The 72,089-nt window shown below is 28.6% G+C and overlaps 6 protein-coding genes across 12 annotated transcripts; 2 read left to right on the forward strand and 4 right to left on the reverse strand.

Moving 5' to 3' along the window:
• Positions 1-5,348: 5,348 nt before the first annotated feature.
• LOC113855444 (eugenol synthase 1-like) lies at positions 5,349-9,305 on the reverse strand. Its single transcript, XM_027487087.1, has 5 exons — positions 9,036-9,305; positions 8,819-8,950; positions 6,812-7,040; positions 5,837-6,040; positions 5,349-5,548 (listed from the first exon to the last, which is right to left on the reverse strand). Exons 1-5 carry the CDS (start codon positions 9,222-9,224, stop codon positions 5,349-5,351), a joined length of 954 nt encoding a protein of 317 aa, XP_027342888.1. The 5' UTR covers positions 9,225-9,305.
• A 6,375-nt stretch (positions 9,306-15,680) lies between these two features.
• LOC113855685 lies at positions 15,681-18,408 on the reverse strand. The gene is made up of 5 exons (XM_027487315.1): positions 18,374-18,408; positions 18,017-18,276; positions 17,490-17,785; positions 17,267-17,387; positions 15,681-16,390 (listed from the first exon to the last, which is right to left on the reverse strand). Exons 1-5 carry the CDS (start codon positions 18,406-18,408, stop codon positions 15,681-15,683), a joined length of 1,422 nt encoding a protein of 473 aa, XP_027343116.1.
• A 1,106-nt stretch (positions 18,409-19,514) lies between these two features.
• On the forward strand, positions 19,515-22,117 carry LOC113855313 (hexose carrier protein HEX6). The gene is made up of 3 exons (XM_027486902.1): positions 19,515-19,670; positions 20,196-20,518; positions 20,926-22,117. The coding sequence occupies exons 1-3, from the start codon at positions 19,541-19,543 to the stop codon at positions 21,973-21,975; spliced, it is 1,503 nt and encodes a 500-aa protein (XP_027342703.1). The 5' UTR covers positions 19,515-19,540; the 3' UTR covers positions 21,976-22,117.
• A 3,493-nt stretch (positions 22,118-25,610) lies between these two features.
• Positions 25,611-28,809, forward strand: LOC113855686 (hexose carrier protein HEX6-like). Its single transcript, XM_027487316.1, has 2 exons — positions 25,611-26,063; positions 27,736-28,809. The coding sequence occupies exons 1-2, from the start codon at positions 25,611-25,613 to the stop codon at positions 28,807-28,809; spliced, it is 1,527 nt and encodes a 508-aa protein (XP_027343117.1).
• A 940-nt stretch (positions 28,810-29,749) lies between these two features.
• LOC113854582 (probable isoaspartyl peptidase/L-asparaginase 3) lies at positions 29,750-33,642 on the reverse strand. Of its 5 annotated transcripts, none has more exons than XM_027485667.1 (7): positions 33,511-33,642; positions 33,179-33,350; positions 32,245-32,309; positions 31,740-32,132; positions 31,603-31,661; positions 31,132-31,236; positions 29,750-30,273 (listed from the first exon to the last, which is right to left on the reverse strand). In XM_027485667.1, the coding sequence occupies exons 1-7, from the start codon at positions 33,601-33,603 to the stop codon at positions 30,054-30,056; spliced, it is 1,107 nt and encodes a 368-aa protein (XP_027341468.1). In that variant the 5' UTR covers positions 33,604-33,642; the 3' UTR covers positions 29,750-30,053. The 5 variants fall into 5 exon arrangements, with proteins under 5 accessions (XP_027341468.1, XP_027341469.1, XP_027341470.1 ...); XM_027485668.1 differs by having other exon boundaries at positions 29,866-30,273; positions 33,193-33,350; positions 33,511-33,631; XM_027485669.1 differs by lacking the exon at positions 33,511-33,642 and having other exon boundaries at positions 29,866-30,273; positions 31,740-32,143; positions 33,179-33,237.
• A 23,149-nt stretch (positions 33,643-56,791) lies between these two features.
• On the reverse strand, positions 56,792-59,120 carry LOC113855112 (prohibitin-3, mitochondrial). Of its 3 annotated transcripts, none has more exons than XM_027486594.1 (2): positions 58,215-59,120; positions 56,792-57,338 (listed from the first exon to the last, which is right to left on the reverse strand). In XM_027486594.1, the coding sequence occupies exon 1, from the start codon at positions 59,057-59,059 to the stop codon at positions 58,220-58,222; it is 840 nt and encodes a 279-aa protein (XP_027342395.1). In that variant the 5' UTR covers positions 59,060-59,120; the 3' UTR covers positions 56,792-57,338; positions 58,215-58,219. The 3 variants fall into 3 exon arrangements, with proteins under 3 accessions (XP_027342395.1, XP_027342394.1, XP_027342397.1); XM_027486593.1 differs by having other exon boundaries at positions 57,027-57,338; positions 58,225-59,120; XM_027486596.1 differs by lacking the exon at positions 56,792-57,338 and adding an exon at positions 57,806-58,006.
• Positions 59,121-72,089: the final 12,969 nt, after the last annotated feature.

Here is a 72,089-nt window from a genome sequence, read left to right on the forward strand (position 1 = left end):
ATCATAAGAACATATCAGAAAAGTTTGAGGAGTCTTACCAATCAGCCCTTTTAGACCCATGAGCAATAGAATTGGTTGCACAAGGTTTTGGGGTATGATTTCACCATAGAAAACAAACTAGGGAAAGACAATGCTAATATTGATTCTCTTTCTAGATCCTTCTATATGGCTTTGTCCCAACCTCAAATAAACTTCATTCCTTTATTGAAAGAAGCACTGCTTGTAGATTCCAAGTTAAAAGTGATTTTGGATGCTTGTTTGCAAAACTAGCCTCCCAATCCTCAGTACTTAGGAAGGTCTTTTACCATGGAAGGGTAGATCAGTTCTTCCAGCTAATCATCCCTTAGTCCAACATGTGTTACAAGAGTTTCATAGTTTTGCCACTAGTGGTCACACTGGTTATTCCAGGATCTTGGCTAGAATTTTTTCTGAAATTTATTGGCAAGGAATGAATGTTGTTATTAAAGAATTTGTACAAAATTGCTTAAATTTGCCAGCAAGCAAAGACCTCTTATACTTTTTCTTCAGGGGTTATTACAACCACTTCCTATTCCTTATCTAATTTGGGAGGACATAGTTATGGATTTCATCACTGGACTCCCCTTATCTCATGGCTTTATAGTGATCATGGTAGTAGTTGATAAACTATCTAAGTATTGTCATTTCTCTCCTCTGAAAATAGACTACACCATCAAGCAGATGATAGAAAGCTTTGTGAATACTATGGTTAACTTATATGGATTTCCCAAAATCATAGTTTCAGATAGGGACAAGGTTTTTACCAGCTAGTTTTGGCAGCACTTGTTCAAGTTGAGTGGCACCACTCTTTGCATGTTAACTGCTTATCACCCTCAATCTGATAGGCAATTTGAGGCTCTAAACAAGTGTTTGGAAATATACTTATGGTGTTTCACCTTTCAAAATCCTAAGGAGTGGATTGAATTTTTACCTTGGACAGAATTCTGGTTTAACACTTCTTATCACTATAACACCAGCATAAGTCTATTTAAGGTTGAATATGGAAGCGATCCACCTCAGCTAGTCAAATATGTGCCTGATCTAGCAGAGAGACCTCATTCTCTCTAAACTTAAGCATAATCTTCATCAAGCTCAGCAGATAATGAAGAAATATGTTGATTAGAAACGAGTGAATGTAGAGTTTAAAGTTGGAGACAAAGTGTTGGTCAAGTTACAACCATATAGACAACATCCAGTTGCCTTGAGAAAGAACAAGAAATTGAGTTTGAGGTACTTTGGCCCATTTCCAATTATTGAAAAGATTGACAAAATTGCTTATAAATTGTTGTTACTTGATGAAACACCTTAATTTAAATTCTAAATATAAATAAATTTCACAAAATAGAAATAATAAACATTTTTCATTCAAATAATTTCCAATGCATAGTTCAACAAAGTATTTCAAAATAAAGATAGATTACAATTTGAATCAAATAATCGCTAAAGGACTTAATTAACATAATTCAGTTTCAAAATAAATATTCTAAGTCCTATAATAGTGTCATCCATCCCTTCACTGAGCCTGGTATTGATCGCCTTGGTCACCTGAAAAATAAATGTAAGGGTGAATACTCTACACTATTAAACACACTCAAGCATAGAGACTCATCTTGCATGCTTTCACACATTTCCAACATCATTCAAATCACTTATCAATAAACACAAGCAATAATTTCAATATTCCATTCTCGTTCATACCCAGGTGCGCTCACTACACTATCAAATAATTCATACACATACGTGTACTCACTACATCTTAGTCACGCTCACTGTGGCACTGTGATCATAGTTTCCTGACGCTCTCAACCTCAGAGACTTACTTAGTTTCACACCATGAATGGTCGCTAGATAGCCCCTGCCTCACGGACCCCTTAGCAAAGGTGTTAGTTAGAGGCCGAGTCAAGGGGAGAGTGTGTGGCCTGTGGTACACCCACGCTCACTATTGGTGTCACCACCACCCTCTTCCTCAAGGTATTTCTACCTCTCCCATTTTCCACACCCCTAGTGTATTACTGAACCATTCATAATTTCTAACATTCTACAATCACAATCACGTTCACGATTCATCATGCCTTCCACACACACATTTCATTTATCTCATATCACTCAATCTCAATCAAAGGCACGTACACCCATATTCCACCATACAATATTCAATCACACACAACGTTCACTATTTATCACATATATCTCTCAATGTCAATAACACTGAGTTCCACACAAAATTTCTACTATACCCTATCACAATTAAGTCATTTTCATCCAAATGCACACCTCTCTACATTCTATTTCAATTGCAACTCTACAAATAACAATGTAAACGGATTTCAAGTAAAATGAGATAGAGTAGAGTCCTCCTTACCTCAAAATAAAGACCCAACACTAGACAATAGTAGAAAATATTTCCCACACGGTGCTTCATCCCTAAAACATGGGAAATCTCCATGAGAACTCAAGAAAATAAAGAAAGGGGCAAAGGAATGAAACCCTAACACAACTCACCTCTAAACGCTCTGACCTTAACCTCAACCTTCAATCCAACTCACAAACAGCTTTGGAGATAGTTTAATCAGTAAGAATCGGTTGGGAATCGAGAGAACAGAGAGAGATCTTGAAGGGAACAGTGGGAAATAATTTTTTCAAACCCTAAACCCTTCAAATACCCCTTTGGTTGCAATAATCTCACTACAATGAGCCATCTCTATCTCGTTACAGCGACACACCCTCTCACTACAGCAAAAATCTTAGAGAAAACTGTACTCTGGTGTCTGCAAAATCTCATTACAACGAGGTCCTCTCCCTACAGCTAGACTGCACTCAGAAATGCACCCCTCTCTTTTGCCTTCTCGCTACAGTAAGGATTCACTCGCTACAATGAGAACGTCTCTACAACACACGCTTAGAGTATATATATATATATATATATATATATATATATATATATATATATATATATATATTCAATCAATCCAACCAAAAGTTCATATTCATCATTTAATCATATTATACAAACGTACACATATCTATACGTACTTACACACATATTCACACCACCATTCAATGCTCATAATCATCATATTCACATCTAACTCATCACACAATTAATTGCACAATCAAACATCAATTAACACATATATATTAATAATCAATCAATATTACAAAATTTAGGGCGTTACACTTGAGACTACTAGGATCTATCCAATTTTTCATGCTTCATAGCTTAAGTTATGTAAAGGTGATTATTTTCAACCTTATATCCCTTTACTTATCACTTCTAATGATGCACAACCAGTACTTCAACCAGCTGCTATTCATTCTCAGGTGATTACCATTGACACCAAGCATGTTCAACTGCAATTAGTCCAATGGGAGGGACTCTCTAAATAGTTTTGTTTCAAAGATAGTTTTAAGAGTTTTAATAATCTTTGATAGTGACTTCTCTAAATTTTAGAAAATATGTTTTTCTTTAAGCGTTTCGTTGTCTCATTGCGACAATAGTGACAATAAGCACACCTTTATAATTAGATATTTCATAGAAAAAAGTTCATATAAGTAACAAATGCTAGCTCAAACCATCTTAATATGGTGTATTAGAGAAGTATTTATGCCATTTAATGTGAGATTAATCTTTAAATTTTTAATGATTTCATATATCTTACAGTAGGTATATAAATTACAATATATGCTTGATAAAATTATATGTATAAGCTTAGATCGAAGTTGCCTCAAAATTGTGGCAAAACTTCTATACAACTCATAAACAACCAATCATGTGCATAGTTTATTCACATGAAACAATAATAATGTGAAAATTTTAGGTTGTATGTAACTAGTGAGAATTTTACTTTCACTAAGTGTTATTTATTCATTGAAGTTTACTTCAACAATGTATTATATGTCTTATTGGCCTATGTATAGTTCATAGTAAAAAAACACTATATACAAAACATTGTACTCATATTATTCAGCTAGGCATTTTTTTAAAAAAAATTTAAATGATTTGGAAGATTGTTGGAAGTATTTTAAAATAATAAGTTAAGAAAGTTAATTCTTATGTAACCTAGAAATAAAGCCATTAAGTGTGTATATATCACTTTAGAATGGTCTATTTTAGGTGAGTTTTTTTTTTTTTTTTGTATAAGTATTTTTAGAAGGCATAAATAAGGAGATAAAATAAATAAAGTTATTTTCATAAGTTAAAATAATTTATGCTCTTTTATTTTTTAAATGTTTTTTTAATTAACTTTTTAAAAAACATGTGTATAAGTTAATTTTAATTTATGGGAAGGATTTTTTTTATTTTCTTTTTATTCTTTTCTCTTACATATGCTTAGGTGCTTCTAGAGAAATTCATTCAAACTGTGCCAATGTAATCTTGTAAAAGATCATGAAAGAATAATGGATTTATGCACAGAATATATAGAGGCTTGAGATATTTTTAAAAAAAATTTAAAAACAAAATATTTTAAATAAAATTTTAATTTTAATACTTATCTGAAAGTATTTGTTTTTAGATGAACGACATCTGTCTTGGTCACTCAAATATATTTTAAACACATTTGCATGCCTAACTATCATTTTCCATGTCTCAAATGTTGGTATAACTAGTAATTTCGGATGGTCTTATGAAAATTTAATTTAATTTATTACCAAACATATTAGATCAACTGAGGTAAAGTTGTTTCAATTTAATTTATATTTTTCAACTTTAAATTTCGAGAAGTATAACTGTGAAATTAATATTCAAAAGAAAGAAAAAAATTATCGCACGTAATAATCATGTTCATCTCGAATGCTTCTATCTCGTACTCACTTTCTCTTCTTAAATCCTTAAATATCATTGTGTCATGAATATATCATTAACAATAACATCAACTTTGCCTTGAATCAATTGCTTTCCTATTTTCTTGTAATTGTGTGTAATCTTATTCAACATAGATTAATATATTACTTTATTTTTGTTATTTTAAAATATTATAAAATTAGATAATGCTTGTTAAAAAATTATCCTCTTCTCTTTTATTTCTAAATCCAAGTCTCAACTATACCCTAACGAAACAAAATATGAAATAATGTAATTGTGTTGGTTACCAAATTAATCATCAATGAAACAAATAGTGTAATTGCATTTTTAGTTCACAGAATATAAAACTACTGTTCTTACTCAGTGGCTAGTTCTTTATGCTTGATACATGGATATACTACACCAAACTTATTTAGATGTCATTACCGTAGCTATAGCTAGATTTGACTAAAATATTACCCCAAAATAAATACAATCCTATTTTGTTATAACAAAATGGTAGAGGCAAGAGCAGTGGAGAATGTCTTCATTCAAAAGCAGCAGATGCAGGGGGTGGAGGATCAACAAGAAATATATCAAGAAGTTGATCAATGGTTGTGTACTTATGATCAGGATACAGCTGTGAAGCTTCAAGGTAATTTTCCCCTAACTCATAGTTCATCAGGTCCCCTCTAACAAATACACTGTGAATAATTGAAACTGGAATATTCTGTGGTGGGGGCAAGCCTGCACCACCATTCAAAAAGTTTACCATTCCTCATTGCTCATTCTTCAACTTTAACATGAAAATTATGATATAATTTTTTTACATATACAAATAATTTATGGAATTTGTAACGAAAATGTGTACACTTTAAACATATATGTATTATTTATACAATATTTGTAAAAATTTTCATAAATAAGATAATAATAAAGTTTGTCATACTATCCCAATTTTTGGTATATGTAGTAGAAAGAAGAAGCAGATTACAAAATAATTATAATAATATAGATAGATAATATAGCTCTTACTCTCTGAAAGCTCGACAATTTGTTCCTCTGAAATAAAAGACTTAGAACAAGTCTGACAACACTTTTGCTCCCACAATGATATCAACTTATTTTGTGATATGATATTTTTCGAAGGGCGATAGACAACGACGCGATTGCATGTTCTTGGATCATTTGCTGCTTTGATAGTGTACATAGCCACATCTTCTTCATAATTTAGTACGGCTAATCACATCAATACCAACTTCACATTAATCGTTAATAGATCACTTAAGTTTCCAACGCAATATGTTATGCGTGCATAAACATCCTATCTAGTTTTTTATACGATTTTTTAATAAATTATATAGATTAAAAATTATTAATGTATCAATTTTTAAAAACTAATTGCATCTTTCTAAATTTATTTTTATTTTAAATTAATTTTTATCATTATATTAATTATTAAGTAGTCAAAATAATAATAAAACATAAATATATGAAATTAATAAATGCTCCTAAATTTTTATAAAGAGGCTTATATTAAAACCAAAAAAAAATTAAATTTAAAACTTTCATATACAAAGAACCAGAAGAAAAAGTTAAAAGATGACTTAAACTTCCAATGCAATATGTTTATCTACTTTTCCTTTCTAAATAATGGTAAGAGAATATTGTTTAAATAATGAAAAATAATTTTTTATTAAAAATTAAGTTTAGAAGCATTAAAATTATGCAGAAGAGATATATTAATAATATTTTCCATAAAATATTTTATTTTTAATTTCTAAACTAATATCAGTAAGACACTGGTTAGTATTTACATTTGAATAATTCTCTTTCAATTTATATTTTTCAAAATTCTATTTGAATTGAATAAAAATTATAAATGATGTACATTATCACTTGTTAATTTAAATCACATAATTGACTATAGAATAATGTTTTCAAATTTAAAAATTTGAGGGTAATCAACAGAGAGTAAAAGTAGATATAGTCATAGCTGGGATTGTGTACCATGGGCTTCACCGTCGCCATAGACAGCAATAACTTTGAGTTTCTGATATGGGCGAAGTAAATAATTGACAAAGTACGCAGCACAGCAATTTGCAGCCACAGAAGTGTAAGGGATCCCAGCTGCTTCTATTGCTCTTCTAATTTCATTTTTCTTATCGAGTAAAGCTTGGAATGGAGGGAGAGGATTTATTCTATCCTCTTCTGCTCCAAAACCTGATGGGATGAATCTCTGCACTAATGCCAATATATAAAATTAGTAATATATCTATATTTAAAAATTATAAAACTAAAATAATATATAAAAATGTAAAACTGTTTAAGTTCATATTTACATTTTTACCCTCTCCCCTTTATATTAATTTGACTAATTTTTAACCAAATTATGTTTAAGTTATCCAAACTAATGACCCAATAAAAAGTGTGTTTCATTTTACATTTGCATTATTTCATATCTACATATTTGAATTTGTTTAAAATCTACTCAAATGTATATATATTCTAAGGTTATAAATTATAATATTTTTATAGTTACGGTGAGTTAGTGTATCTCATGATTTATAAATAAGTTATAAAAATAACTTGTTATAATAGGTTTTAAAAATTATAATATTTACAATTTAATTCTTCATAAATTTTGCAGAATAAAAATTTTTAAGTATTAAATATTTAAACAAATTTTTTAAAAGTAATTTCTTTTAAAGCAAATATATATCTTTTTTAAAAACATAACTGGATCAGTTATGAAATGAAGTTTTTTTTTATATATATAAAAATTAACCCTAACTTTTTAAAATCATTCCCTTTCATTCTTATTTTAAAAAAAATTAGTTTAAACATTTTCTTTAAGTTTGTAACAAGTATTTTGATGATTTCAATGAAGTAATTCTTACTTAGAATTAGTGTTGTAGAAATTTTGTTCAATTTTTTTTTTCTCTTCTCAAATAACAGGCAAACATGTTTTTCAAATTTAATAACTTTAATAATCATATTCTATTTGCATTGCCATACTTTGAATTGTAATATTTGTAAATGAAACCAATTAAATTATAATTATCATACACTCATGTTAATTCTTTTAACAACAAACAACTTGACTAGATTGGTATAGAGATAATAATTAAAGAGATATGGTTCAAAGCTAAAAAATACAGGAAAATCATTTTTTGTAATTTTTTTTAAGTTATGCTATATTTGTTTAAGCTAATTTTATGTAGTAATGAACATTCAAATTTCTTCAATATTCACTTAAGCCATTATTTTTAACTTAAGCTAAGTCGCTTAAGTTATAATAATTTGACTTAAGCAAAAATATGATACTCAATTTTGACGTAAACTAGATTTTGTTTGCTTAAACGAATATTAAAAAATTTTGTATGGCTTGAGTGAAATAATGTCTATTTAAGCAATGTTTATCTAATGAATCATTTTTCTCCTTCAACTTTCGCTTGAGCAAGGAAAACATGACTCAAGTGAAGTTTATAGAAATTATGCAAAGCAATTATGATCAATGTACAAAAATGACATGAAATTTTTTTAAAAATACATTAAACAATCTATCAATATGAAAGTTCATTTTCATGATGAATTGTGATAAAGTTATTTCTAAAAATTATTAACTTTATACATAAAATTTGTGGAGAATTTTAAAGATTTAAAATGAAATTCATAATTCTATTTATTTAAAAATTATTTTTATTATAAATTGAAAATATATTAATATACGTGAATACATACCTTTTTAAAATCACTATATGGATACAAGATATACACAAATGCAACTTGAAAAAAGATAACCAATTTTGAAAGTTTAAAGAGAAATTTTATAAATAATTAAATAATAAATTTAAATGTTAAGCCAACCCTACTAGGAATAATCACACTTAAGAGATATTATATTCCTACGACAAAAATATATAACGATTCATACAATTAAGAGAGATAAAGAAAAGTACGAATTGAAAAACAGAAAACTGCAAAGATAAATGGATGATATGAAAAATGCAGCACCTTTATATTGCCGGCAACTTTGATAGCTTCTATAATTTTGAGTTGCTCGAGCACTTGAGGATATGGCAGTGCACATATCACAATGTCAGCTTGTTTAATCACTGCAACAATTTGGTGATGCTCGAGTTCTCCCTGCATCATCATCTCATTATTATGAAAATGAATACACAGTTCAAATACTAATAATGCATCATATATTTAGAGAGCGAAGAGGAACCTCAACAATGGTGACTCCCATGGAGTTGAAGTCCTTGCAAAGTTGTGTCTTAGAGAGAGGAGTTTGAGAGTTGAGAGGGCGAGTGTAGACCAATGTTGGATGCCCTAAAGAGACGCTTGCCTTCACTATGTACTTCCCAATGTAACCACTTCCACCAAATACAACAATCCTATTCTTCTTCCCCTCCATTTCTTCCCTTCTCTGTGCCTTTAATCTGCACACTTCTTCCAATCTTTCCACTATCACTCAGCCCCTCTTTATAGTACCAAATCCAACACGCACACAACAGCAAGTCCAATCAAACATTGTATTTTAGATAAGCTTTTCGATTATAAGTCTTTATAAAAGAAAATATGTGTGTAAGAAGTGATAAAACGTTTTTTATAAATTTAAAATAATTTATATTTTTTGAAAACTTCTAAAATGCTCTTTTATTTAACTTCTCTAAAGTTTAAAGAAATAAATTATCTTTCACTTGTTAAAAGGTTATTTATTTTTATATTAATATTATTTTATAAAAAGTTTCTTACAAATTCAATTAACTATGTCCTAATTTTGTCCATAAAGTTACAGTACAACTTGATTAAAAAATTATAAATATAAATTTATCATAAAAGTTTCAAATAGTAGTATTATTAAGAATGACAACCAAGAGGATAGGGATAGAATTTATAATACTCATTTTTATACTTGTATTTTAAAAAAAATATTTATATACCTATGTGAGACTAACTTTAATTCCTATATCCGTACTTTCTAGGTATTTATACTTAAAAATATATATATTTATATAATAAGTAGAAAAATTTATATATATATATATAGAAAATATCTTTTTACACTTGTGTAAATTTAAAATCTTTTATACTTAATTTTAATCCTTCATTTAACTTATATCTAACGGTCAGCAAAATAATAAATTATAACTTATTAGATGTAAGTTAAATGAAAGATCTAAATCAGGTGTATGAGTTTTTAGACTTACACTGATGTAAGAAAATCTTACCTCGTATATATATATATATATATATGAGTATGAGGCAGGATAAGTATTTAGGTACTCTTATCACATCTATCCATGTTAAAATTTGTAAGTATTTTCTCATACCTATATTTGTATCTATTTAGCAAATAAAAGGTAAATTTTGTGGATAAAATACTTTATTCATCCCTAATATTGATGACAATATAAGTCTTTAATTATTTAAATGTAAATCAAAATACACTTCTATAATAATTAAATTAAAACATATAACATGAGAAAAAAAACTGAAATAGATAATATTTATTATTTTTAGAAACTTAAAATTAATTTTAAAAACTAAAATGAACAGACATGAAACCTTAACATATATAATTATTGTACAGTTTTATGATAGTTAATGAATGGCTACCAAAAAGGTAGAGGATTGATCTTCCACATCACATCCTTACTTGAACGGGCGGAGGAAGTTAAACGGAGCCAGGAAATCCAATCAAAGAAAGTATTAAGTTCAATGCCGCATGTAAAGTTCCGTACAACTTGACCAATCAAAGATAATCAAACATTTAACACGCGCTTCCATCGTTCACGAAAAGAACATGTTATCTAGAAGGTTTATTTATTTTTTTAATATTTTTAAAAACATAAATTTTTATAATAATATTTTTAAAAATATATTTTTTATTTGAATCTTTTTATTATGTCATTACTTATTTTTTTATAAAACTTCTTATTTTATTTTTTTAATTAAATTTCATTTATAATAGAAATAAAAATATATAATTATATCACATGTCATTATTTTGTAAGCTTCGTGAATCTTGTGTTATTATTTGGTGGGTTTGATCTATTATGTGAAAGAAACTCGTAATTACATTGTGTGTTATCCGTTTGATAAGTTTCGTTTGTTATATGAATGAAATTTATAGAATTTTCATCGTTAAGTAAGTTTTACTATAATAAATATTTATTATCAAATTTTTTATTTTATAATAAATATTTATTAATTTAACAATACTTGTATAATATAAAAAATAACAAAACTCAAATACAATTTTTATATATTTATTATTGGTTGATTAAATATTATTTTTTTTAAATATAAAATTTTAATTAATAAATAATATCAATGAAGCATTGAAACATTGAAAGTTTGATATTACACTTTATGGTATTAAAGAGAAGACATATGCTAGCAAAATTATAGATATGATCGTTATCGTTTTAAATTGTAAGTCAAATTTTACTTTTTTAAACTACTTTTGTAAGTTGAGTTGGTTATGATAAAATCTTATAAATTTTTATAATAAATATGAATTTTTTATTTATAAATATTTAAACTTAGGTTAATAAAATCTTAACATTATATTTTTTTAATATATTTTTAATTATTAATTAAGTTAATTAAAATTTATGTAAATTTTGGTTTTTTATTCTTAAATTAAATATCATAATTTTTTATTTTTAATAAATTTTAATTAAATATTAGAATATTAATTTTTTCTTTTTTCAAATTAGTTTAATAAATTGAGTCTTATGTAATAGCACAATTTTATGAATTTCATCTATGAAGCAGACAAAGTTCACCAAATGACACATAACGTAATTTTACAAATTGTCTATCCAGTAGACAAAATTTGATGACACATTATACAATTTTACAAGTTTTGTCTATGCATCAAACACTCACACATGACGCAATTTCATACTTTCGTCTTTTGCAAACTTGATTAAAAAATTAATTAATTTTTCTTTTTGTTTAGATAACAGATGAAATAGGTCTTCACGTGAAAAAAAAAATCATTTTCTTCTTGCCCCTCCTTTTCTTCCTTTCTCCATGCCTTTAATCTATACACTTCTTCCTATGTTTTCACTATCACTCATCACCTCTTTATATCACCAAACCCATCACACAACAGCAAGTCCAATCAAACATTGTATTTTAGATAAGCTTTTCGATGATAAGTCTTTATAAAAAAAAATTATATGTATAAGAAATACTAAAACATTTTTTATAAATTTAAAATAATTTATATATTTTTTAAAAAATTTAAAATACTATTTTATTTAACTTTTTTAAAATTAAAAAAATAAATTAATTTTCACTTATAAAAAAAATTATTTGTTTTTAATTAATATTTTTTATAAAAATTTCCTTACAAATTCGGTTAACTATATCCTAATTCTATCAATGAAGTTACAATACAATTTGATTAAAAATTTATAATTATAATTTATTGTTCAAATAATAATATTGATTAAGAATGACAATAAGTAAAGTATGAACAGAATATTATAAGTACTCACTTCTATACTTGCATTTGAAAAAAAATATATGTACTAAACTTCATGTTCGTGTAGGAGTAATTTAATTTTCTATATCTATACTTAAAAGAAAAAAATTATTTTAAAAAAAATATATTTATATAACTTCATGTAATATGAGATAGTGTAAGTATTTAAGTAATCATACTTATACTTATTTTTATTAAAATTTATAAATAATTTTCTATATTTATATATGTGCTCTTTTAATAGATAAATATTTTATTTGTTATGAGTAAATTTTGTGAGTACTTATCGAATAATTTACTCATTATAATTTTTAATATTGATGACAACATAAGTTTAAAATTATTTAAATAGACAAAAAATCTAAAACATATAATATTTATTATTTTTAAATACTTAAAATTAATTTTAAAAACTAAAATGAACAGACATCAAACCTTAACATATATAATTATTATACAGTTTTGTGATACTTAATCAATGGCAACCAAAATGGTAGAGGATTGATCTTCCACATCCTTATTTGGAAAGGGCAGAGGACATTAAAATGAGCCCGCAGGAAATCCAATCAAAGAATTTATCAAGTTCAGTGCCGTGTGTAAATTAATTTTAAAGGTAATTTTTTAATAATATATTTTTTAAGCAACTTTTAACTTTTATTTTATATGTTATTAAAAAAATTAGCTTATTTTTCTAATTCTACACATAATATAAATATGATATATTAAAAATAAAATAAAATTTTTATAGATGTTTTTTTTTCTTGCAATTAAATTGAAACATTATAAAAACATAAAAATTCTACAACTTAATTTAGAAAAAAATGAAAAATACACAAGATAAAAATTAAGATAATATTTAATTTTGCTTATTTGAACAGCTAAAATGTTCATAAATAAGTTAGACTAAGTCTGTTTGATGTGAAGATGAATTTGCTTATGATGAATAAGTGTTCTCCGTTGTAAATATGTTGCAAGATTATATGATCCATATTGTATTTAAGGGATTGTAAGATATATGATAAAAAAGATGAGAATATTATTAATTATAAAACTATTATAATTCGAGGGATTGTCAAATTTTTTTAAAGGGGTGAAACAAATGATAAGGTGGGTCGTGAAAGATATTTAGGTGGTGAACGAGGTTGGCTTCAAGACTTGTACTATTAAGGTCCCACAGAGATATTCTTAAGAGTGGCAAAATGCCAAAGTTTGGGTTGTTACAGTTGCATATGTGATCACAATTAATTTCAAGAGAACGTGTAGGCCATAGTGAATTTCATTAGTTCTTGCCTAGCTTTAGCACTTTGGTTGATTTTAACTTACCACATAAAATAATAGCCAGAGTAACTGGAATATTATTTTTTATGTCACTATTTAGAAACTGTGGGATAATAGAAATTTTGCAGTATTTCGACAGGTTTAAATTACTCTTGCTATGTTGGTTTCACAAATTTTTTTCTTATGTTAATTACTATTCCAATTTTTCTAGGTCTTCGAGTCACATTCTGTCCAAGACTGCCAAGGATGATGTGCTTATTAAATGAATTATATTCCTCCTACAAAAGGTTAGCTAAAACTCAATATGTGGACTGAATTATGCATTTGAATAATGCTTAAGAATAACTCTAACGCAAGTTGCTTTACTATGCGTTGGATTTCGTGGCCTCAATTTAAACGTGCATATTTTGAACAGTATCCAGAATAACTTTCGCCCATGAATGTACGTTCCAAGAAATTAACCCCACACCTACAAATGCTTATCAAGAATATGAGGATTTTCGTTGCTTCAGTAACCATTGAATCACGTTTTAAGGTCAGCAGTGCTGATATGGAAATCAATTAGTGACAGAGTTACTAGCTTAAGTAAGCAAGTAATAAATCAGAACCTGTAATACTCTAATTTATTTTTTTAGTTAGAGAGAAGGGTAAATTTTACGTACTCATGTAATACTTATTCTCTTGTAATTTTTCTTTATTTGTTTTTCATTTTTAATTTAAAAAATAAACCATAAAAAGAATACAAAAATAGTGTAAGGAATTAGTTCTTCTTTTGAGAGACATGAGAGAAAGAGAAAGAAAAGCTTTTCAGAGATATTATTTAATATTAAAATCAGGATAAAAAAAAAAAAGGAGTTAAGTTATATAAATAAGTAGATATTCATACGTAACGAACTTTAAGCCATATGAAACAAACTTTGATATGACAACTCAGTTAGCTTTTCTAAAAATTATATTAGTCTTATTTTTAACACCCCTTTGTAAACTAAGTGTGTCAAGAGAGTGGACATTTAGTTTAGTCCTTAGAGTAAGAAACTGAGTACTAGAAGGAGCTTTAGTTAAGAGATCTACAATCTGAAACTGAGTTGGCACTTGACATTTATTTCTCCTCTGACAGCCTTTTCGCGAACAAACTACAAATCTAACTTGAAATGCTTTGTTTTAGAATGCATAACTGGGTTAGCAATAAGCATGACAACTCCCAAATTGTCACACCAAATGAGAGGAGGAACCATTACTTTTATTCTGAGCTCTGTCAGAAGAGATTCTAGCCACTGAGTTTCTAATACCAAAGTTGCTAGACTTCTGTATTCTGTCTTTGTGCTACTCCTTGACACTACTTGTTGTTTCTTGGCCATCCAGGATATCATGTTGTTTCCAAGAAATAAACAGTACCCAGAAGTGGATCTCATATCATCTAGATCAGAGCCCAATCACTGTCACAGTAGCCAACTATATGCAAATTGTTTGACTTTTGAAAAAGCAAACCATGATCACGTGTCCTACTTATATATCATAAGACCCTTCTAGTGGTTTTGTAATGGCTTGTGCATATATTGACAGAGTTTGTTAATTGTGAAGGCAAGATCAGGTCTTGTAATTGTGAGGTACTGAAGTACCAACAATAGAACGATAGAGACTTGGATCTTCAGCTACTTTTGTTCCCTCAAATTGAAATTTGCACCAACAAGCAACCAGAGTCTTCACAAATTTTGCATCTGACATTTTAAGTTTACACAACAAGTTTGAAGCATATTTGGATTGATATAAAAGAAACTTACCATCACCGAGATTTTGTGCTTCTATTCCAAGAAAATAGTGCAATTCTCCAAGATCCTTTAATGAAAATAGTTTATTTAGCTTGGAGATAATATGTTGTACAAAGTCTGCATTGTTTCCTATTATAAGGATCTCATCAACATACACAAGCATATATGTGATAGTAGTAGGAGTAAAATGTATACAAAGTAAATGATCACATTTAGTTGAAATAAATCCAAAAGATACAAGTGTAGAGGCTAGTTTGCCAAACCAAGCTCTTGTTGGAGCTTGTTTCAATCATAGATTGCCTTATTTAATCTACACACCAAATTAGGATTGTTGGTGTGATAACCTTCTGATGTAGACCACTTCCTTTAGAGGGCCATTCAAAAAAGTATTATTAACATCTACTTGTCTAACAGACCAGCCTCTAGATAGAGCAATAGACAAGATGACTCTGATTGTCACATGTTTACCTACAGAGCTAAAAGTTTTTTGATAATCCAGACCATGTTTTTGGGTAAATCCTCTTGCCACTAGCCGGGCCTTATACTTAGAGATGCTTCCATCAGGATTGTACTTGAGTTTGAAAATCCATTTGGATCCCACGGGTTTCCTATGCAGAGGTAAAGGAACAAGATCCCATGTTTGATTTTGTTTTAAAGCTTTGAGTTTTTCATGCATAGCTTGAATCCATTTAGGAGATTGTAGAGCTTCTCTAACTGTAATAGGTTCCATTTCAGCTACCATGGCTTTTAGTTTAAAAATACCAGCCTTGCCTCTTATGACCATAGGATGATTGTTGATGACAAGAGGTATAGCTCTAGAACTAGGACCTGTATTAGAATCAATTGCAACGGTGGAAGTATTTGTATTCTTAGTTAAAACAAGTCTGACATTGTCAAAAAGCATAGCCTTAGGAGAAATGATCACAAGACTTGTAGGTTGAGGAGTATCCTCAGTCCGAGGTATGTTACAATTAGGAACAACAGATATAATAGGAGGATGTATATTACAGGGAGTAGGATGACATCTCAAATCTTATCTACTTTTACAAAGCATAGGAAAATCAAATTCATCAAATATAACATGCTTGACAATATAAATTCTGCCTGTGGAATCTAGATATTTATAACCCTTATAATGACAATATAACCTAGAAATATGCATGATTTAGACCTGTAATCCATTTTATGTTGGTTATAAGGTCTAAGATATGGATAACACCTACATCCAAAACTTATGAATAGATTATAGTCTAGTTTCGTATGAAATAGAGTTTCAAACGGAGATTTTAGTTTCAAAACAGTTGTAGGAATGCAATTTATAACAAATGTAGCACAAGCAAATGCATGGCACCAAAAATCAAATGACAAACCAGATTCAGCTAACATAGGGAGGCCTGTTTCTGTAATATGGCAATGCTTCCTCTCATAAGCACCATTTTGCTCTTGCGTATGAGAACAGCTAAATCTATGAATTATGTCATTCTCTTTGAGTATAGAACTAAAGTTGTGGTATTCTTTTGCAGCATCTATTTGAAGAATTTTCAATTTCTTTTGAAATTGTAACTGTGCCACTTCTTAAATTCAAGAAAGGAGATTAATGCTTAAGATCTATTTTTTAAGAAATAAACCCAAGAGAATTTCGAATATGCATCAAGAAACAAAATGTAATATCTATATCCTTGTTTTGAAGGTAGGGGTAATGGTCCCCAAATATCATAATATACTAATTGCAAAAGTTCAGTGTAAACAGTTTCAGAAATTGGAAAAGGATATTTATGCAATTTTCCTAAGCAACAAGAACCACAATGTCATTTATTGGTATAAGTATATTACACTGATTTAAGACATGCTTAACAATTTTGTTTGCATAATAGCCTAGCCTAAAGTGCCAAATCCATAAATTATTACATTTGGTAAAGGAATATAAAGCTGAAATAGGAAAATCACTATTAGGATGAACAAGTTGCATATTCTCAAAAGCATAGAGGCCATCTTTAAACTTCCCTTGCAGCAGAAGCTTCCGAGAGTCCTGAGATTTAACAAAGCAGTCAATGGAATGAAATTCAAAGAAACATGAGTTTTCTTTGGCAAATTGAGCAATACTTAACAAATTTTTAGTGATATCATGTACATGTAACAATTTATTAAGAGTAAAAGCAATTTTATTGGAAGGATTTCTAAGTTTAGAAGTCCCAATATTATGAATACTTAGGCAATTACCATTACCAACTACCACCTTCTCTAATCCTATATAAGGAGTTTTGATCATTAGATTGGATAAATCATTAGTGAAATGATTTGTTGCACCTATATCAGGATACCAGGTGTCACCTAGAGAAGATTGAGTTGCGGAGGCTGTTATCATAGCTTGATTGATAGGTTCTTGCATAGTAGCATCACATGTGTTGTTATGAGTGGACTTAGGATCTGGTAAATTTTCATCAAAATGAAACTAGCAATTGTAGGCAGAATGCCCCAACTTTCCACACAATTGACATTAAGTTCTTTGTCCACAACCTCCACCAAAGTTACTTTGATTCAGACGGCTAAATCTGCCTCTTCCACGATTTTGACCGCGTCCACATCTGTGATTGGTCACAAGATTGTCTTTCTTGTTTTAAGTTTGAGCAACATTTGCTTGAAGAGTGGACAACTCACGTTGCTTATGCCTCTCAAGACGTTCCTCTTTATGCATCAACAGTGCTTCAATCTCAGCAACAATGTATGGTTCAGTTTGTGTGATACACGAAGTAATGAATCCATCATAATCTTCGCCAAGACCATCACAGATCGCGTCGATGTGATCTTCAACTGACAATGGTGATCCAATTGCAGCAAGAGTCTTAACGATCTGTTTCACTTGTACAAGATACTCGGCGATCGATCCACTTTTCTTAATGTTGTTTTTTATACAAGTACTTCAAAGATGGAACAATAAAAAAATTTAAAGTGTTAAAAATTCTCATTGGTGACTTTTCAAAAAATTATTAAAATAAATTTTACATTCAAACTAACTAGTATGCAAAATTTAAAATACCAAAATTCGTCATTGACAATATTTGAAAATTTTTCATGTTTTTGTAATTTTTTCAAAATCTTATATTTTGATAAAAAATTTTAAATGTTTTTAATAGAAAGAAAGAGCTTAAATATCAGTTTTAAGAGAAGAAACATCCATTTTAAGAGTGTGTTTAGTGTTTAGCACACTATTTCAGCTACCAGAAAAGTTATTTTAATAGTTAAAAAACTTTTTTAATAAAAATAATACTATTTGGTAATGTAGCAAAACGCTATTTATATTAGTGGTTTTTATTTTCAGCAAATAACTAAAAGTAATTTTATCATTTTTATCCATGCTATTGTTAAATAATTCCTTTCTTACCCATTCAAATTTTAAATCTTGCATTCTTTACTTTTTTACATTCAAAGAAAAGAAATATGTCAGAAATAATAAAATAAATAAATTTCACAACATTCATTATTTTACAAAAAAAAAACAAAATTGATAATGCCCTGAGAAGAATTGAACAAATTCATTAAATCTTATTTTTTATAATAAAATATTTATACATAGAGTGAAATCAAAATTTTATTATCCTAATTTAAAGACGATGAATAATTTTAAATAAATTAAAATATAAAAATAATAAATTTTTGAAAATATATGATTACTCAATTTTAAATTTTGGTCTACTTAACTATGATGCACTTATTTATTATTTTACATTTATTAGCTAATCTAACAACTATTTATAATTCAATCAGTTAACTGAGTTAAATTTTTAGCTTTTAACTTGCTTATCTGCTAGTTTTGTCGAATACATCCTAAGAGTACACAAAAGAAAAAATTCCTAGAGAGCGACTCATACATGTTTATACGAATGAGAAGTATGAGAAAATTACACGATCCTTCTTGCGTGGAGCAATAAAAATGCTCAAAGTCCAAAGTTTCATGTGAGCGTTCCACCCACGTTTGTTTGTAGAGACGAAAGAAAGCGACATTCAAAATTAGCAGATAATAGGAAGAACAAAGCTGATTCTATTGAAGTGTAACAGTCAATAAAGGCTGCACTTTGTGTTTTAAGTCAACCACAAATTTTGAAAATTTGAGTTCACTCACTATATATCCAATGCTTTATGTATGGGCACTACAGGAGAAACAAGTTGAAATTAGGAGCAGCTATGGCAGTGGAGCTGCCAATTGCGAGTGATGGAAGAGGATACAGTGGGAAAATCACTTCTATTGTGATTCTATCTTGTATGGTAGCTGCTACTGGAGGCATTATCTTCGGTTATGATATAGGAATTTCAGGCATGTATAACTCAATTTCACATCATTAATGATATTCATTACTACTAACTATGGAAATACCAAATATATATTACTCCTTTCATTCTTTTTTAGCTATTGCTTTAAGGTTTTGACACATGAATTAAAGAATAAATTTAATGTCTTCGTTTACGTAAAATTATTATATGATTTCCTGTTCTACTTTTTTTTATCTTTTTTGGTAATTAAGTAATCTTTTTATTCTAAGTTAAAAAATATAATTGATATAAAATCATTGTCTTAACTTTTAAAGGTGATAGATTAAGAATTAAAATTTCTTAAAACTGTGACAGATAAAAATAACAGAAATAGTAAGATTTTAAGAGCATGATGTTGTTCCTTTTTGTTATTACTTTTATTACTCATATATTGGTAAGATACAATGTTGTAGTTCTATTTCATTAACTTCTACTTTACTCTGTTTAATCCCTTCTATTTGTGAGTTTCTCCTTCATATCAATGATTAATACACTTCGATCAACTTCACTAATTTCGCTAAAAATGCAGGTGGAGTAACATCTATGGTGCCATTCTTGGAGAAGTTTTTCCCAGATGTATACACCAAGATGAAACAAGATACCAAGATTAGCAATTACTGCAAGTTTGATAGCCAGCTCCTAACAACATTCACTTCATCACTTTATATAGCAGGCCTTATATCATCCTTCTTTGCCTCATCAGTCACAAGAGCCTTTGGACGCAAACCATCAATCCTTGTAGGTGGTGCTGCATTCCTCATTGGAGCAGCTCTTGGTGGTGCAGCTCTCAATATATACATGCTTATACTAGGTCGAGTTATGCTTGGAGTTGGTATTGGCTTTGCTAATCAGGTAGCTTTATCCTTAAATATTTATTTCATAGGTCCTGCTAAGGACCAAGGAATGTGTCAAGATACTGATTAAGGACTATTTAATTAATATCTGATAATATACTTCTAATTATTTCAAATATGATTATATATTTTTTATATTATGAATATAATAATTACTTAATTTTTCATTAAATAGTTTTAGCTTAATCAATGATGTCAAGCTTGAGTACAATTGCGTATTTATATTAAAATTCAACAAGAAAAGTAATGTGGGTCACAGTGGTCCTGAGTAGAATAGTTACACCCATGTTTCCAAGTCTAAAAATACTCCTTAGTGATTGCCTTGTTTGATTATTAAGTGGATATAGTTAACATAATAACAATGACATAGTACTTATAAGGAAGCAAAATTTCATTGTTTTGCAGTCAGTGCCATTATATCTGTCTGAAATGGCACCTCCAAGATACAGAGGAGCACTCAACATTGGCTTTCAGCTCTGTGTTGGCATTGGTGTTCTATCAGCTAATCTGATCAACTTTGGCACAGAAAAGCTCAAAAGTGGTTGGGGATGGCGTATTTCATTAGCCATGGCAGCAGTTCCAGCCTCAATGCTCACTTTGGGATCACTGTTCCTCCCAGAAACACCCAACAGCATAATCCAACATAGCAAAGATCATCACAAGGCTAAGCTAATGCTGCAACGAATCCGAGGCACCAATGATGTCCAACCAGAACTTGAAGACCTTATTGAAGCAAGTCACATATCAAATTCCATCAAACACCCTTTTAAGAATATCTTACAGAGAAAATATAGGCCTCAACTTGTTATGGCAATAGCTATACCCTTCTTCCAACAATTCACTGGAATCAATGTCATTTCCTTCTATGCTCCAATCCTCTTCCTAACCATTGGATTAGGCGAAAGCGCTTCGCTTTTGTCAGCAGTTGTGACTGGTGTTGTAGGCACTACTTCAACATTCATATCAATGCTCATAGTTGATAAAGTAGGCAGAAGAGTTTTGTTCATATCTGGGGGCATTCAGATGCTTGTCTCACAAGTTATCATAGGAAGCATTATGGCAGTTCAACTTGGTGACCATGGTGATATAAGCAAGAAATATGCATATTTGATTCTGATTTTGATATGCATATATGTTGCTGGATTTGCCTGGTCATGGGGGCCACTAGGATGGTTGGTTCCTAGTGAGATTTTCCCACTGGAGATTAGATCAGCAGCACAAAGTATCACTGTTGCTGTCAACTTTCTCTTTACCTTCATTGTGGCACAAACTTTTCTTAGCATGCTTTGCCATTTCAAGTCTGGCACTTTCTTCTTTTTTGGGGGATGGGTGGTGATGATGACAGTGTTTGTGTACTTGCTGTTACCAGAGACCAAGAATTTGCCAATTGAGCAAATGGATAGGGTGTGGAAAGAGCATTTCTTTTGGAAAAAAATTGTAGGAGACAAGAGTTAAGGCACAAAGATAGTGGTGCCTTGATATATATATATATAACCCACAAGTTACAATTACCCATACTTTGAAGTTTAATGTGACTAAATGCATGATTGGCTTAACTTATGTTGAAGAAATAATCACTTATTTTTTTGTAGTTTTTGAGACAGTTTTTAAAAATAAGTGATTATTCAAGTTTTTCCAAACATGTACTAACTACTATAATTTTCTTACCAACTTGCCTTATTCAAATTTGGAAGGATGGGAGAAGAACAAAGAAAATAAAGAACTGTTTTCTGCATAATTACACACGTATAAATTCACCTGTATTATTTGGACCTTTTAATAAAGTGGACACCCACTTTAGAGAAGAAAACATGGAATTAAAATTGTGGATTAAAAGAATTAAACAAATAAATTATAATAATTTTATAATTTGTGAGACAACCATATTTTGTAATCAATGATTATAATTTCATATTTTTTTTGTTCAGAGCATATTGTTATTGAAACCAAGCCGAACTACTTGAACTGATACTATAACAGGTACAGGAAAAGTCATAATTAAAGCATGGTTTGCCAAAAAAAAAATGAAAAAAATTTAATAAACTTTCTGCCAAAAATAAATATCTCAGAAAAAAGAAAAAAAAGCTAAAAAAGTATACTGATAAATTGAAAAGGGTGTGCAGATGCTGTCATCCATCTATATTATACAGAATGAATATATGGAAATGACAAATCTAGAGGAATCCAGTTGAAGGACGTGTTCTTGATCCTGGCGGCTGAGAAAAATATTCTTTTGGGGCATAATTACATCTCTATATAGTAGAATAGTTCTACTATAACATATTTAACATTGTTTACAACTATTTTAATCATCTTTAAACGTACATATCTCAAAACTATATTTAAAATATAAAGAAAAAAATTAAAACACTTTTAAAATTATTCAAAGAAAATAATATTATTAAAGCAGTGTAAAATAAAACTAGAAAATAAGTATAAAGAAGTCAATGATGTTATATTTTCTATATATAAAAAAGTTTAATTATATTTTTATCCTCTTAAAAAAAGTTAACTCAACTTGTCATATCATTTAATTTTTATTTTTTATTATTTAAAATTAATATTTATAAATAAATTTCTCAACATATTTTACATAATTGCAAATAAGTTGTTTTTCTTTTTTTTTCCCTTTCCCTTTTGCCATCTTCTCTTCTTCCGTGTTACTCACTTCTAACTCCAATTCCCACACCCCTCCCCACTACACACTCCACTCTATCCCTTTCTCGACCCCAACTCTAACCCCCACCCTCACATCCTTTTATACCACTTAGTCTAACTCTCACATCCCTCTCTTCTCTCTCTCCATTATCCACTTTATCCTTTCCTTAATCCTAACTCCAATTTCACATCCTTTCTCTCTCTCTCTCCCGCTATTCATTGCACTACTTTTTCAACTGGATCTACCTGCATCTCATCCTATTACTCAAGTGGTGAAGAAGGAGATTTATTTACATAAAATAGTTTAGAAACTTGTTTGTAAATATTAATTTTAAAAATTAAAAGATTACATTCCATGTCATATCATGTAAAAGTGTTGAGTTAATTCTTTATCAGTCAATTCAGTACCTGACATATAAGAGTTGACACAGAAATTAAATCTTAACTTTTTAAGAATTAAATCCTAACAAAATTATTTTATAAAGACTTATCACAAAATGCTCAATATTTATAGAGACTAAAATATAATTAAGCATATAAAAAATATTAAGACTATATTTAGTAAAGATATAATTTACTTAAAAATTTGTAACTTATTAATTTGTAGAGCATTTTAGTAAAAAAAAAAAATTGTATTTTAAACTTTATTTTTAAAAAAACTATTTAAAGAAATGTTAAACTTTTAAAAGTTATCTACTAATATTTTTATTATATTTTTATTTTCTTTTGAAGACAACTTACTCATCACATAATTAAAACTATGTACATAAACTAATCTCATCATTTGTTATATTTTATGTTTAAATATATATAGATGAAGATACATTTTATTTTTATATAATTATTTAATTAATTAATAATAAATAAATAAAATAAGTAATATCTAATTTTAATATTATATTAATAAAATATTATATATCTTTTCAAATCAGTTAGTTGTTTTGGGTTTTTTAACCCTTCTTATAGCAAAAAAAAAAATAAAAAATATATCAGTTAGTTACCTGATTAATTTGTCAAACAATTTTAAATTTATAAACTACTTATAAATTTTTGACTTTTTTAAGTTAACTTTATAACTAGAAGTTATAAACTCGTAACTTTTAAATCATTTTACTAAACAAACTTTAAAAAAATATACATTTTAAAAATTTAATTTAAATGCTTTGATTGTATAAAACAATTGTATTGTAATTTAATTTTAAATTAATATATAAAAATATATCTATGATGTATTTTAGTTAATTGACAATATAAAAGGTTTTATATTAAAAATATATTAACATTAAAATTATTTTTTTTATTAGATGATAGGTATGTTGAGTAGGATTAATGTGAGTTGTAAAACTCTTATTATAAATATTTATTTAACACAATTTCTTTAACATAACTTAAACCCTAAACCTATAACAAACAAGATATATTTATTAATATAAAATGGATAGGGATCAACTTTCATTAATTTATTAATTTTTAAATAATTTTATCTTAGATTAAAAGTTTTTATAAGATAAATTATAGTTATAAATTTTAGATTAATTTAAATTATTTTATACCTTATTTATATACATTAAAATTAATGTAAAATATAATTTTAAATATATATATATATACCAATATAAATTATTTAATTATATTTTATAATTATTTAATTTTAATAAAATTTGACTTATATAATTAAAATAATATAAATTATAATTCAACTATTGAACTAATAAAAATTAATATTTTATATAAAATTATCGATGAAGTAAGAGTTAATATAACTTAAGGAGAATTGATCCAATACACAGTTTACATCTTCAAGTCCATAAAGAGGTGAAGGCAGATTTATTTGAATCAATATTATTGGTGAGATTTTGAGTTGAAGATTCAACCCTTCCTTTACACTCTTGTCTTGTTCACTAGAAAATCAACTACACGTGCATTGCTCCTGAGCATAAATGAAGCAGCATCTGCATATGTTAACATGTACAATTGGTCCACACACTCCCAAGCCTCTCGCTTGCACACTTGCACTATAGTTACGTCCAATTACTGTAATATTATTTTACTGAAATAAACCACCAATTAAGCTGTCCATCTTATCCATTTTGTCCTTAAGCATATGGTTAGAGGCACATCTCTGTCACAGTGCATACAAAATGATTCTTCTCCAATTATAGAGGCATTGCAGTGATGCAACTTTGACTTTTCTAAGTAGAAAATTGTCTAAATTTGATTTAAAAGAAACACATCTCAACGCTCAAGTAAGAAAGTCTTTTACGCCATTACATCAAAGGTGACCAAATTTCACTAGTGCCACTCTATCATGTTGAAAATTCAAACTAACATACTATTCTGAAGTTTACTCTACTCCATTTGCACTTCATGTTTAGTGCTGCCACTTGACCACCTAAAACACTCTTTTCAAGCATAAAGAAAAAGCTAAGCTAATGGCAGTTGGGTTGGCTATACAAAGTGAAGGTGGTCAAAACAATGGCAAGATAACATTGTATGTAGTCCTATCTTGTATGATGGCTGCTATGGGGGGTGTCATCTTTGGTTATGACATTGGAATATCAGGTGGGGTGACCTCAATGGAACCATTTTTGAAGAAGTTTTTCCACAAAGTGTACCTTAAGATGAAAGCAGATGTCAAAGTTAGCAACTATTGTGTATTTGACAGCCAACTATTGACCTCCTTTACATCATCCCTTTATGTTGCTGGTCTTGTTACTTCCTTCTTTGCTTCTTATATCACCAAAGCCTTTGGACGAAAGCCGTCCATCGTTGCCGGAGGCGCTGCATTCCTTGCTGGTACAGCATTTGGAGGTGCAGCCTTTAATGTGTACATGCTCATAGTTGGTAGACTTTTGCTTGGAGTTGGTGTTGGTTTTGCAAACCAGGTTCATTCCTTTCACTTCATGTTTTTGTAGCATAACAAGCATTTGGCGTATTCTATAGAGCTTAAGATTCAATCTGAAACTAGAAAATGCATGTCTTGCCAGCTAAAATGAGAAGAATTTGACTTTTAGAATATAGATTCTTTCTTGCAAAGTGCATTAATACAGTTGAAGCCAAAAAGTAAAACAGAGTAGCCATTGATTATTATTTTTCGTTAACCTATTCTCATGTTGGTATAGCTTGTAGGATCATTGCATGTTCTAAAGCTAGACTTGCCTATGTCTACCAAACCATCTCACGAATATATGTAACTTCATGACAAATATTAACCAGCACCTAATAGCATTAGTTAAGAAAACAAACGTACTAAGTGTTTATTTAATGTAAAACACAACTATTACATTGAATACACAAAAAACACTTGTTGCTTACTTTTTGAGTTATTAGATGCATTTATTGTTGCAGATTTTAACTCTTAAAAAAATTTTCAATGTGTACACTATCATTGTGTACCTGTCGAAGGATAATAAAAAAGAGTATTTAAAACTATTTCAATATCTTCTTCTCTCGTATATTGTATTACAAGCACTTATTATTATTATTTCTTAAAAGTTAGAATAAATTCAAAAGTTAAGAATATTTGAATTAAAAATAATCAAAATAAATTAAAAAAATAAATGCAAGAAAATTGAAAAGTTAATTTGATACGAATAAAAATATACAATTTTAATTTCTTCTTATAATTACATGTATATTTCTTAATTTAATTATATTTAATTTTTTTTATGCATATGCTATCTAATGATCATAGAAAACAATAAGATAAATAAGAGAATTAAAAAATATTATATTTGTTAAAATTAATTAACTAATTACAAGTTTACAGGTTAAATTGATCATTTTAACTTAAACTTGAATTATCTTTTAATTTCCATTAATCTATTAATGATGCGATTGTCTATCAATTAGTTAACTAGGATGAGTACTTGAGTGATCAATTCAATAATATAAATAACAATAAAGAGACAATTTTTTAATTAACAATTAGCAATAGTTGTATAAGATCAAATTGAGGTTTGAAAGAATTACATAATGAGAATTTATCTCATCCTCACAGCAAAAGGTATTTAATTACGTATAATCATAAAGATGAAAGGAAAATAATTAAATATGAAACAACTGTAATAATAAATAATAAGAGAAGAGAAAATCTTTGTGGTTAGTATGCTTAAATATAAAACATTGATAATAACAAATAATAAAAGAATATAAAACTTTTGTGATTTGTCTGCTTTAACGTAGAAGCACAACTCTACAATGAAAAAGATATTGAAAGAAGAATTTAGTATGAAAGATTTAGGATTTTAGTGTGTAAAGAGAGGAATAGGTTAAATAATGTTTCTCATAAATTCCACCTATTATTTTGCTCTTTTCAACAAATTTTTGTCATGTTTTCACTATCATCCCTCTATACCGTAAAACCAAGAGAAACTTACGTAGATCAAAGGGTAAAAAACCAATCCTAATTATAAAATTAAGCTAAATTTCATAGTAAAAGTGGCAAAATTACAATTTATTATTTACCAAAGTGTATATAATGCTTCTTAACCAATTCTCTTTCGGCCCTCATTAGCAAGAGCCTAATTTCTTTCAAACTGTTTCATTGTTTTGTAGGCAGTTCCTTTATATCTCTCTGAAATGGCACTACCACGACTTAGAGGAGCAATTAACAATGGCTTCCAATTAAGCATTGGCATTGGTGCTTTGTCTGCTAATCTAATAAACTATGGAACAGAGAAGATTGGAGGTGGTTGGGGTTGGCGCATGTCCCTAGCCATGGCAGCAGTTCCAGCCTCAGTCCTAACACTAGGTGCACTTTTTCTGCCAGAAACTCCCAACAGCTTAATCCAACGAAGCCATGATCATCAAAAGGCTAAGCTTATGCTTCAACGTATTCGAGGCACAGAAGATGTGCAAGCAGAACTTGATGACCTTGTCAAAGCAAGTTCTCCTTCAAAAACCAACAAACAACCATTTAAGATCATTTTGAAAGCAAGATATAGGCCTCAGCTTGTGATGGCAATAGCAATACCATTTTTCCAACAAGTGACAGGGATCAATGTGATTGCTTTCTATGCCCCTTTACTTTTTAGAACAATTGGGTTAGGAGAAAGTGCATCATTGTTGTCAGCTGTGATGACAGGTGTTGTAGGTACTGGTTCAACCTTCATATCAATGCTCATAGTGGATAAGCTTGGAAGGAGAACCTTGTTTATGATTGGGGGCATTCAAATGTTTGCATCACAGTGTATAGTAGGAGGCGTAATGGCAGCCCATCTAGGAGATCATGGTGGATTAAGCAAAGGGTATGCTTATATGGTTTTGGTGCTAATATGCATATATGTTGCTGGGTTTGGATGGTCATGGGGGCCTCTAGGTTGGTTAGTACCAAGTGAGATTTTTCCCTTAGAAATTAGATCAGCAGGGCAGAGCATCACAGTAGCAGTGAGCTTTATCTTCACTTTCATTATTGCTCAGACTTTTCTATCCATGCTTTGCCACTTCAAGTCTGGGATTTTCTTCTTCTTTGGAGGATGGGTGGTGGTGATGACTATGTTCGTGTTCTACTTTCTGCCAGAGACTAAAAACGTGCCACTTGAACAGATGGAGAAAGTGTGGCAAGAACATTGGTTTTGGAAGAGAATAGTGGGTGAAATGAGTGATAGACATCATAAAGGTCAAGCATGATACTTCATGGCGAATATAAATCAAATGTTCTACTGATGTTAGCACAAACGTTTGTCTATATATCAGTTATCTTGAGCATAAAGGCAATGAAGTTGTTTTCTATTTGAAACACTAGGTTTTAAATATATAAACTGATAAACAGTGTTTGGGGAGAGAGAGAGAAACTTGACCCTTGGAAAATTAGGGTTGATGCACAAGCTGCCCGATTATTGATTATTCTAGAACTCGGATGCATCTTGACTTAAAGGCAAAATATGCAAGATAACAACATAGCCATATCCACCTACCTAACTATTTATCTACTAAATTTAGTCATTTTACTTGAGTTGATTAATTTCTTTTTTTTACTTTTTTTTAATTCCCTGGGTGAAAAATTCAAGTAAAATAAAAAAGAAAAATATGGCATAGAGACATGGTCAAAATGGTGAATGTAGTTAGCAATTCCAGATAAAAGTACATTGCTCTTATGGGTTGTTTTCAAGTATATATGAAGTTGATGTTAAAATTTTCTTGGTCCCCCAGATCTAGCTGGTTTTCTTTCTATTTCATGAAAACCAAACAAAAATGCTCAACTATCTTGAACCGATATTTGCCACAGATAAGGTGGCAGACACAATTCAACTCCTTAACCGTTTTCTCCTCCACTCTCTCTCTTCTAGAGAGAAGGGGTGTTGGCAACTGACATGAAATCGTCGTGGGTTGATAGTGTATTGCTGGGTTACCAAATACGGTGAATGATAAATCACTCATGATTTTGTTTTTCCTTGGATTAGTTTATGGCCATAAATAGTGATATTGGCTAAAATAAGATATTTATTCTGCTAGTATTTGCTGTGATCCACCTCAATTAGCATGTTTCTGCGTCAAACAAGCTTTAGCTTTATATATAGCCATACAATCTCACGAGAGAAAAGATGGTGAAAAACTAGCAATAAATTCTGATGTGATAAGAGACATGTCGATCCACGTTCAAGTCAAGCACTCTGTTTATCCTTTATGCACTATCACAATCACAACAATAACACTAACTTCGTGTAAGACACTAAATAAAAGGCAGACATCATTGAAATCCTGTTGTCTGAAATATTCATGCAATCATCAATCTTGCACAATCAATGTTAATAGCGCAGTTGATATAAGAAACAAGGATAATATCACAATATAAGCAAACTTTTGTGCCATCAGTTTTCCTCCACCAACAAAATTAGCATGGAAGAAATTCATTTTTTTTAACAGTATTTCTTTTAGGGTAGCACAGTAAAAACTTTCACATCTTTCATGGCAGGACTCCTAACTGAGTATTTAAATGTCCAACCATGGCAGGCACCAGCATGTTCCCCCTTTTTATTAAGGGCAACAACAGCTCCCACAAAATCTGGAAATTTTGTTGCTATTCGTGCTATTGCATCCCTAGCAGCAAGTTTGGGTTCCATTCCCAACCTCATACTTTCCACAACTTGATAACTGAAATTGAATAGAAAAGTGTTAATTCTGATATTCGTAAGAGAAAACACATGAGAAGTAATTTAAACTGAAACTACCAACAGGGTAAAGAATGCATTTTTTCAGGTCAATGCTGATAAGAAAAAAAAAAAACAAGTTTCAATACCCTCTGGTTACAAAAGGATTACCATTTAGCTATAACCAAGCAAACATTACATGATGGATCAGCTATGCTCACCCCAAACAGTAAGTCTCTCCTCAAGATTAATAAGCTTTAGTGAGCATCAGATACTGTCATACCAGTAATGAAAGATCAGACATTTAAATTTTAATACAAAAATTTATATGCCATTATGCATCATAACTTCCTTCTTTTTCTTGTCCTTTCATGTCATTTTGGACACCGAAGACTGACTTCGTAATTTTATTTTTCATTATACAGTTTTTATGCTTCTGCTGGGGTTAAAATTTTAAGATCAGGTAAAACAACTCCAGAGCAGAGTCCAGGCTTCATAAAATTACATCTACCCTAAATTCTGTGTTCTTTTTTTCTTTTCTCTCTTTAATTTAGTATAACAAGCAAGACTTATTTGAATCACAAGGTTGGTGCAAATGTCATTAACTTGTAGCAGCATTTGGAATCAAGCCAATTTTTAAACATCAAAACATTAGCTCCTTGGTGAATATTGATGTATCCTCTGATACTCCTCCCATATTTAAATTGAAAAAGATTAGATGTTACTTGCTTTGGTAGTTGGTGACCTTTCTGTTTGGACTAATACCGCTAAACAATTTTGATGCTAAAAAGTAAAAGATCAAGACATGCAAACCTAAAGCTACTCAGAATCTAAACTAGAGAAACTAGAGTTTCCATGCTACCATGGAAGGAAGCGCATCATGATGTCACCATCACCAGTTGCACAACATGCACCAACTTCATCAACACCATACGCTGAGGATCCAGCTATGGGACCATCACCTACCCTGTAATCAGAGGAAAAAATTTAAAGAAAACTTACTTACAAAAAGCATCTAGAGAACAGATTAAAGATGATTGATATCTGCTGCATTAACAGTGTATGTAGTACATATCTATGATGTGTATTTGGGAATTGACAAAAGCAAATAGCAATGGCCCAAATGGAACCACTCCCCACACCGAGTTATAAAAGACAGGACACTAATTGCTAAAGCCTTCCCATCTCAAGCTAAGCACAGCAGACATGAGAGTTAATATGTATGTCACAACAGAAAATATAGATAAAATATAGCTTGGAAGAAAAGAAAATTTTGGTCATTCAAGAAATGAGAAGATCTATCCACTACTAATACTGGCACTCACAATATTACCTTCCAGGAATCTTGAATGTTGCCCCATTAGTTGATGTACCAACGGCAATGTGTCCCATCTATGCCAAATAAGAAGTGTCATTTGCGTTGATAATATGATATATACAAATTACAAATCAATTTATGGTAAATCTTACTCTATCAATAACAGCCATTGATATAGTATCATGGCTATGAAGACCAACACGAAGTAATCTGCAATTACTAGTAAGCATCTGACCAGTATTGGAGCATGTTTCAAATGGATGCTCCAGATAATTTGTTGGACAATAAGGACCACAACTATTTGCAGGTACTACATTTTTTCTGAAATTTGGTTGGCAGCGACTATCTTTCCATTTGGTCCACTTCTCCACAGATTCTGGTGAACTCAAGTTTGTTGGTCCCGGAAGACCCATTGAAATAGCGAATTCAGATGCTTTCTCTCCTACCAGCAAAGTATGTTCAGTATGTTGCATCACTAACCTGGCAGCCTTGATTCCATCCTTTACATATCTCATGGCTGCGACAGCTCCTACTTCCATAGTCACCTATGTATCCCCTTACCAGAATATAGGACCAAAAATCATGCCAATGAATGAAGAAGTGTAATGCAAGACGCAAAATAATTAGCAGCTACAGAACATGCCAATTGGTAGTTACCCCATCCATGACAAGGGCATCAATTGTAGTTTCTCCATTCTCATCAGGACTTCCTCCCGGACCAACTGTTTAGAATAGGATAGTCAGAAGGCATGCCAAAGTATACTAACCATTAACATACAACACCAAAAGTACCAATTCTCAAGATAGTTACACGCTATATAGAGAGAATAAAAATAGCATCCAAATTCTGTCTAAACCATTCTTATAGGGGTAAAATAAAGAGAAATTTTCACAACTCTCCTTTTCCTACAACCAAGCAAACTTTATTACAATATTCCGAGTTATGTTCATAAACCACAACATAACAGGTCAAACTTGAACAGAAATTTCACTGAGTTGGAAAGTATGCATAAATTTCCTGTATTAATAAAGCATACCAATAACATAACAAGACCCCGGCTATAAAGTCAAGCATATATCATTTTGTGAACCCAGAGTTGGTATCATTCCGATAAGCACTTAACAAGAATGGAAGAAGAAGCTGCTAGACAAAATCAATTATCAAATACTTCAGAACCACAAAATGGAGAGATAAGTTCACAATTGTTTCCAACACTCCCATACATTCAACAACTTAGAACTAGCATTATTCCAATCAAGCACTCAAAAAATAAAAAGTTTCCATTCAATAAAGAAAACAATAATAGATTAATTCCACTTGATGAAGTAGGTTACATGGATCACATGACACCACTGGATTCGGTTAAAACCTAAATTCTCAGAAATATTATTCATTGTGAAATTCCTATAATAAGTAATGTCCTCAAAAATCCTTCTTAGCCACATTCTACCATTTTTCACACTAAAAACCATGCAATCTACTCTCCGCATAACGCTAAAATGTTCCATTCAATAGAAGACAAAATAAGTGTCAAAATTCATATTGAAAAATCAACGTTATCTTCTTCCAAACATTCAGTGAAGTTCCAACCTGTTCCATCACACCTGAGTTCCTCACAAGCAGAGCAACCTTCAACCACAGAATCCACAGCTGAAGAGCCACCATCAACAGCCCTCCATGCAGCTATCACAGCCTCAACAAACGGCCAAGTGCTCACAACCAATGGATACTGTTCCAATTCCATAGTTTCATGTCCCAAAACCTGATCATAATCACAAACAACACCCATCACATCAAAATTTACCTAAAGTGGAAAAAGATTAAGACTTTGGCCAAGATTGCTTATTTTGAATGTTGGGAAGTGTTATGACAGAAACGAAAAAGAGTAAAGAGAGAGGAGCGTGTTATGGTGTGTTCGATACCAGAGAGAGTAAAGGGAAGAGAAAGATGAAGTTCAAGAGTGGGGTGCTGTTGCCATGCTTTGACGGCGGAATGAAGGATGATTTTCCAGCCATGGAGATGATGATTGAGCTTCTATCAATGGTAAGATGAATTGAATGGAACAAAATAAATTTACTTTCTTAAAAATATACTCTTGAACTAGTCCTTATAAACTTTTTTTTTTTGGTTGAATTTAATTTTGTAATTATTTTTTAAAATAGTCCTTGTAATTAAATAATAATAGTTAATTGTGTTGAATTATTTTAATAATATATATAGTAGCATGTATAACTTGCAGAATTATTCTAATTAAAAATTTAATGTTATGATTGTTAAATATTAATATAAAACTATTAAGGATATAATTATAAAAATATTTATTTATTAAAAAAAAATAAGAGAGTCATTATTAAAATAAGGTTATGGTTATTCTCTCTTTTTCATGATTTTACATTAGTTAAGAGTATTTTCTTTCAATCATTAAAAAGTTAAAGGAGAAAAGAAGAGTTGAAAACAATATTATTATCTTAAAAAACATCAAAAGAGAGATCACATTAAAATATAGTAAGTTTAGATTAGTGCTCTCTAAACTTTTAATTATAAGAAAACTTATATATTATATAAGAATCATGAAATTCAAGATCAATAAAAAAACTAATTTTATAATAGTAAAATTAAAGATAAAAATTACGTAATGAATCCTAAGAAAGGAATATGTATTAAATAATTATGAACCCTAAGGCTTAAGATTCTCATATAATTACTATCATCAAATTCAAGGTTCATACAACTATTAAGCGTGTATTAAATATTGCAATCTTTATGAATGTGTGTGGCATGGTCGATGGCACAATCAAGTTCAATGGACTGAACTATGATGATTGGGTCGAGCAAGTTCAATTCTAGCTAGGTGTTAAGGATTTGGACCTAGCAATCATAGTGAAAGAAAAACCTATAAATATTACAGAAATCAGTACAAAAGACGAAAAGACTCTTTATGAGACTTGGAAAAGGTCTAATAGGTTGAGCTTGAGCTTAGTAAAAATGACTACGGTTGAAAATGTGAAATCATTAATGCAAAAAACTAAGAATGCTAGGAAATTTATGGCAAAGGTAAAAGAGCATGCATAGTCGAACATTACTAATAAGTTCATCTCAAGTACCTTATTGACTGAGTTAACTACTTAGAAGTTTAATTGGTCACAACATATTCATGATCATGTGACTGATATGATCAATCAAGCAGCAAAGCTAAAATTAATGGGCATGAAAGTTAAAGAAGTTTTTCTAGTACAATTCATTTTGAATTCACTCTCTCCTAAATTTGACCAATTCTAGTTGAATTATAACATAATTAAGGATAAGTGGAACATACAGGAAATTAAGGTCATTTTGGTTCAAGAGGAAGGGAGGCTAAAAAATGTGAAAGATCACTTTGTCCATCTCACATTTCATGAAAGAGATAGTAGCAGCAAGGCTAAGCCAAGTAGGAAGAACAAGAAGGATAAAGTCTTATTAAAGGTTCGTGAAGGTCAAATCCAGAAGGGTCAAAGATGTTTCTTCTGCAAGAAGATTGACCACTTCAAGAAAGATTGTCCAAATAGAAAGGTTTGGTTCAAAAAGAAAGGTATATACTATGTTGCAATATATTTTGAATCAAATCTTATTGAGGTACCAAATAATACTTGGTGGTTAGATTTTGGTGTAACTACTCATGTGTCACATGTAATGCAAGGATTTCTTTCAATCCAACCCATAAGCGGAATTGAAAAGTTTTTGTACATGAAGAACATAATGAAGGCATGGATAGCAAGAATAAGGACTTATAAATTGATCTTGCATATTGGTTGTTGTATAGATCTAGAAAAGTATTTTTAATGTTCCTAAATTTGCTAGGAATTTAGTTTTTATTGCAAAGTTAGACAAATTTGGTTTTAATTTTAAGATTAGAAACTGTGCATTTTCTTTAGATAAACACTTATTTTGGTTCTACTACATTAATAGATGGCTTATATCATTTCAATTTTAATGTTAAATTTGTTAAATCTTTGTTTCATGTTGAGAACAGTGTTAGTAGTAATTTGAATGTGTGTAATAAATATTTTGCTCTCTTGTGGTATCAAAGCTTAGGATGTTAATATTAATGAAAAGTAAAATTTTATCTCAATTAGATTTTGCTGAATGGGATGTATGTGTGAATTGTATTAAAGAAAAATAATACCAAACACGTATCAAAGAATCCAGTTACAAGAAGTAATCAACTCCTAGAGTTGATACACATTGATATTTATGATCAATTTGACATCCAGTCTTAGAGTGGTAAAAAATACTTTATTACCTTTATTAATGACAATTAACAGTATTTTGATATGTACATATTGCAGAAAAGTCTCAATCACTGGATGTCTTACAAGTGTTCATTGATAAGGTGGAAAAATAATTAAATAGAAAGGCAAAGTTTGTGAGGTTAGATAGGTGGTAAATATTATGAAAAATCTTATGAAAACGGACAACGTCCAGATTTGTTTACAAAACTTCTAGAGAGTTAAGGTATATGTGCACAATACACTATGACTGACACACTACAACAAAATGGTGTGTGACTAAAAGGCATAATTGTACTCTTATGAAAATAGTTAAGAGAATGTTGAGTTACAATTATGTAAATATGTCTTTATAGATGTAGCATTAAAGAGTGCATATATGCTTAATAAAGTTCCTACTAAGGCAGTTCCAATTTAAGACATTTTCATGTTTGGAATTATCTAGCAGAAGTAAAGGTGTATAATCAACATGAAAAAAAGCTTTATCCTAGAACCATTAGTGATTATTTCATTAGCTATCCCGAGAAACCAAAGGCGTACATATTCTACTGTTCTAACCATAGTTTGAGAAAACTTGAGTCTGGAAATGCAAGGTTCATTGAGAACGGTAAACTTAGTAGAAGTAATGAAATATGAAAGGTGGAAATTAAAGAGATACATAAGAAAACTCCTACAGTTGGTATTGCTTCTTAAGTTATTGTCCCTCTTGTTGCGTCACAATTATACAACATATCGAAACAACAAATTAATATTCCAAACCTACAAGAGCAAGGTATAGAAAATGAACTAGCTAACAATTCACAATTCACAATCGAGCAAATAGAAGATAAACCACAAAAGATAGCATTAAGGAGGTTTACAAGGCAAAAGATACTTGCTATTTCAAGTAATTATGTGGTTTACTCACTTGAGCATGTATGTGACTTGAGTATTGATAAAGATTCAATCTCATTTAAGCAAGCTATGGAATGTAACAATTCTAAAAAGTGGTTAAATGTCATGAAATAAGAATTAAAATCAATGAATGTTAACAAGGTATGAGAATTAGTCAAGTTGCATGAAGGTTTAAAATGAATCAGTTGCAAGTGAGTCTTTAAGACCAAATAAGACTCAAAAGATAATGTTGAGAGACATAAGGTTAGACTTGTTGTTAGAGGGTATACTCAAAAGGATGACATAAACTATAAATAGACTTTCTCTCTATTTCTAAGGACTCTTTAAGAATTGTTATGACTTTGGTGGCTCATTATGACTTCAAGCTTCACCAAATAGATGTAAAGATCGTCTTTCTGAATGCTGACTTGGAAAAAGGAGTTTACATGGATTAGTGTAACATCCTCTTTTCATTTTTTGGTAAATTATGTTTTGTTTAATATTAGGTAATATTAGAATGCATTGAGAAGAGTGTATAGAAGACTTTTGGAAGAGTTTTAGTACAGGAGATCTCGCTCAGGCGAGGTAAATCTCACCTAGGTAAGATATAGCATGCAAAAATGCAATATTGAAAGGCTATCTTGCTTAAGCGAGATGTTTCTTGCTCAAACGAAATAGGATAAATGTAGCCCAATTGTCACCTCGCCCAGACGAGGGTGATCTCGCTCAGGCGAGCTGAGATCCCGCCCAGGCAAGATGGGTCGCTCAAATGAGAACCCACAGAAGAAATATCATGTTCTCTAGATGCCATCTTGCTCAGGCAAGATAGAGCTCACTCAAGCGAGCATATCAAAAAATAATGGGGAGACCACTGTCTACATATCTCGCTCAGGCGAGATGTTCGTCGCCCAAGTGAGGTATCGTCGCTTAAGCGAAAGTGTCCTCGCTCAAGTAAGAATAGCAGAGAAATAAGTAATTTGACTGTCTGCTTGTCTCGCTCAGGCGAGTAAGGCTCACCCAGGCGAGTGTAGATCTCACTCAAGCGAGAATTTGGTCCCTCAAGCAAGATCACGTGAATTTAGAAGGTTATTTATAAAACTCCAGTCCTGAAAAACATTCATTTCTCACTAGACAACCTTCTCTCCTCAATTTCTCTGTTCTCTTTCCTTCCTCTCTCAAGGGAGAACTCTTTCAAACTTCAAATCCCTTTTAGATCTGAGCTCAAACGTCTATTACATTTAGAACAAGGTAAGTTTCTTAGAGCTCAGACCTCTAGTTTTATTTCTTTTCTTTAGTTTTCTTCTCCTCAATCAGTGTTCATCGTGCAATATTTAGGAATATCTCTACATTTTGAATAAAACTTTCTATTTTGGACGTGTTGTACCTTCCCTCTTGACCTCTAAAAGGATTTGATAGTAGAGACTCATTTCCAGGTAAGGGGAGTAGATCCCAAACTCTAACTCTTATTTTATGCCATGACTTAGAAACTTTAGTACTTTTGAGCTAAATAGTAAAGTTTTCATTAACTGGGATCTTTGGAAAGTAAAAGCATGATGATTTATTTTTGAACATACCTGGCTAGGATTTTCTAACAGAAATTAGAAGTAAAACAAATTTTTAAGAAAGTTTGTGACTTTAATGTTAATATGTACATATAATTATTGTTAGACTATGATTTTGAATAATAAAGGATGAAAAATGATCAAACCTCAGGATAGATGATTTTATAAAAAGACTGGGAGAGCATAACTTCTGGCAATTTTTCTTGTGATTTAGCTTAATGAGTGTCAACATGCGTAACTGGTCTGAATCCGAGAATGACTGACCTTCGGCACACTTCATTGATGTGAAATAGATTGATGAATAGTTAATATTAAAATTTTGTAGTGTGATAAATATGAGTTTGTGTTTAATGAATGAGGAATGTGAAAGTTAGTAAATTTGTGTTCTCATTAAATGTATTTGATTGTTTTGTATATTAATGTCTATTTACTCAAAATTCATGAATAAAGAGCTGATGTGAATGAATGTGTATGTTGAATTTAAGCTGTTGATATTATCAAGAGGAAAGGAAAATGATGATGAATTGTATGGAATATGAAATGTTGAGACCTTGTATAGATAGTTACAGAGATACACTGGAAGTATAGAGTCCGAAGAAGATTTGAAAAATTTTGGAAAAATAATAGTGGTGAATGCTAATTGTAAAAGAGTGCACACTGATTTGTTGAAAGAAAAAGCATTCACTGGCCACACACTTATCTCTTGACTATACATTTGCTAAAAAGGGCTAGGGAACACACGTTGCATCCGTGTATGTTGAATTTAAGTTGTTGATATTATCAAGAGGAAAGGAAAATGATGATGAATTGTATGGAATATGAAATGTTGAGACCTTGTATAGATAGTTACAGAGATACATTAGGAGTATAAAGTCCGGAGAAGATTTGAAAAATTTTGGAAAAATAATTGTGGTGAATGCTAATTGCAAAAGAGTGCACACTGATTTGTTGAAAGAAAAAGCATTCACAGGCCACACACTTATCTCCTGACGAGACTCCTGACTATCCATTTGCTAAAAGGGGCTAGGGGAACACACGTTGCATCCTTGTTGTTGCGGCTAACCAGCAGCTATCTATACGTATATAAGACCTCAAGAGATCTCAGAGGAAATGAATGTGAATATGTGAGATGTGTGTTTATAATAGGTGAATCATAACAGATTAATCAGTGTAATTATGACACAGGTATTGTAATATATCGACTGGTGTAATTATAATACATGTATTATAATGCATTAATTAATATGGTTATAATGCACTTATTATAACATACTGCTTGGTATGAAATAAATGAAGTGCTGCAAAAATTATAAATGTTAGAAGTAATGATGATATGATAGAATAATCTGTTAATATGTGAACTATATGTTAGTAAAACGCTTTGATTGATATTATGTCGGTGCATGATTTAAAGTATAATTAACATGATTGTTGCTGCTAATGTTTATAAATTTTGTATTGAAAACAAAATTATTTAATATGTTGGCATAAGAATCTATATTTCTTGTTTAAATTTGAATGATTTTTAAACTTAAGAATTATTGAAAACGTGATCGCTCACCCTTACAACCATTTTTCAGGAATTTAAAATGAAGGAATATCTACTCTAGGATCATATCCTCAGTAGTGCAACAAGGAAGAATCTGCTCTGTAAGCTTTAAATTGTATTTAGAGTTATGAAATTTTTTATTAAATCTTAGTTATAATTAATTTTCTAATATATAAATAATGTATGATGAACGTAAACCTCGATAGGTTTGATAGAATTTATTGTAAATAATAATTTAGATTATATTTATAATATTCATTAATTGATTTCATTAATCCTATTACTTTTATATTAAATTTTTGAATTATGAAAAATGCCTTCCTTATAATTTGGCAAAGTATTACGAAAGAATTTTTTTTCAAGAAAGTTGCAATGTCATTGTAATTTTATACTACTCGTTTTATCTTATAAATTAATCTTCATTTCTTTTAAATATCTATGATTTAATATGATAATGGAATAGTGAAAATACTAAAAATATTGTGAAAATGTTCGTTTGAAGAAAAGTTCAAATTTTTCTCGCGTATTTATATTTTAAGAATTGAATAAAATTGATTTGTTCTTCCGTTGTACGATAAATTATTTTTTTATTTTTTTTAAATTTATAAAAAGTAAGGTGTTACAATTGTTATTATATTAGCACTACAGAATTTGAGATTTTCATCTAAATATGAAAACTAGAAAGAAAATTTCACTAATTTCTTATAATAAGTTCATTATATTCAGAAACTGATGTTTTATTTCAAATGATTAAGAATAAAAGATACATTGTACAGACTTTTGATTTTATGATGTTACAATTAGCAAGATGGTTTCTTGACCACAGGAAATAAGAATTTGGTTGGTAAGTTAAAGAAGTCAATATATGGGTTGAAACAAGCTTTTAGACAATGGTATCTTAAGTTCAATGTGTATCTATACGAATTAACGGAAGCAAGTTCATTTTTCTTGCTACTAATGATATTGGGCTATTGCGTGATATAAAGAAGTTTCTCTCTAAGAACTTTGAGATGAAAAATGTGGGTAAAGCCGCCGATGTGATTGAAATAGAAATATTCTATAACAGATCATAAGAATTATTGTGGTTGTCTCATAAAAGCTAGATTAACAAAGTCTTAGAGAAATTCAAAATAGAAAAGTGTTCATTAAGGGTGGTTTCAATTCAAAAGCAAGACAAGTTTAGTGAAACGCAATGTCCCGAGAATGAGTTAGAACGGAAACAATGGAATCTATTCTTTATGCATCAGTGGTTGGGAGTTTAATATATGCTTAGACATGCACTCGACTATATATCAATTTTGTTGTTGGAATATTAGACCAATATCAAAGTAATCTCGAAATGGACTACTGGAAGGCTGCGAAGAAAGTATTTAAATATTTAAAAGGCACCAAAGACTGTTTGTTTACTTGTAAAAAAATTGGTCACTTAGAGGTGGTTGGTTACTTAGATTTAGACTATGCTAAGTGTGTAGACTTAAGAAAATCGACCTTTTGCGACATTTTTTTGTTAGCTAGAGGTGCAATTTCATGAAAAAACATAAATGAATTTATTATTGCTATGTCTACCATTAAAGTAGAATTTGTAGCATACTTTAAGACTACTATTCATATTTTGTGTCTGTGGAATTTTGTCTTAGGGTTTGATATTGTTGACAATATAGAAAAGTCGATAAGAATGTACTGTAATAATTCGACAGCTATCTTTTTCACTAAGAATGATAAGTACTCAAAAGGAGAAAAGTACATGAACTTATAGTACCTAACACTAAAACAAGAAGTGTGAAAATAGAGAGTATCTATTAAACATATTGGTACTGATCTAATGATAGCAGATCCGCTAACTAAGAGATTGCTCCCTAAAATATTTTTTGGGCCATGTTTGAAGAATGAGCATTATAAACAAGTCCTTGTTAACATGATTGTGTGATTCACGATATATGTACGGATTATTTTGCTCATATTATTATAGACATTTTGAGAATTCAATAAAAGTGTTGTTTCTGCTTACTTACTTGTTATTTGAATTGTGTTACGTACATGTATGGTTTATATAATAAGTTAAGTGTTGAATACAACATCAAAGTTACAGTTTGTAGTATAACTAGTTAAAATTATTTTGATTTGAATTAGTTTTGTGATACTTGGAAAGAATCATGTCGTTGAATGACTTGTAATCGCAATGATCTAATCAATTCAAATCAATGAAAGATGATGACTTGATAATTTCAATGATATGCGCATTTACAGTTTGTTCAACTTTCAAGTCATCACATAAATTAAGTGGGAGATTGTTGGATTATTTTAATAATCTATATAATGGCCTATGTAACTTATAGCATAAATCTAATTAAAGATTTAATGTGATGATTATTAAATACCAAATATAAAGTCATTAGAGATATAATTGTAAACATAATTTTAAAAAAACTTTCATTTCTCCCTTCAAAAAAATAAAAAAGTGATTACCAAAAGAGGAGTTACAGTCTCTTTTTCTTTTTCATGGTCTTATGGTAATTAGATAGGAGCATTTTCTCTCAATCATAAGAGGGAAGTTAAAAGAGGAAGAGTTAGAGAAAATACCAAGAGCTCAAGAACATTAAAAGGAGATCACATCAAAATATAATATATTCAGGTTAGTGTTTTTAGACCATTGATTGTAGGAGAAATTGGATATTGTATAAGAACCATGTAATTAAAGGTCAATGAAAAAAGTTATTTCATTAAAAAGAAATCAAAGATAGAAATTGCGTAATGAAATAAATCTAATAAAGTGATAATCAAACAAGCAATGATTCACCTCATATTTGTTATGAGATATGCTAGATTCAAACGAGTCAAAGCTTAAATAAGTAATTAATCTTTAAAATATATACTTTTTTGAAATTAGTCTTTATTAAATTTTTATTTTTGTTTTAATCATATAAAAATATAATTTTTTAGAATTAGTTCACTATTGATTTATTTTTAATCTTATAAAATTTTAAATGAGATAATTTTCTATTACATTTAAGACTAAAGTATTTCACTACTTGGAATAAATCAACATGCAATGTTTCAAGATTTGCTAGTTCTTCTACTTTTATTGTTATGGGAAAAGAATTTATATTCTTGTTTTTCCGAATAAAATTGATTATGATTACAGTAAGCCTTATTACCTCACACATAACTGAGAATTTATACATTATTTTAATTGATAAAAAAAAATAGAAATATGACTTCAAAGGAACACAATAAAGTAAGTCTTTTTATTTCATACAATACAACTTCTTTTAACCATTTTGGAAATTCTCTCAAAATAATATTTTGCAGACAATACTAATCTGTCAAGTATTTCTAAGAGAAAAATGAGGTGGAAGATGCTAACTAAATCAAGAATATCGATTCAAAAGATAATAGTAAGGTTTATTTTCAAAATATTAATTTTATGAGATAAAATTAAAACAAAAATTTAATAGGGACTAGTTTCAAAAAGATATATGTTTTAGGCACTAATTACTTATTTAAGTTTTTTTACGTTTGAAGCTAGCATTCAACGTGGCAGGTATGACATGGATTACCATTTGCTTAGTTATTACTAAATCACTCCCAATTAACAGTAAGAACTATTTTTCAAAAAAATTTGTAGGACTAAATCCAACAAAAAAAAAAAGTAAAGAATAATTTTAAAAGAGGGTATAATTTCAAATAAATTTATTAGTATATTATTTTCAATTATTATTATTTTAAAATGAATTAAGAAAGAAGTTTGGATTGAAAGACGTGTATTAGGGAGAGATGTTAGAGGAGAAGAATTACAATGCATATTATCATATAATTATTTTTTTCTATAACTTTTTAAAAAAATTGCTAATCGGTATTTTAAGAATATTTATTTTAAAATTAAAAATAATATATAAAAAATTATGGTAAATATATTAAAAATTAGTAAAAGAAATATATTAACAATATTTACAATAATTGTTTAATCAATATTTTTTAGAATATTGGTTAATATTTATCTAAAAAATATATTCATGATAGCAAAAATTATAATTAGAAATGGTAAGAATCAGAGTTAAAAGGAGAGTTTAAGCTTATGTTAGGAATTTCTTGCTTCTGGGATTTTATTGTCATTTTTGTATCATTGTGCCTTTAGTGACTCTTGAGTTAGCTCTGTGGGTTTCTATCTCAAAATCAGGCATTTCAAGTTGTGGCACAATAGATTGGAAAGAATTAATATGGAAAAGATCTCAACAAAAGAAGAGGACTTGATGAGACAAAGTATGAAGAAGGTAAAGATGAGCTTTGATTTGTTGACAGAGAGCTTAATATCAACCTAGCAAATGATCTTGTTGAAGAACAATGCAAAATTCAAGTGCTTTCTAACCTTGATAAATATGTTACTTTTTGTATAAAGATAAGGTTTTAGCTTAGCAAGACTTATATCTTATATTAGAGCATAAAGAAATGTTAAATCGTTCTTGTAAGAGTTTAATATTCCGATTGAAAATGATAAGTTCGATATTAATGAAATGTTCAGTGTGTCCTAAGTTAAAATTCACCTTAGAATATTATAAAATATATTATTATCCATGGAAGTCTACCCTAATTCTTAAGCTTTAAGGGAAATTTGTTAGATTTAACTCTATGAATAAGAAATTCAATAATATTTGGAGAAAAGATAAGTCTTTAAAATTTTTGCATTTGAATAATAACTTAATTTTTTTGTTAAATTTGATAATATGAAAAATTATATATATGCCCTTTTAGAGGACCATTGGCTATTGATCATTATCTTTTAGTTCAAAGATACATTTGCTTAAACCTAGAGACCAAAACATTAAAATTTTTTTGCCCAGGTGCACATTTCTAATATTCCTTTAGAACTTTATAATGAAAATTTCTTGTGGTAGGTAGGGGTCTATTTGGGTTCAATGCTAAAAATTGACCTCCACACCTCCTTAGTATTTAGAGGAAAATTTACAAGGAATTTAAAGTTGAATATGAAAACTTACATCTGATTTGTTTTTCTTGTAGAAAACATGGTCATAGAAAAGGAAAATGGTATTGAAATGAATAATAATAGTGCGGCAAATAAAGATTTTATGTCCAAGTCTAATAAATTACCTATAGAAATGAAGGGTGGGACCTTGTCATAGGGAGCTCCTTCAAGGGGATGAGATAAATCAAGAAGGGACATCCTCTATATTTGACCAGCAAGCGTTTGATATTCTTTGTAAATTTGAATGTGAGTAGTTGTAAGAAAATGGTCTTAACTCAAAATATTTTAGAGTTTCAGAAGGGAGAGAATGAGGAAGCTTTCAATCAAAGTCTTTTGTTGTGTCTAAGTTTGTGGGAAGAAATTTTGTAGTGTTGAGAAATGGAAATCAAACTAAGAATGCACCTGAAACTATCCTTAAGGTTATAGCTAATGGAACTGATAAGGATAAAAGGGACTCTTCCTAGTTTAATATCATGCATACTTTAAATCCTAAGAGGGAAGGTCATATAGTAGATAGGAAAAAGGATGAGGAACTAATTTTCCTTATGAATATAATACATCATGATCTAAGTAATTTGCTAAGCGAAAAAGCCTCTATTCAAGAATTGTTGGGAATGAATTTTGGTAATGAATGAGAGACCCAATCTAGTGTAATAAATAAACCAATTGATAGACCACCAAATGTTAACCTTAATATGTATATTGGATATTAACTCAGGCAAGAAGTAAATCTTTTCTTGTTACTTTTCTTATGAATTGTTTCTTCTAAAATTGTAGGGGGGGTGTAGGGAATAAATCTTTTTTTAGGTTAATGATTTTCTCATTGTATAATCTTGTTCATTCTCTTATAAATTGTTTCTTCTAGAATTGTAGGAGTGTAGGGAGTAAATCTTTTTTTTAAGTTAGTTAATGATTTGCACATTGTGTACAATCTTGATTTCATTGCTCTTTATGAACTTAGGATCAATGAGGGAAAATTGATAGAACAATTAAGAAAGTCAATTTCAACGCGGCTAAGAAAGTAGATGCAATAGGGTTTTCAAGCAAGATTTGATGTCTTTAGTTTTCTAATAAAAATAAAGTCTCGTCTTTTGAAAACTAAATTTGTTTTTCATTTGAAAATCACTAAGTTTGGTTAAGAGGACTGGATTCTGCCTTCAATATATGTTGGTTCTTAAGATTGTTCTAAAATTAAATGTTAGAAAGAGTTTATTAAGTTCAATATTTGTATATATAATCCATGGCGTGTGTGGCTAGGGACTTTAACTAAGTCTTTTATAAGGCTGAAAAAAGTGAAGGAGGTGGTCCTATTAACTAGAATTTCATTAGAAAATTTGTTGATTATTTAGATCAATGTAGCCTATAAGACTTGGGGTTAAAAGGAAATCCTTTCACCTAGCATAGGGATAATCTTAGGGAATGGCTTAATAGGGTTGTAGCCAATGAGCCCTATGATGAGCTCTTGTGTAACACCCTCAATTTTATTACTCTTGGATACAAAAAAAATAGGAATTTGAATAAAGGATATCTCGCTCAAGTGACGTAGGATTTCCTAAAATAGAATGTTCTAGAACCCCTCGCTCAAGCGAGAATGAGATAACATTGTCCCAATTGTCCTCTCGCCCAGGCGAGAAAGGAATCTTGCTCAGGCTAGGAACAGTTCATCCAAACGAGATAGAGATCGCTTAGGCGAGGAGTTGTAGGGAAGATAGGTGCTCTCTGGACTCAATCTCGCTCAAGTGAGAATCGTATCACTCAAGCGAGATCGCGTGAGTTTAGAAGGATATTTAAGGGACCTCAGCCTCGAAAACATTCATTTCTCACCAAACGACCTTCTCTCTTCATTTTCTCTATCTTCTCTCCTTCCTCTCTCTAAAGAGAACTCTCTAGGACTTTAAAGCTCTTCCAGATCTAAGCTCTAACATCGATTTCATTTGGATCTAAGTAAGTTTATCAGATCTCAGATCTTTATTTTATTTCTTTTCTTCGGTTTCCTTCTCGTGCTAAGATATCTATCTGGAAATACTTAGGAAACTTCATCTTTCAGAGGATATCTCCGTAGATACTGTGGAATCTCTCTACAGATCTCTCAGAAAACTAGTTTGAGGAACTGTTACTAGGCAAGGAGAGTATTCCTTAGCTTGCTTTAATGTTATATATATATATATATATATATATATATATATATATAGTGATTCTATGAGAAATCTGGGTAACTTACTTTAGTAAAGTTCTACAAATTTTTAAGGCATATTTTTGGTATAAAGAAAGGTTTTGAATTTATTTGAAATTAATAAAATCAGATTCTTAGAGAAAGCTATGAGTTAGAACAACATTAAGGAGTTTTAAGGCTAAGTTACTTAGAATGTATATGGGTTAATTAATAAAAGACATAAAATTGTGAACTTTTGGATAGAAGACCATATTGAGATTGTACAAGTTGGACTGAGTCCGAAGGAGTCCGACCTTCGGCATATTGTTTGATTGTATGCTGTGAGAATTGTGATAATTTCTCTGCTAGATTGATATATTGAACGGCTTGTATGGTGTGATGTTATATGATAACTTTCTCTGTTGGACTGACATGATACAATAATTATAGATAGGATTTGATAGTTGAAATGTATTCAATTGAGTAAATTCACATGAATAAATGAAGTATTGATTGATTATGAAAGTATATGATGTATGAAAGAGATGCATGATTATGATGCGTGAGTCAGAATGACATGAAAAGGGTGATTACAATATATATTATAACACACTGAAGGGTGTATTATAATTTATATTGTGATCCACGAAATTATATCAATTGTAACTCACGTATTATAACATGATGATTAATAACAAGAATATGGAAATGAGAAATCATGAGAAAGATAAAGAGAATAAGTATAGACAGTACAGCGATACACTGGAAGTATAGAGTCAGGAGAAGATTTGAGAAATCTTGAAAAAATGAGGATGGTGAATGCTAACGATAAAAAGATACACAATAATTTATTGAAAAATAGACATTTACAGGCCACACCCTCATTTCCTGACGAAGCTCCTGAATATACCTTTGTTAAAAGGGGCCGAGGCAGCAAACGTGTATTCATGATGTTGTGGTCAACCAGAAGCTATCTATGCTATGAAGTCCTCAAGGGATCCCAGAGACAACTATTATGAAAGTGTAATAGATATGAAATGGTATAGAATTTGTATGATTATAATATATGTATCATAACCGATCGATTTATGTTGTTATAATATTTGTGTTGTAGTATATCGACAGGTGTTACTGGGACACATGTATTGTGATATGATATGTGTATAATAACATACATGTCAACATATAAATGTATGTATAATGAATGAATTGTTGTATATGCTTTGATTGATTATTGCCTTATTGTATGTGCACTATGGATAATGAATTAGATTAGGATATTAGGCAATAACTTTAGTTATTTTTAAAATAATTTATATTAAAAGAAATTTAATGAAATGGAAAATACTCACTCTAGAATAGAAATGAAAGATATTTTTCAGGTAATGAAAGAATAGAAATGGAGATAGATGATCCATTCTAGGGTCATACTCGTCAAGAATTGTGGGAAAGAAACTGTTCAGATATAATTGATTTAATATAATAGATGTATAAATATTTATGTATTTTTATTCATTGACAGTGAAATGTTTTATTGAGAGATTTTGTAAATTTATAATATTTTATTAATTTGCATTTTCATATTGTTTCATTTATTCAAACCTGTACTATTTCTTACAAAATTTCTTATTTATATTTTTAATAATATAATTATTTAAAGATAATTATTTAAAGAAGAGAAAGATGTTACATCTTGAGACTTTCATTCCAAAATAGTATTGTAATTCATATTCCTATTTTGAAATCTAAATCATGATGCTTTATGACTTAAAATTAGCAATAGAGCTAATTCTAATAGGTATGATAAACCTTTCAAATTTCTTACCCTTTTATTACACAGCAATTCTCATTATCAAGTTAGAAATTATTGGTTGAGTTATAGTACTTGGAGAAAGAACATAATTAAATTTAAATATAATATAAGTGACTAAAATGATCTCTTAGTTGTTGAGAGGGTTGCCCAAAAGCAGTATATAAGGCATACCCAGTAAAACTTACAAGTAAACCAGATATAGAGATGGTAACTAGGGTTGCTGTTTCCATTATAATTCTAAAAATTATTAGAATTCCAAAATTTCAAGACCACAATGGATCTATAGGATATAGATCCTATATTTACAGCGGAATGGTACACAAAGTCAACAGATCTCAATCAATATAAAATAGGATTTATGGCTATACAAACTGTTGAGGGTAATTCTAAGTCTAGTCCAAGACGAACTATTGTAGGAGATTTATTAAAACCATTAAATTCATAATATGGTAAAGTAGCTCCGGGGAGGGGAACTACTCCTTTGATGGGTGTTACAATGGCTCTATTTGTGATATTTCTATCTATTATTTTGGAGATTTATAATTCGTCCATTTTACTGGACGGAATTTCTATGAATTAGATTCACAAAAATCAAGTAACTAGCTTTTCAATAGAAAACTAAGGTTAAGCATTTAGGTTTTTTATCGTTAGCCTATTTCATTTTGATTTGGTAGTTTGATCGTGAAACTTCTTTGTTTCTGTATTTCTGGAATATGAGTGTGTGACTTGTTATAATGGATCTTATTGATAGTATAGAACATAAAAAAAATGGATCTGTCCTCTTGATAGAGATGGTTTTACCCCGTCAGATATTTATTCTAGTATCTGGAGTACGGAATATAGAAAATCAAAAATATTCTTAAAATATTAGAACTATGATTCATACTAAATATTTAGACCTCGTAACTGGATTTAAAAAAACTTTTCAAAGAGTTGAAAGAATAAATTGAAAAATGAAAATTATTTAAAACTTCTGTTGATTATCTTTATTTTGATCAACGGACAAATGTTTCTTTGTTTTATCTATTATTTAAAAAAGAGAAAGATGTTACATATTGAGACTTTCATTCCAAAATAGTATTGTAATTCATATCCCTATTTTGAAATCTAAATCATGATGCTTTATGACTTAAAATTAGCAATAGAGCTAATTCCAATAGGTATGATAAACCTTTCAAATTTCTTACCCTTTTATTACACATAGCAATTTTCATAATCAAGTTAGAAATTGTTGGTTGAGTTATAGTACTTGGAGAAAGAACATAATCAGATTTAAATATAATATATGTGACTAAAATAGGCATACATTTGATAATATCTTTAATAAGAAAAAAAATTATTTTTTAATAAAATTGAAGTTAGTTTGAAATACATTTCTCCTTTAAGAAAAACAACAAATACAAAAACAAATTGACTAATAAAAAAGAAGCTCCCCTAATTCTCTTGCTCTTTTTCTAAAAATATAGATGTTCCTTATTAATTCTATTTGTGACTCCTTAAGTGTAAAATCTTCTTAGCATTTAGTGACTATCTTGAGATACTTGATAAGCACTATAATTCTTCTATGCATAATTTCTTTTTTTTATTAATAAGATCAAGGGAAAAAAAGTATGTTTGAAAAAGGAATTCATTATCCTTAGCTAGTAAGTTACTCTTACTCTTACTCAATCTTGTATTATAAACATATCTCATTTTTTATTTGTAATCAAATTAAGAAAATTTGTAAGCAATTTAGTGGGAGATCTATTGAAACTAAGAAATGTCATCTTATAAGTTGACAAAAAATTTGTAAACCTAAATCAAAAAGAGGATTAAGGTTTAAATATCTCCATAGTCGTAATTTATCATATGTGATGAAATTGAGTTTGAGGCTTATTACCTCTTAGAATGATTTGTAGGTCCAAGTCCTTAAAACTAAATATAAGTTCAAATTTAGCTAGAATCTTATAGTTGGTAAATCTCAGCAAATATCTCATCTTTAAAAGGTCTAGTTTATGTTTGGCCTACTTTTCTTCTAAGATTGAACTGGTCCATTGGAGTGGACTAACTATAAAGTTTTAAGTTGATAATTGGATTCTTACTTTAATAATCTTTATAATCTTATTGCCCAACCTGTTCTTGATAAGGATAAAGATATGCTTAGGTTCTTTTAACATCCAATAATGGCTGGAAATAGGATAAATTAAGTAATGTGCCTTTTAGGAAAATTTATAATATTATTGCTTAGTTTAATCCTCTTTCTAATTCTAGTAGGCAAAACTCTCTTTTGGAATTTTTTAAAATTGGTGTATTTTCTATTAAAATTGCTTATCATTTAATTGAAATCCTGATATTATTTAGTATTAATTAAAAAGTAACAAAAGAATTTTTCAAAGTTTCTAGAATATCATCTCACATACATTATTTCTAACTACTGAGAATATCGTAATTTAATTACTTGAACTAAAATAATGCGTAATAAAATAAGAGAAATTAATGAAAGATTTAGACTAAATAGAGTAATTAAAAAAGTAAAAAACACAATATAACTTTTGACAATAAAACTATTCGATATGAACGTGGAGCATATGATTTTACCTTTACACCCATTTATGTTCATATTTAGTTTAACCCCAATCTCAATTTTTCTATGATCATCTATCACTCATAGTATAGGTTATTAACACTCAATGGTCATGTAATGTCAGTATTCTTTTCCTCAAGTTATTACCCTCAATGGTCATGCAAAGTAGAAAGAGACAGAAATCATAAACAACCTATGAGCCTATTAATTCAATAACCAATTGAAAGATAAAAACTAAGTGTGGTCCACTTAATTTTCTATCTCGTTTTATCTTATAGATCAATTAACTACATATAGTATGATTGTCTATTATGCAATCAACTATGAGATATTAAGAATGGTCAAATCCTAATATAGAAATATACATACACTAAAGCAAAAACTAATATTTAAAAAAGTTAATATTGTAATTAAACAAAAAAGATCACATAAAGTATGCACAAGCTCTGCTATAACCTTAACTTTGGATTAACCTACACATAAAAAAATAGACAAAGAAAACAAATATAAAGAAAACTATGTTCATTTGAAAAGAAAAAACAAACTAAAGGAATCTCAAGGGAAAAGAGATGAAAAGAGTTTTTGTTTCCAAACATAACCTCGATGAACTAATCCCATACCCCAAGCTGGTTTGGATGAACTGCTCTGATATCAAATTGTAACATCTTTATCTCAAAATTTCGTATAATGTATATTATATACTTTATAAATTGATATAAAATATAAAATTTGTATAACTATTTCCATTCTTATTAATCAAATTGGTACGACAATAATTTTAAATGTTATATTGAATATAATCAAAATTCATAAGTTAAGAAACTAAACGTGCACTCTATAGATCAGGTATAATAATTTATAAATTATTTGTTAAAATATATGGGACTTAAAATAATATTTACATCACCAAAATAAATACAAGTCTCAGAGCAGTCCCAACATAGCCCAACACTAAAGATCAGTACTAGTCATCAACCTCATGCTAGCTTCTATCTCAGGTAAATCTTCTGAATCCAAATCCTCGTCTGATCCCAGGTAGTGATTGCCTAAATCAGCTCTGGCCAGTGACACGCTCAAATGTCCATCTGAACAGTCTTCCTAGATAGTCATGGTCATAATAGATGAAAAGATAGGTGAGGGCTGCCGGAGTTCTAACCGTACCTCTATACATATATACACACAAAGTCTGGTGTATTCTACTCTTAGGAAAGTCAAAAGGGATACTACAAGAGAAATTCATCTCTATCATAACAAAAATCCTAGGTTCATCTTCTACAAGAACAACAAATTTAAAATAACATACTCTTTGATATTCATTAAATACATAATTTAACCTAAAATGTACAGATCTATCTATTAGTCTAATTCTTTCCTAAGGCTCTGTCATTCTGATTTTCTGAAAATTTTAGTAAGGATGAGCATTTATTCTATCCTTTACAAATATTTAGCATAAAATCATAATTTTAATATAAATACAACACATTCAATTTCATAAATTTATATTACACACATATCCACATCACACATAACATTTAACAATTTATTATCCATTTTCCTTTCTCTTATTCCAACATGCACTTCTAATGCACTGTGATCACATATATCAATGCCTCCAGCACTTCTCGATGTCTTACTTAACTAGGTAAATAGTTGTTGGTTAGCTCATGCACACAAATACATGTATAATAATCGAGTCCCTTAGCAAAGGCATAGTCAGGAGCCTAGTTAGGAAACAAGTGTGAGGCTATGTGACGCATTCGCTCTCAGAAAAAGTGTGTACACATACGCGAATGTCGCTCATTACCCTACATTTCTCCCAGATTTTTATCGTCTCCAGACTCTATACCCCAGTGTATCTCTGTAACTATTGACACTAGATACAATCCATGTCTGAGTCTTAGGTCATTCCCAAAGTTATTCTCCTTCTCATTCATAAGATCGTGCTTAGTGAAGTACTTCCATACTAATTCCATTTCACTCATACACTTATTGTTACAATCATAACTGTTAACTCTTTTTTTATCAATATCATTTTACCTAAACATATTTCACATAAATTCTCATAATAATCATTCAGCAAATTTTATAATATTTCACATTAAATAATTATCACATAATATATATGAACATGTACCAAGCACTTAGTCTAAACAACCAAACAGTCCAACTCATCAAACAAACATTTTTTTATCCATTATTCATATAAAAGATATCTCAACAATCTATTCTCATACCATATTCACATAACAGTGCTCTATGAGCATAAAATAAATATTGTAATATAATGATAAAATAGAGTTCTCTTTACCTCGAAGATGACCTCACGGAGAGATATTAAAAAGGATCAAAGTTCACGGATAGAAGTTATCCTGAGAATCAAGAGATATCCATAAGAACAAAAACATGAAAAATGATCGGAGAAACTCAAGTTTAATCCGAAGAAACTTACTTGGAGTCGCTTAACTTCAACGTCCAAGTTTGACTTTGAAAAGAAATCGGAGTTTCTATAGCTTTAATCTAGGTAAAAAAAAAAAAAAAAAAGAGTTCAGAGAAAACTTGAGAGAGGAACGTGAGTTTGAAATAGAATGAATTTCTCATGCGAGAAATCTCTTAAATACCCCTCAACCATGCGTGTTCTTGCTTAAGCGAGGAATAGCTCGCTTAAGCAACGAAATCTCGCTTGAGCGACGGCTCTGTCGCCTGAGCGAGATATGCAAACAGTGGTCTCGCCCACTATTTTCTAATATGCTCGCTTGAGCGAGATGGTGTCCAGAGAGAATGCTACTTTTCCTGTGGGTCCTTGCCTGAGCGACTCATATCGCCTGAGTGAGATCCATATCTCGTCTGAGCGAAATCACTCTCGCCTGGGCGAGGTGACAGTTGGGCTGAATTTATCTCATCTCGCTTGAGCGAGAATCATCTCGCTTGAGCGAGAATCATCTCGCTTAAGCGCGATAGCTCTGCAACTTTGTATTCTTGCACGCTTAATCTTGCTTGGGTGAGATTTACCTCGCCTAAGCGAGATCCTCGCCTAAGCGAGATCTCCTGCACCAAAGTCCTTACAAAAATACTCTATACTCCCTTTTAAATTCACTATAATGCTACTTAATATTAAATAAAACATAATTATCGAAAAATGAGAAGAGGGTAAACACCAAGTATGATGATGCTATTTGAAATTGTTATGTTGTGAGATATTGTTTTTATGTTAATAATATTTAGGATGACCATTTTATTTTGCCTGACTAATAAATTCTTTTTTTTAGTTTTAACTTTTTGGATTATTTGTCTTATAATCTACAGGACCAATATTAAAATAATTTTCTAGAATAGACTATTTAATATTCTTATTTGGTACTTATGGAAAGATATAATTTTATTTTCAGTTTTCAATAGTTTTCTATTTGGCTTAATTTCTTATTCAAATTATTCTTTTATATGCTTGAGTATTTTGGATCATGTTTCAGGAGTAACTCTAAGGTTTTCTCTAGAGACGTGTTACACGTCAAATGGTTTCTTGGTTAACTCAAGTTGAATGTGGATGATTCCTCTTCCTCAGCCACTAAAACTCCGGCTTGTGGAAAATTGGTTCGTGATGATCAAGACTAATTTATTACTAGTATTATGAGTAAATTAGATCTTTATCTTTCTTTGGAGACTAAACTATAAAGTATTTATTTTGAACTTGAATTGGTTATTCATAAGGTATTTGTAATATTTAGATTGAGAATAACTCTTAGGATCCATTCTCTTTATTATGAATATTCAAGATAGTTTTCGTCCTCTTTTCGTTTGATTAACTATATTAGGAATACTCTAAAGTCAATTCAATGTGTAAAATTTGTCCACGGTTGTATAGGGAGGCAAATCAATGTGGCCATAAGTCACTAGAATAGGCCTTGAGGATTTCGTGCCATATACTATTCTAGACTTGGCTTCCTTTCATTGTACTCCCATTTGAGTTTAGATTTCTAGCTCTTGGCATTTGGATTTTTAGTTTTCCTTTTTTATTAAGCGTCATATATTATTAAAAAAAAAAAAATGGCAAGAATTGGAATTAGAAAAGCAAAATTGTAAATATGAAATGCCCATTTTATAATATCATTCCAGCAAGCTGTCTTAATGCGACTTGTTTCTAACATTATTTTTATAAAGATATATTTTAAAAAAATATATCTAGGCTTTTTATTGCTTATGTCGTAGTTAGAAAGTAAAACTTCTTAAGACTATTTGAAAATAAGTAAGTCATAAGCATGAAATACTTTTCAAAGTAGCTTCTTCCTGTTGCCCAAAAGTAGATAAGTAATGGTGCCACTTACCTTTTTCTTTTAACCTGATGGGGGTGACAAAAATACTTTTCAATGAAGCTTCTTCCTGTTGGCTGAAAAAGAATGAAATATCTCACTTCTTAAAAAACCATTTATATATTTTACTTTTTATCAACAATACATTTTATTCTTTAGAAGTAGTTATTCTTGTTCGTTATCATTTTTCAAAAGTTATTTATATATTTCATAATAATTGTTTGGCATTTTTCATTCAAATCAATATAAATGAAATATGTATACATTATTTGATATATTACAATTTCTAATTAAATCTTGAGTTATAGTATGTTAATGAAGAATATAAAAAATTTAATATGAATACTTGACATACATGTAGGCAAGTATACAAAACTTGACAGGTGAATAAGGAATTGAGGATATTTTATCAATAAAAACACAAGTGAAAGATTAAGATAGTTTTAATTAATATCAATTTATAAGAGTGACTTCATGTAATTAAGAGGGGAAAATTATATTATACGTCAAAAACATATAAAAACATAATAGATATTTCATTTTCTAATAATATATTACAATTTTCAGTTACTTAAATTAATGGTAACATTTTTTCGAAAAGTTAACATGATTCTTATTTAAACATTTTCACGGATTCCTTGAAATTACCATAAATTAGCCTTCACTAATTTCTCAATGTGCTATTGAATTTTTTAATCTTGGCATCCCAATGAAGACTTTTATTCTAACGGTACAAACTGTGTTGGTTCTGAGTTGAGCACTTGAATTTAGACAGATTCAGCCTCGTGATTTATGGAAAATTTTAAATCTACGTAAACCAAAATTTCGAACTGGCCAACAGACACCAATTTTAAAAGCTACGGTTAATTCGGGTTCCGATAGGTTACAGATTTATCACCCAAAATCTGTCAATTTAGATACCAAAGGATTTAAAGCAATCACAAAATCAGTAACACAAATAAACGATCGTCGTCCATCATTTGGTATTGGGTAGGAGGATTTGCCACATCGACCATCTCCAAACACGGTGGTATTAAAAACTAGCAACATGCTTCTTGACTATGTCTTTTAATTGTTCAAGTCATGGAGCGAAGGCTTTGCATATTATGTTATGAGCTAATTTCTAGTGCATAAAAGTTAGGTTTAAAGATCAGTATTAATCCCAGCATATAGTTCTTGCTAAGCTTAGGTTTTTAAAGCAAGAGGAAAGAATAAATGAGAAGATACGGAGAGTGTTAAGCAATGCTAGCTTCTAAAATCTAAATGACAATGTCTAAGCCTGACTAACATTTATACATCTCAACAAGTCAGGGCAACAAAAAGAAGAAAGAGCATATAAAATGTAAAATGGAATATGGCTACTAGGATGAATATTGGAAGCAAACTGCCCATAAACCTTGTGGTTGCATAAAGAGAGAAAACAGTTGAAGTTTAGACTACTTACTCACCAATCATGTTTGCAGTTGCAAGCCGTCATATTGTGTAGTGTAAACAGAAATATAAAAAGACCCATTTATCATGAAAAAACATTGATCCAAATTCATTTCAAACTTTTTTCTTTCCAAAAACAATTATGAATTATGCTCAGACGAACTCAGTCTACAAGCAAGAAACACGACACTTCTTTCCAACAAAGGAGAACCTAAAGACAATGCTCCAAGCATGCTGTGACACTATGTTATTGAGCCCTGAAATGAAGAAGAAAATGTGTTAGTGGGTTTGGCAATGGCAAAATACTTTCGGGTCATGACAGCTGAACATTAGAGGCCCTTAACGCCTTAGCATATTGCATCCTGGTGAACGGTGATGCGCTAAAGGAACATGTGCTGTTGTACATCAAAATCTAGAAACAACAGCTTTTGAATTTTCATGGTTCCGTTTATTTTCTTTTTTTAATCAGGAGAGGCAGAAGGGGAAAACATTAGCCTCGGAAAGTAACAGCTATTTAATGCCAATAATTTAAAGTGGAAATGGCACACAGCAAGAAGTTTATGCCTTTACTTATAACCAAAATAACTTAATATAGCTGAGGACAGTGTTAGCCAATGCTTCCCAGATAAATTTCATAATCAACTGGGTATTATTTCAGAAGAAAAAAAAGTTTTGAATCAACTTCACTGAGTCACTGACAGTTGCTTAACTAAACATGAAGAGATATTGTCAACAGTAAAAGCAGGCACAAGATTGAGTTCAGATGTCTGGGAATGACTAGGCGCGGGTGTGTATGCAACAGTGTGTCTATTTGTGCAGACAAATTAGCTGTCACAGCTTGGTTTTGAAAGGCTAAAAGCTCCTAAGGACATTATATGGATACTTTAAAGCATGAACACTAATGATTTGTTGTAGGTGCATAGGCCTAAAAGTAAAAACAGAAAACGATTTACGGTAAACGATGGACTTACATAATAAATTTGTCGATAAAACTAATTGGGATATGCTGAAAACAAGTAGCTTATTGAAATAAGCTCTTCCAAACGGAGCGTTATTCAAACTAAACAAACCTTAAAATACTGAAGCACTGATTTGAGAGGTTCCTAAACGCAACAAACAAAGGGAAGAATTACCATGATCAACGAGAGGCATTAAGAGCCATGAGCAAGTTCTGTCCACCGGGCAAGTAAGCGACGTTCGGCGACTTCGCCAACGTGGCAGCCACTTCCCTGGACGCCTCGATCCTCCTCAGCTCAATCAGCCCCATCCCAGCCGACGCAGTAGCATCCGAAATCAGCTTCGCAGCGTCGCTCTCTCCCTCGGCGCGGATAATAGCGGCGCGCCGCTCCTGCTCCGCCTTCATCACAACAAACTTCGACCTCTCCGCCTCCTGCTGCGCCACCTGCTTCTGCTCCACGGCGCGCGAGAACTCGCCGCCATAAGAGAGGTGAGTGATGGCGACATCATCGAGAACAATGTTGAAATCTTTGGCTCTGCGCACGAGGCTCTCGCGGACAAGGGCAGAGACGTGAGGACGGTCGGTAAGGAGCTGATCGGCGTTGAATTGAGCAACGACGGCTTTCAGGACTTCGTTGCCGATGGAGGGAAGAACCTTTTCGTCGTATTCGAGACCAAGATTTTGGACGATGACGGGGAGTTTGTGAGTGTCGGGGCGGGAGAGGAGGCGGAGGGTGAGGTTCACCATTTGGAGGTCTTTGGTGCCGGAGACGGAGGAGAAGGTGTGGGGGCGAGTGCGAATGTCGAAGATGTAGGGTTTTTGGACCCATGGGATCAGGAAGTGGGTTCCTTCGCCGACTGTTTCGTCAAGGATGCCGCGGAAACGGTCGAAGAGGACGGCGCGTTGGCCTCCGTCTACGGTGTAGAGGGAGGAGTTGAGGACTGTGGCGGCGGCGCCTAGGCCGAAGGCGGCGCGTGCAAGGTTGGTGAGGAAAGACACCGCGGCTTGGCTGCTACCCATTTTGTAGACGGTGGGGAATTTGGGGTTTAGGGTTGAAGGAAAGGAAATGATGAGATGCAGGGTTTTTGGTTCCCTTTGGGGTTTTGGGTTAAAAAGGTGTTAAGGGTTCCTTGGCTTGGAGGAGGGGGCAATATTTTTTAGAATTGAGGTGCTGTAATTTTTGTTTATTTAGTTTAAAGCTGAGTAAAAATAGTTTTAGTTTATGAAATAAGATTCAGACATGTGTATCAATTTCTTTATATTATATATTTTTTATTTAAGATTGTGTTTTTAATTTCTGAGCTTATAGTAGCAACGTCTTTCACTTGGAGGCCATTACTAACTTTGGTACAAGGAAACTTGCAAATAAAGTTTTTAATTTGACAATGAAATTACACCAGTCCAATAAACTTTAGTTTGCATGTTTTCATATTCCTTTTTCTGTTATAAGCATTGCTTTTTAAAAGATTCTATTATTACAATATATATATGTATTCTAGCCAAACCTAATAATAATAGGTTTCAAGCTAGGTGAGAACTTCCCCCATTCTTTTTGTAATTGAAGAGAAAAGCTTAAATGTATTTTTTATGAAATTTAGAGTTGATTAATTAAATATGATAGAGTAGAAACTTATATAAAAATAAGATATGATAAAGAAAAATATAAACTTGTATTTTATTTTATATTTAATGTACATTAGGATGGTCTCAAATAATGATTAATGATAAATCAAAAATTTATTTGAATGTTAAGTTTTATTTAATACTTTTACAATTTTTTATGAATGTTAACAACTGATTTTGTTTTAACTACAAATATTAGGTTCTCTAATATATTATTTTTATGAGAATGTTGTTATTTAGTCACACTTTTTACTCTAATTAACATGAGAGTTTTTTTATTAAAAAGATTGCAACTTACCGACAAAATAAGAAATTAAGTAACAGAAAATATCATAAAGAAAAATTAAATCATGAATAATCTCATGAAATAGAAAAATATAATATCAAAAAGATTTTCTATACATAACCAAAGAAGGTGTGGCATTGTACAGCAGCAAGTATAATTGTAGAAAATTTTGGGTGCCTTATAATCATAAATATAATCCTTAATTGTGATTTTCTATAATGGGCATGCATGAGATATTGGCTACATAGGAACAAGTTTAATGGGCCACAAAATATTTTCATAAATTACACCTCAAATCAATTATGTATAAACTTAGTCTAGAGCACATAAAAGACGATACATATCTTGTCTTCACATTTATGATAGTTTAGTAACAAGAGTTAACAAAATACATGTATCATATACAAGTTTTAAACTCTATGCTTAGAAAATTCTCACATCTCTCTCCCAATTTTGAGTCCTCTTCCCTCAATTGCAAAAAATAATAAAAACACAATATACAAACTAGAAGAATTGCTTATAAAAAACATAAACAATAGGAATCAAGTGATCTCACTCACAAAATAGATTGGTCTATAAGTTGTTGATAAAAAAAAACACTTAAAAATTAGAAATAACATGAATAATAAAATATAAAATTGTAATTATTTAAAAATTGAGAATTTACAATACTCATTTGATTACAAATAGATATCCCAATGAATAAAAATAAAAATAAATAAGATAAAAATAAAATAATAATTACACATAAGACAAATATTCAAAAAAAAATAATATATCTTTGATGAGTCTAATGAGAAGGAGCTTAATGAAGTCTAGAGAAAAAAGTTTTCATGGTATTATAATTTTTAGTTGATATAAAGATGATGTATTTACAAAGACATTTCAACATTCAAGTTAATATTTATATTACGAAAATAACAAGGAGAATAAATCTTATACATTATTAAGTGATATATTGATGCACAATCAAAGTATATAACTGAGGCCACATTGTATACCACGTAACATAATTATAGAAATTTTTGGATGCCTTATGATTATAAGTCTAACCAAGTATAAGTCTAACCCTTGGTTGTGATTTCCTACAAACAGTGTGTATGAGATATTGGCTATATAAAAATATCTCATACTATATATGAAATTAATGGGACACAGAGTATTTTAGGCCTTCATAAATTGCACCCCAAATCAACTATATATGAACTTAATTTAGAGCACATGAAAGACAATACACATCACATTAATGATAACTTAGTATTTAGAGCCAATAAGATATATGTATAATATACAAGTTTTGTACTTTATGTCTAGAAAATTCTCACATTCCTCTCTCCCAATTTTGAGCTCCCCTCCTTCAATGACTATATATATATATATATATACACACTAGATGAATTGTTTATAAGAAACATAATAGGAGTCAAGTGATGTAACTCATAAAATTAGACTAGTTTATAAATATTGTTAATATAAAAAAAACACTTAAAAATTAATAATAACGTGAATAATAAAACATAAAATTGTAATTAGCTAAAAATCAATAACTTTAATTTACAATATATACTCACTCCATTACATATAAATATTACAATGAACAAAAATAAATAAAAAAATAATTACACATAAAATAAATGTTAAAAAATAATATAAAGAAATGATTGTTTTTTAGCCTCAACCAGCTAATTAAGAATCTACTTCTCTTAAAATTGAGAACCATTTATATTCTTTGGCTTTAAGAAACATAAATGCTAAACATCCTAAAAAGTGGGTTTCATAGCGGAAAAAATTGGATAGACAAATAAGTATGAACTCAAATATTTTGAACGAAAACATGATTTCACACATACTTTTTAGAGTTATAATAATAATAATAATAATAATACAATAAAAGAATCTATGAAGGTGTTTAGTATCTGAAATGTTTTAACTTTTTCAAAAAAATTATTTAAAAAGTTTCCTTATCTATGTTTGATATAAGATATAAAAAAATATTCTAAAAAATGTGAGATTTCTGAAAAACTTAAATTGTGAACAAATTAAAATTTTTTATTTTCTCACCTTAACAGGCGAGTACCTTCAACTTTCTCAAGAATCTAAAATTTTTGGATAAAAATATCTTCTTTTACCTTACTTCACTTTACTAATTTCAAATCATTTTTTTACTCTCTCTTCTCTCTACATTACTAGTTTCTCTCATACTCTCTCCTCCATAGCTACTCTGTGCCTTTGTGTTTAAAATTACTTTTTTTTATCATTGTACTATAACGCAATGGTTTAATATTTAACGTAACAATAGTATGGAAGTATTATAGTATATCTTTACTTATTAAATCTTCACGTTATATCAGTTCAAATCCATATGTTTTTATATTTATATTTATTTTTAAATTTTTAAAATATTATAATCTAATAATTTTGTTATTATTTATATTATTAATTTTAATTTTGATAAGTTTTAATTTAAACTTTCATCAACAACTCCAGTTATTAAAAATAATTTAAAAGTCATAATAAATATTTTATAAACTTCTATAAAATATAATATAATTAATAAATATTACTTAAACTTCTTAAAAAATTACCAATTTAATACAATGGTACGGTGCATACAGCAAATTGATTTTACCTTAAAAATTAAATTTATAAATGTATTAAAAACCAGTTTTGTCTTAAAAATTAAATTTAAAACTAATTTAACATAAAAGTCAATTTAAAATTATTTCAACAAAAAATTATATTTTAAAATTAATTTTAAACTAAATTCAAATTTTAAAATTATTTTTAAACTGATTAAAAAATAAAATAGTTTAAAATTCAATTCTGACTTTATTTTATGACTAATATTTTTATTAATCTTAATTCATATAATTAAAATCAAATATTTAAAATAATATTTTTAAAATATAACTATTATATTAAAAATATAAAAATATAAAAAATATTTTTAAAATAATTACTATTATTATTTTTATATTTATGTTTTTTTTAATATTTAAAATATTATATCATAATAATTTTATTATTATTTATATTATTAATTTTAATTTTTATAAGTTTTAATATAAACTTTCATCAGCAACTCTGTTTATTAAAAATAAGTTAAAAATGATAATGAATACTTTATAAAATTTTATAAAATGTAATATAATTAATAAATATTACTAAAACACACTAATTTAATATAATAGTGCATACAAAAAATTGGTTTTACCTTAAAAACTAAATTTAAAAATGTATTGAAAACTAGTTTTGTATTAAAAATTAAATTTAAAACTAATTTAACGTAAAAGTAAATTTAAAATTAATTTCAACAAAAAAACTAAATTTAAAACTGATTTTAAACTAAATTTAAATTTTAAAATTACTTGTAAACTGACTAAAAAAATAAAATAGTTTAAAATTTAATCCATAAAATTAGTTTATTTAATAGATAGACAATGAAAAGTAGAATATGTGCAAATATTTATTAATTTAATACAATATAAAAATAAGAAAATTATATTAATAGATTAAAATATATGCAAATATAATTTTATATTAGTTATCATAGAATTTGAATATATGCAAAGCTTTATATAACTTATATTTAAGTTAAGGGTATTTTTATAAAAGTAATAACATTTTCGGGTAAGTTTTTCTTTATACTAAACGTGAAAATGAGAAAAATAAAAAGATTTCTAAGAATGTTACTAAGTAAACAAACATGGATAACAAGTTATCTAAGAAACACATTCACGGGAAACATATTCTCAAGAATCTCATTTAAAAAATTTGGGATACCAAACACTCCATAAGAATCTCAAACAAATGATAAATAAAAAAAAATATATTACACCATTTCTATGATATATACATTTATTAAATATGTAATATTTCATTTTTATATTATTAGTTATTTAGAATGTCTTAATATTTTATCAAATAATTTTTTTTTTATATTTCACTACATTTTAGTAAATAAATAACTATAAGTTACTAAAAAATAATTAAGATTTTTGTTTAGAATTTAAATATTTTTTATGATATTAAATAATTTGTTAAAATAAAATAAAAATAGTTATTTTATTTGCTTATAAATCAAAACATTTTTTTATGAATTTTAATAAATTAATATCTTAAAATTTTAGGAGACTAAAGTAATGTATACAATAAATCTTTGAAGGACTTAAAAAAAAGTGGAAGTATTAACATTTAATTTATAAACTTAGTTGTGCATATTTTTTTTCTTTCATATATTTATATATATAATAAATAAATAACTAATGTAGCAAGACTAATAAAAAGTATTTATATGCAACAAATTAGAAAATATTTATAGTAATAAATGATAAAATTGGTTACCCATTAATTAAATGAATAAATATATCCATCTGAAAAATGTTAGTAATATACTTTGTAACATACTATTTTAACACAATTTTATTAATCTATTTAACTTTTGATTAAAATATTTTTTATATATCATATTGTCTTTTCCTCTTAATGATTGTAATCAAATATTTTAATATTGGTTAACGAGAAAATAAACTACTCTAAAACGAACAATACATACAAACATTAATACTAATACCAAGAAAAATTTGGTTTAAGCAGGTAACTATGGAAGCAAAACTATCTTTGAAAATAACAAAGTTACATTTATTTAGTAATTTCTATTCTTCTTTTATGTCATGCACCAAAATAATAAAATAAATAAGAGAAAAAAGAACTAAAAGCACTTTTATCTCAACATAGAACCTGAACAATAAGATAACTTTTTAGAAAAGAAGTTTGTTTAAGTTTAATAGATAGATGATTGTGTTTAACATAAATACATCACCCTTGGTCTATATAACAAAGATATACATTCATGCAGAGGATAAGTAAAATTGTTATACAAGAATTTTATTAACCATTAAAGTTTTTAAAGTCTTCCTAAAGTTACAAATCTAACTAGTCCATCAATTTTAAGAAAAGTAGAAAAATATTTTTGAAAACATATTCAACTCTCATTCTCTTGTTTTTCAATTCAAAAGTTTGGTTCATATCAAAGCGCAACCTTTTGAGATTAAGCACTTAATAGTGAAAGAGAAAAAAAAAATTGAATAAATATGGCAAATCAACAAAATCAACTTATATCCAAAGGAGATCTCTTACAAGACCTCCAACATTTTTTGATAATAACTATTTATTTTAGAGACATAAATTGCAAATGTTTATCATCAACTCAATTAATCTCTCGAGTATCATTCAAAATGGAGATCATGCTTTTCCAAAGATCCAAATGGTTAACATAAAATCTAAAGGCTAAGAACTCGAGAAAGAGTACATTATTAAAGAAAATATTTAAAACTTTCGAAGAGCATTCTAGTTAAATGGGAGCAATAAATTACTACTATAGAAGAAGTTCAAAAGTAATAAATGATGAGTCATCTCTAATATAAAAAAGATTAAAAGGTCTAATAAAAAAGAAAAAAAAAATTAGACATTTATATAAAAAGGATTAAAAAAGGTAAGGACAAAGAGGTATTTAATAGGGGTAGGTAACGGGTGGGTTAGGTCAGTTTCAAGTTCAGAAGTTCAGAATCGATTAAATTAAGTATATAAATATCTTTAGTCAAAAGTAGTTATAAATTTATTAAGTTGATTTGAGTGTCAAATAAAAGAAAATGGTTTGATCTAGTGAATTTTTACGATTTGTGTATTTTTTTAATTTGAATACTTAAGGTGATTTTAATTTTTTATAAAAGCAAATTTTATAAAAAAAATAAAGTAAACTTTTTTTTATATCTTAGGCTCTTAATTAAAAATAGTTCTTTGCTCTACTCAATCCTAATTAAAAATTTTAATAAATAGAAAAAATATTTAAAAACCTCATTATACATATATATTTTACAAGTTTATATATTTACAACTCATAATTCCTAATTATACATATATATTTCAATTGTATTTATAAATTTGCAACTCTATGTGCGTACCAATAAATAATTAACTATTTAGGTTAATTAATTAAAACAAATTATATTTTTTCAAATAATATGTTCATTGTCTTAGAATAGATACTTGATAATCATGATTAAAAAAATAAATTAAAATAAGTTTGCTTCCTCTAACTCTAAATAAAAATTGCAAAACATTTCTTTTGGAAATCCTGTGGTAAGCATTGAGTTAGGAACTAGTAACCAAATCCTGTAAAAGAATACAAAATACTTGTAAATTAACATTTATATGAAGAAAAAAAATTGAAAAATTATTTAAAAAGATAAATTTGAACTAATTTTTATACTTCTTGTTTTGTGTGAAAGTTGCAAGTGAGGCATTTTTTTAACTGTTAACCAATTGCACAAGGCTGTACTATAAACAAAATTATCAAACCAGCAACACAAATGATAAAACAAAAGTTATCATTCTAGCATTTAAACCATCAATTTCATTTACATAATTAAACTATCTTCCTAATTATCATGCATTGTTAACATACTATCACTAACATCATACATAAGAAGCAAATTTAAAATTTTGTATAAAGAAATGAGATAAAAAAAAAATAGAAACTTTGCTTGAACTTCCAATAATACAAGTTCTATTGTTATTATGCCACATAATAGCTACTCAAAATAGCTTTCACAGTAGAAATGTACAAATGACACTAAAAAAATAATTGAGAATATAAAAATTATGCAATTTTAATTACTATAATTTCTAAATTACCTAAAAATAGTCAAGTGGGACGTGTTGATGATGAAGTCAAAAAGTTGTGTACCCTTACATATATTGCAAATATAATAGCGCACAACTGCACATATAAGACAACCAAAATTAAATTTTCATATATCAATAATATATAAAAATAGAATATTAAATTTAGAAATAACTCACAAAATATATCATTAGTTGATATTTTAACATGTAATGTCTGTAAATATTAAAAAAAATACAGATCTTCAAACCTGTAAATATATAATAAAATTTATAAATATATAATGTCTAATTATTGCATTAAATGAGAAAAATAAAATACAAAATTATATCAGTTAGGCATTTCAGCCTAGTACAATTAGGGATGGAAACAGGTCAGGCCGCCTGATAAGGGCTTATGGCCTGGCCTGATTTAGGCCTGACCTTTTTAGTAAACAAACCAGACTAAGATTTTTTTTAACGTCTGTTTAAGTAAATAAGTTAGGCCTGAGCTATTTATAAAGCTTGTTAAGCCTAGCAGGCCGGCCTGTATATATATATATATATATATATATATATATATATATAATATTTATATATATATATATATATTATAATTTACAAATAGAGCTGTCAAAAATATTTAAATAATAAAGTTATTTAATAATATATTTTTTATATTCTTAATTCTGTTATTATTAAATTAATATATTATGTTATAATTTTATTTATTTATAATTATAATAAACAGAAATTATATTATATTAAAAATTAAAATATTTATACATGATTACACTTCTTAAATAATAAATTTATTTAATAATAAATTATTATATTTATTATATTTAAACAATTTAAAGAATAGTTATGTCTTTGAACAGGAATAAGACGTATTCAAAACTAAACAAAATAAAATTTAAAAATAAAATAATAAAATATTAACATATTTTTATACTCTTAATTTTATTATTATTAATTTAATTATTTAATTATTATATTAATATATTATGTTATAATTCTTTTTATTTATAAAAAATAGAAATTGCTTAAATCTGAATTATATTTTATTTGAAAGTAAAAAGTTATAAAAAATGATAACAAAATAAAATAATTTTTTTTATAATATATATTAATATATATATATATATATATATATAATCAAACCATGTAGCAAATAATATAAATAATATAATTATATATCAATTTATTGTATCAATAATATTTTTTATATTACATTAATGTTATAGTGTAGCTAATTTTACGTTTATTTGTTAATTTAAAATAAAAAATTAATGAAACAAATAAAATTAAATATTTTGTAATTATTTTTTTAATTTAATAATTATTATTATTTTCATTATATATATATATATATATATATATATATATAGTAGATTAAGTTTAAATTTTTATGTTAAGTTTTATCACATATTTTTAATTAAGATAAAAATTTAAAAATATAAGTTATTTTAATGTAAACATAAATTTTAATAATTCTTCCTATGCTCATATGTTATTTTTCTGCATCTATGAATTTTATAATATAAATATTTTTTATCTACAATTTTTATAATGACGATATTTGTTTACTTTTTAAAATATAATAATTTTTTTAGCTGATTCAATAAATTTTGTAAGTGTTATTTTTTGTTATCAATTTTATGTGTTTACTGTGATTTTATTTATTTAATATAAGATGTCTTTATACAAACAAAATATAATTATCATAAAAAATAATTGAAGTATTTAATAATTTAATAATTTTATGAAATTAAATTGAGAAAAATAAAAATATAAAAATTTTATAATATGAAAATATTTATAATTAATGCTTAAATAATATTTTAAAAATTATTTATAAAATTGTATAAAAATTATTACAATTATTTAATAATTATCAATAATACAAATAACAATTTGAATATATGTAAACTAATTTGATAATAAAATAATTATATTTTTATTAATATTATCGAATAACAACAATCATTATAAAATTTTAATATTATACAAATTTTATTTTATTTTTTATCTTTTCTTAAGCAATTTTATTGGTATAAAATTTATAATAAAAAATTTCATTGATTGTATTCACTACATCACAAGAAATCACAAATCTAGCACAACCACATACCTCTGAGTCAAACCTGCTATCGCACTTATTTTTTATTCTTATTTTATTATTATTTATAGTTACTTTAAATATAAATATAAGGTAAATTATTATATTTGTTTAAACAAGCTGAAGAGCAGTAAAGTCTTTGGATAAAATTAGAACGCAATCAAAATTAAAGAAACTAATATTTAATAATAATAATATTATTATTATATTAATTTATTTTTTATCTTCTTAATTTTATTATTATTAATATTTAATTATTATATTAATATATTATGTTATAATTTTTTATTTATAATAAATAAATATTATATTATATTCAAAATTAAAAATATTTATACACGATTACACTTGTTTAAAAAATAAATTTATTTAATCATAAATTATTATATTTGTTATATTTAAACAAGCTGAAGAAGAATAAGACACGATTAAAACTAAACGAATTAAAATTTAAGAATAAAATATTAATATTCTTTTAATAAATTTTTTATATTTTTAATTTTATTATTGTTAATATTTAATTATTATATTAATATATTATGATATAATTTTTTATATTTATAATAAATAGAAATTACTTAAATTTAAATTATATTTTATTTTAAAAAAATTTATAAAAAATAATAAGAAAATAAAATAAAAAATTTATTATAATATATATCAATATATATATATATATATAATCAGACCATGTAGCAGATAATATAAATAATATAATTATAAATAAATTATATAATAATATATATATTTTTGTAACTTGCACGTGTTTTAATTAAATTATTAGTTAATTTATCAATTTATATGTAATATATAAGTATTTGTTTTAATTTATTGTATCAGTAATATTTTTTATATTACATTAATGTTATAATGTAGTTAATTTTATGTTTATTTATTAATTTAAAATAACAAATTAATGAAATAAATAAAATTAAATATTTTTTAATTATTTTTTAATTTAATATTTATTATTATTGTCATTATATATATATTACATTAAGTTTAAATTTATTTATTTTTTAAAACATAATAATTTTCTTTTAATTGATTCAATAAATTGTGTGAATGTTATTTTTTTTATTAATTTTATGTGTTTACTATAACTTTATTTGTTGAATATAAGATGTCTTTAAACAAACAAAATATGTTTCTAAAATAAAACTAAAATATTTACTATTTATATAATTTTTAAAAAATAAATCAAGAAAAATATAAATATAAATTTTATTAATATAAAATATTTATAATTAATACTTAAATAATATTTTAAAAATTATTTATAAAATTATATAAATATTATTGTAATTATTTAATAATTATTAATAACATAAATAGAAATTAAAAAAATATATTAACTAATTTGATAATAAAATATTTATATTTTTTATTAATATTATTTTTTTTTAACAGGGTTTGTTAACAGGCTTCAGGGCAGGTCAGGCCACTTAAACAGGTCAGATCAGGCCTAAAATAAAGCCTTTAACAGGTAACAGGCCAGACTCAAACCTAATAATTATGTTATAGGTCAGGCCTGTTTAGAATAAAGTATGGTCTGGCCTAACCTGTTTCTATCTCTAAGTACAATGATAGCTCATGAGTCATGATTGCACACATAAGACAACCAAAATTAAATTTGCATAAATCAATAATGCATTAAAATAAAAAATTATATTTAGAAATAACTCACAAAATATATAATTAGTTGATATTCCAACATGTCATGTTTGTAAATATCTAAAAAATATAGACCTTTAAACCTGTAAATATACAATAAAATTTATAAATACATAATATATAATTATTTCATTAAATGAGAAAACTAAATTCAGAAAATAACTCACAAAAAATTATATCAAGTATTTCAGCCTATAGTCAAAGGCTAAGATAGTGAACTTGTAGATCCAAGTCCACCAACATTAGATGACTCATCTTGAATTTCTTGGTTTCATTGCATGAAAAAAAAAGTAATTAGAAACAAAAAATATATATAAAATGAAAAAAAAATATAAGAAATAATCACCTGATATGACTCTTTCAGAAATCTCAAAATCTTCATCAACATCAAGGTGTTTAAATTGAAGAGAAGGCTTTAACTAGTTTTGAGCACAAATGAGTGTCTCGGTCATTTTAGGAGATAATAAACTTCTAAATATGTCCAATATTCTACCCCCAATGCTAAATGAACATTTAGAAGCCACAATAGAAACAGGTGTGGCTAACACATCCCTTACCATTGATGATAAGATAGGAAAACGTAAGGAGTTGTTTCCACCAAAGAAGCAAGTGGAAATTCTCATCCCTATCAACACAACCTTTAGCAAGATATCTATCAAGTTTATTCTTTTGATCAATAGAATTTTTTGTCTTCTAATGCTGTTTAAAAGCATATGTCCTAACTAAATGTAGAAGGTTTTATCTCTTTATTTTCCTACTTATGAGTTGTAGGATACTAATTATACAATTTACATGAACTCTGTTTCACACTACTGGCTAAATCATTTGAAAAACTAATGTCATCAAGTACATGTCATTGAAAGACCACTCAACATACTTTAACTTATATCGAGGGTCGAGAATAAAATATAGAAGATGATTTATGTTCAGAATATTACGCCAATATTTCTCATATTTTCTTTTCATCTATCATCCCATTGAGGCCATTATAGAATTCAAATTCATGCACGATTGTTTCAACTCACACAAAATCAATGCTAATTGGTGAATGATAAATCCATATTTTATTATGCTTTTAGGTAGTTTTCTATGTTGTTTTTTTTTATAGAAAAATATAAATTGGAAGGTGAAAACTGCACCAAAAATATATAAATATTTAATAAAGTCAATTTTTATCTTTAGTAACTCAAATTATGTGAATTTAATAGAATTTTGATGTAATTTTGTTGATTGAACTAGTTTTGCAAGAGATTCTAAGCTAAGAGTCTTTAGGATAAGGATTCAAGAAGAGAAAATACAAGAAATTGACAAATCTGGACAAAAAGAGTAAAGAATCCAAAGATGTATCTTGAAAGTTATCACTATGGGAGCATAAAGTGACAACTCTAAAGTGGATTCAACAAAATATAGCAAAAGTGTTCACTCTATGTACTTATAGTGAACACTTCAGAGGCAAAATCCAAGAGAGGGTTACGCGTAAACACTTTGAACACTAAAGGTGAACACTTTAGAGGCAAAATCCAAGAAAAGAGTTGTGCGTGTTCAGTCTATGCACTCAAAGTAAATACGTGCATGCCAAAATCTGGAAAAACATCACAAAGTGATCACTTTTTTTATTAATAGTGATTACTTCAGCCTCGAGACTCCATAAAAAGCTTTTTGTGTGTTCACTCTATGCATTC

The sequence above is a fragment of the Abrus precatorius genome, unplaced genomic scaffold (assembly GCF_003935025.1).
Source record: "Abrus precatorius isolate BTA unplaced genomic scaffold, Abrus_2018 Scaffold11, whole genome shotgun sequence".
NCBI lineage: Eukaryota > Viridiplantae > Streptophyta > Magnoliopsida > Fabales > Fabaceae > Abrus > Abrus precatorius.

Bases quoted from the DNA above. Each gene is read 5' to 3' on its own strand.
- LOC113855685 (XM_027487315.1), bottom strand. From the start codon at position 18,408: ATGACGAATTTTGGTATTTTAAATTTTGCATACTA. The intron at 18,277-18,373 runs GTTAGTTTGAAT...CCATCTTTGAAG, and splicing joins ATTTTAAATTTTGCATACTA to TACTTGTATAAAAAACAACA. The intron at 16,391-17,266 runs GTAATAATTTAT...AAAGTAGATAAG, and splicing joins TTTATATTCCTTTACCAAAT to ATTTGAGATGTCATCCTACT.
- LOC113855444 (XM_027487087.1), bottom strand. From the start codon at position 9,224: ATGGAGGGGAAGAAGAATAGGATTGTTGTATTTGGTGGAAGTGGTTAC. The intron at 7,041-8,818 runs GTGCTGCATTTT...GCATTAGTGCAG, and splicing joins AAGTTGCCGGCAATATAAAG to AGATTCATCCCATCAGGTTT. The intron at 5,549-5,836 runs GTAAGAGCTATA...ATGGTGGTGCAG, and splicing joins AATTGTCGAGCTTTCAGAGA to GCTTGCCCCCACCACAGAAT.
- LOC113855313 (XM_027486902.1), top strand. From the start codon at position 19,541: ATGGCAGTGGAGCTGCCAATTGCGAGTGATGGAAGAGGATACAGTGGG. The intron at 19,671-20,195 runs GCATGTATAACT...CTAAAAATGCAG, and splicing joins TTATGATATAGGAATTTCAG to GTGGAGTAACATCTATGGTG. The intron at 20,519-20,925 runs GTAGCTTTATCC...ATTGTTTTGCAG, and splicing joins GTATTGGCTTTGCTAATCAG to TCAGTGCCATTATATCTGTC.
- LOC113855112 (XM_027486593.1), bottom strand. From the start codon at position 59,059: ATGGGTAGCAGCCAAGCCGCGGTGTCTTTCCTCACCAACCTTGCACGC. The intron at 57,339-58,224 runs GTTGATCATGGT...TCTTCATTTCAG, and splicing joins CATGGCTCTTAATGCCTCTC to GGCTCAATAACATAGTGTCA.
- LOC113854582 (XM_027485667.1), bottom strand. From the start codon at position 33,603: ATGGCTGGAAAATCATCCTTCATTCCGCCGTCAAAGCATGGCAACAGC. The intron at 32,133-32,244 runs GTAACTACCAAT...GGGGATACATAG, and splicing joins ATGCCCTTGTCATGGATGGG to GTGACTATGGAAGTAGGAGC. The intron at 31,237-31,602 runs GTAATATTGTGA...CTCTGATTACAG, and splicing joins ACATTCAAGATTCCTGGAAG to GGTAGGTGATGGTCCCATAG.
- LOC113855686 (XM_027487316.1), top strand. From the start codon at position 25,611: ATGGCAGTTGGGTTGGCTATACAAAGTGAAGGTGGTCAAAACAATGGC. The intron at 26,064-27,735 runs GTTCATTCCTTT...ATTGTTTTGTAG, and splicing joins GTGTTGGTTTTGCAAACCAG to GCAGTTCCTTTATATCTCTC.